This window comes from Eubalaena glacialis, chromosome 3 (assembly GCF_028564815.1).
Source record: "Eubalaena glacialis isolate mEubGla1 chromosome 3, mEubGla1.1.hap2.+ XY, whole genome shotgun sequence".
Taxonomy (NCBI): Eukaryota; Metazoa; Chordata; class Mammalia; order Artiodactyla; family Balaenidae; genus Eubalaena; species Eubalaena glacialis.
In genome coordinates, this window is record NC_083718.1 from 93732364 (window position 1) to 93804452 (window position 72089).

The 72089-nt window shown below is 37.7% G+C and overlaps 2 protein-coding genes across 3 annotated transcripts; both read left to right on the forward strand.

The window, feature by feature from the left end:
- Positions 1 to 15733: 15733 nt before the first annotated feature.
- DENND2C (DENN domain containing 2C) lies at positions 15734 to 52022 on the forward strand. Of its 2 annotated transcripts, none has more exons than XM_061186142.1 (18): positions 15734 to 16588; positions 17273 to 17409; positions 17836 to 17948; positions 18541 to 18711; positions 21903 to 21999; positions 26093 to 26137; positions 27956 to 28143; positions 31947 to 32056; positions 33653 to 33722; positions 34654 to 34731; positions 35319 to 35459; positions 35941 to 36089; positions 36563 to 36740; positions 43666 to 43707; positions 44649 to 44754; positions 49942 to 50181; positions 50425 to 50511; positions 51769 to 52022. In XM_061186142.1, exons 1-18 carry the CDS (start codon positions 15765 to 15767, stop codon positions 51798 to 51800), a joined length of 2808 nt encoding a protein of 935 aa, XP_061042125.1. In that variant the 5' UTR covers positions 15734 to 15764; the 3' UTR covers positions 51801 to 52022. The 2 variants fall into 2 exon arrangements, with proteins under 2 accessions (XP_061042125.1, XP_061042126.1); XM_061186143.1 differs by having other exon boundaries at positions 49945 to 50181.
- A 2620-nt stretch (positions 52023 to 54642) lies between these two features.
- Positions 54643 to 66259, forward strand: BCAS2 (BCAS2 pre-mRNA processing factor). The gene is made up of 7 exons (XM_061186144.1): positions 54643 to 54908; positions 55018 to 55110; positions 57636 to 57706; positions 59438 to 59599; positions 63702 to 63752; positions 64466 to 64546; positions 65959 to 66259. The coding sequence occupies exons 1-7, from the start codon at positions 54816 to 54818 to the stop codon at positions 66083 to 66085; spliced, it is 678 nt and encodes a 225-aa protein (XP_061042127.1). The 5' UTR covers positions 54643 to 54815; the 3' UTR covers positions 66086 to 66259.
- Positions 66260 to 72089: the final 5830 nt, after the last annotated feature.

Consider the following 72089-nt stretch of genomic DNA (forward strand, 5'->3'; position numbering starts at 1 on the left):
GTTAGTTGCTTGGCCTGAGGTGTCCCAGTACTGGTGCCTAAATGTTGGTAAACAGGGGTCCTGAGGCTAATAAGCTAGAGGGAGGATTCCAAAATGGCGCTTGCCAGCACCAGTGTCCACGTGGTAGAACAAGCCCTCAAAATGGCTTCCACCAGTGTCTGTGTCCCCAGGGTGAGCTGAAGTTGCCTCTTGCCTCTCCAGGAGACTCTCCAAGATCAGCAGGTTGTTCTGACCCAGGCTCCTTTCAAATTATTGCTTCTGCCCTGGGTCCTGGAGTGTGTGAAATTTTGTGTGCACCCTTTAAGAGTAGAGTCTCTATTTCCCACAGCCCTCTGGCTCTCTCCAGAGTAAGCCCCGCTGACCTTCAAAGCCAAATGTTTTGGAGGCTCATCTTCCTGGTGCAGGACCCCCAGACTGGGGAGCCTAATGTGGGGTTCAGACCCTTTGCTCCTTGGAGAGGACCCCTGCAATTGTAATTATTCTACCGTTTATGGGTCGCCCACCCAGGGATATGGGTCTTGACTATACTGCATCTCTGCCCCTCCTACGTGTCTTGTTGTTGTTCCTTCCCTTTATCTTTAGTTGTAGAATATATTTTCTGGTAGATTTCAATCTTTTTCAACGATATTTGTTCTGTAAATAGTTATAATTTTGGTGTGCCTGGGAGAGGAGGTGAGCACAGGGTCTTTCTACTCTGTCATCTTGGGATACTTTTTCTGCATCTATTAAGATAATCATATAGAGGTTTTTTTCATTTATTTATTTTTAACTGATGTATATTTGATTTACAACACTGTTAGTTTCAGGTATACAGCAAAGTGATTTGGTTATGCATATATGTATGCATATATCTATATCCTTTTTTCCAATTCTTTTCCATTATAGGTTATTACAAGATATTGAATACAGTTCCCTGTGCTATACAGTAAATCCTTGTTGTTTATCTATTTTTACATATGGTAATGTGCATCTATTAATCCCATACTCCCTCCCAATTTATCCCTCCTCCCACTTCCCCTTTGGTAACCATGAGTTTTCTATGTCTGTGAGTGTTTCTGTTTTGTAAATAAGTTCATTTATACTATTTTTTAGATTCACATATAAGCAATATCATATGATATTTGTCTTTCTCTGTCTGACTTACTTCACTTAGTATGATAATCACTAGGTCCATCCATGTTGCTGCAAATGGCAGTATTTCATTCTTTTTGATGACTGAGTAGTATGCCAGTGTGTATGTGTGTGTGTGTGTGTACCCACACTACATCTTTTTTATCCATTCATCTGTTGATGGACATGTAGGTTGCTTCCATGTCTTGGCTATTATAAATAGTGCCACTATGAACATAGAGGTGCATGTATCCTTTTGAATTAGTTTTCATCTTTTCCAGATACATGCCCAGGAATGGGATAAGGTTTTAAGGAACCTCCATAGTGTTTTCTATAGAGGCTGCACCAATTTACATTTCCACCAACAGTGTACAAGGGTTCCCTTTTCTCCACACTCTTCATTTATTATTTGTAGACTTTTTGATGATGGCCATTTTGACCAGTGTGAGGGTTTTTTTTTTCTTTATGTCATAAATGTGATGGCTTTTCATGTTAAAGCAACCCTTGCATTCTGTTATAAAGTATACTTAATCACTGCATAGTATCCTTTTTGTATTTATTTATGGAATTTTTTAGCTAATACTTTTAAAGTATTTTTACATTTATTTTCATGAGTTATATTGTTCTGTGTTTTTCTTCTCTTGTAAAGTCTTTGTCTGGTTTTCTAACAGGGTAATGCTGGCCTCATAAAATGAATTGGAAAGTGTTTCTTCTTCCTCTGTTTTCTGAGAGAGTTTTTGTAAGGTTGACATTGTCTCTTTACATGTTTAATGAAATTCACCAGTGAAGCTCTCTAGACCTGGAGTATTCCTTATGGGAAGGTTTTTAATTAAAATTTAAAATTAATTTTTAAGTAAATATAGAGATATTCAGAATTCCTATATCTTCTTTTTTGTTTGTTTTTGTTTTTACTTTAAAAATTTAATGGTAAATCTTATGGGCTTTTTTTTGTTTTATCATCCCACCCTACTCAAATTTGTACATGAAGCCATTCCAGACAAAAATTTAAAGTACTTCAAGCTGTATTATCAGCACTACACATTTCCAGTAATGGTCTGAATTCAAATCATGGTGAAAACAAGCTGGCTAGTTTACCCCAGGGAAAACAGAAATAATGCTTAAGAAGGAAGACTTAGACTAAGATCGGAAATACCATCATTTGAAGGGGTTATTTTTCCCATTGCTAGAAGTCCAGTTTTCTAATAAAGACCAAAAGACAGTTTCTTTTTGATGCAGTTTTTGCTACATTAAATATTAATTTCTGTTGTAATCTTCCCACTCACTCACATACTAGGGTAGTATTTGATGAGGTTGACAATTCTCAAACTGATCTAATGTAAATGCCATATATTCTTTGGAAGGGGTCCCTGTCTGTATGATGATGATATTAATATCACCTAGCATGCACTGAGTGTTTTCTATGTGCCGGGCACTGATCTAAGTATCAATAGTTGAAATGTATCAACTTATGAATTGGCACATTCATGGAGGGAGAGAGAGGTTAAGGAACCTGACTAAGATTACACAGAAAGTAAAAGCTGCAGCCAAGGCTTACATCAGTTTTGGTACTTTGCTTCTTTCAAGAAATTTGTTCCTTTAAGTTGTCAAATTTACTAGCATAAATTTATTCATAATAGTCCTTTATATCCTTTAATGTGGGATCTGCAATGATGCCCCCTTTTTCATTCCTGATATTGCTAACTTGTGCTTTTTCTCTCTTTTTTATTTGTTCAGTCTACCTAGAGGTTTATCATTTTACTGATCTTTTTAAATAACTTTTTTGTTTTATTGGTATTTTTTCCATTTTCATCTGTTGCTGTTTCGTCAATATTCACTCTTTATTATTTCCTTTCTTCTACTTGCTTTGGGCTTAATTTATTTATTTTTTCTTCTTAAGGGAGAACCTTAAATCATTTATTTTTCAATTCTTAGGTGGAATGATGACACTCAAATTTCACTACATGGTTTAGAAAAATATAACTTTGAAAAGAATGGTACATTTTGTTCAGGATTGGCTGTAAAGTAATTTAAACAAATGTTAAGCTAGAGCATTTAACCTGGAGAGAAAATTAAAATATAACTTGAGAGAGGAACCAAGATGGCAGAGTAGAAGGACGTGCTCTCACTCCCTCTTGCGAGAACACCAAAATCACAACTAGCTGCTGGACAGTCATCGACAGGAAGACATTGGAACTCACCAAAAAAGATACCCCACATCCAAAGACAAAGGAGAAGCCACAATGAGATGGTAGGAGGGGCGCAATCAGAGTAAAATCAAATCCCATAACTGCTGGGTGGGTGACTCACAGACTGGCGAACACTTATACCACAGAAGTCCACCCACTGGAGTGAAGGTTCTGAGCCCCACGTTAGGCTTCCCAACCTGGGGATCCAGCAACAGGAGGAGGAATTCATAGAGAATCAGACTTTAAAGCCTAGTGGGAATTGATTGCAGGACTTCGACAGGACTGGGGGAAAGAGAGACCCCACTCTTGGAGGGCGCACACAAAATCGTGTACACATCAGGACCCAGGGGAAGGAGCAGTGACCCTGGGGGAGACTGAACCAGACCTACCTGCTAGTGTTGGAAGGTCTCCTGCAGAGGTGGGGGGTGGCTCTGTTTCACCGTGGGGACAAGGACACTGGCAGCAGAAGTTCTGGGAAGTACTCCTTGGCGTGAGCCCTCCCAGAGTCCGTCATTAGCCCCACCAAAGAGCCCAGGTAGGCTCCAGTGTTGGGTTGCCTCAGGCAAAACAACCAACAGGGAGGGAACCCAGCCCCACCCATCAACAGTCAAGTGGATTAAAGTTTTACTGAGCTCTGACCGCCACAGCAACAGTCAGCTCTACCCACCACCAGAGCCTCCCATCAAACCTCTTAGATAGCCTCAAACACCAGAGGGCAGACAGCAGAAGCAAGAAAAACTACAATCCTGCAGCCTGTGGAACAAAAACCACATTCACAGAAAGATAGGCAAGATGAAAAGGCAGAGGGCTATATACCAGATGAAGGAACAAGATAAAACCCCAGAAAAACAACTAAATGAAGTGGAGATAGGCAACCTTCCAGAAAAAGAATTCAGAATAATGATAGTGAAGATGATCCAGGACCTCGGAATAAGAATGGAGGCAAAGATCGAGAAGATGCAAGAAATGTTTAACAAGACCTAGAAGAATTAAAGAACAAACAAACAGAGATGACCAATACAATAACTGAAATGAAAACTACACTAGAAGGAATCAATAGCAGAATAACTGAGGCAGAAGAACGGATAAGTGACCTGGAAGACAGAATGGTGGAATTCACTGCTGCAGAACAGACTAAAGAAAAAAGAATGAAAAGAAATGAAGACAGCCTAAGAGACCTCTGAGACAACATTAAACGCAACAACATTCGCATTATAGGGGTCCCAGAAGGAGAAGAGAGAGAGAAAGGACCAGAGAAAATATTTGAAGAGATTATAGTCGAAAACTTCCCTAACATGGGAAAGGAAATAGCCACCCAAGTCCAGGAAGCACAGAGAGTCCCATACAGGATAAACCCAAAGAGAAACACGCCGAGACACATAGTAATCAAACTGGAAAAAATTAAAGACAAAGGAAAATTATTGAAAGCAGCAAGGGAAAAACGACAAATAACATACAAGGGAACTCCCATAAGGTTAACAGCTGATTTCTCAGCAGAAACTCTACAAGCCAGAAGGGAGTGGCATGATATAGTTAAAGTGATGAAAGGGAAGAACGTACAACCAAGATTACTCTACCCAGCAAGGATCTCATTTAGATTCTATGGAGAAATCAAAAACTTTACAGACAAGCAAAAGCTAAGAGAATTCAGCACCACCAAACCAGCTCTACAACAAATGCTAAAGGAACTTCTGTAAGTGGGAAACACAAGAGAAGAAAAGGACCTACAAAAGCAAACCCAAAACAATTAAGAAAATGGTCATAGGAACATGCATAGCGATAATTACCTTAAACGTGAATGGATTAAATGCTCCAACCAAAAGACACAGGCTCACTGAATGGATACAAAAACAAGACCCATATATATGCTGTCTACAAGAGACCCACTTCAGACCTAGGGATACATACAGACTGAAAGTGAGGGGATGGAAAAAGATATTCCATGCAAATGGAAACCAAAAGAATGCTGGAGTAGCAATAATCATATCAGATAAAATAGACTTTAAAATAGAGAATGTTACAAGAGACAAGGAAGGACACTACATAATGATCAAGGGATCAATCCAAGAAAAAGATATAACAATTATAAATATATATGCACCCAACATAGGAGCACCTCAGTAGATAAGGCAACTGCTAACAGCTATAAAAGAGGAAATCGACAGTAACACAATAATAGTTGGGGACTTTAACACCTCACTTACACCAATGGACAGATCATCCAAACAGAAAATTAATATGGAAACAGAAGCTTTAAATGACACAATAGACCAGATAGATTTAATTGATATTTATAGGACATTCCATCCAAAAACAGCAGATTACACTTTCTTCTGAAGTGCGCACAGAACATTCTCCAGGATAGATCACATCTTGGGTCACAAATCAAGCCACAGTAAATTTAAGAAAATTGAAATCAGATCAAGCATCTTTTCTGACCACAACGCTATGAGATTAGAAATAAATTACAGGGAAAAAAACGTAAAAAACACAAACACATGGAGGCTAAACAATACGTTACTAAATAACCAAGAGATCACTGAAGAAATCAAAGAGGACATCAAAAAATACCTAGAGACAAATGACAATGAAAACACGATGATCCAAAATCTATGGGATGCAGCAAAAGCAGCTCTAAGAGGGAAGTTTATTGCTATACAAGCCTACCTCAAGAAACAAGAAAAATCTCAAACAATCTAACCTTACACCTAAAGGAACTAGAGAAAGAAGAACAAACAAAACCCAAAGTTAGCAGAAGGAAAGAAATCATGAAGATCACAGCAGAAATAAACGAAATAGAAACAAAACAATAGCAAAGATCAATAAAACTAAAAGCTGGTTCTTTGAGAAGATAAACAAAATTGATAAGCCATTAGCCAGACTCATCAAGAAAAAGAGGGAGAGGACTCAAATCAATAAAATTAGAAATGAAAAAGGAGAAGTTACAATAGACACCGCAGAAATACAAAGCATCCTAAGAGACTACTACAAGCAACTCTATGCCAATAAAATGGACAAACTGGAAGAAATGGACAAATTCTTAGAAAGGTATAACCTTCCAAGACTGAACCAGGAAGAAATAGAAACTATGAACAGACCAATCACAAGTAATGAAATTGAAACTGTGATTAAAAATCTTCCAACAAACAAAAGTCCAGACCACATGGCTTCACAGGTGAATTCTATCAAACATTTAGAGAAGAGCTAACACCCATCCTCCTCAAACTCTTCCAAAAAATTGCAGAGGAAGGAACACTCCAAAACTCATTCTATGAGGCCACCATCACCCTGATACCAAAACCAGACAAAGATACTACAAAAAAAGAAAATTACAGACCAATATCACTGATGAATATAGATGCAAAAATCCTCAACAAAATACTAGAAAATAGAATCCAACAACACATTAAAAGGATCATACACCATGATCAAGTGGGATTTATCCCAGGGATGCAAGGATTCTTCAATATACGTAAGTCAATGTGATACACCATATTAACAAATTGAAGAATAAAAACCATATTATCATCTCAATAGATGCAGAAAAAGCTTTTGACAAAATTCAACACCATTTATGATAAAACTATCCAGAAAGCAGGCATAGAGGGAACCTACCTCAACATAATAAAGGCCATATACGACAAACCCACAGCAAACATCATTCTCGATGGTGAAAAACTGAAAGCATTTCCTCTAAGATCAGGAGCAAGACAAGGATGTCCACTCTCACCACTATCATTCAACATAGTTTTGGAAGTCCTAGCCACGGCAATCAGAGAAGAAAAATAAAAGGAATATAAATTGGAAAAGAAGAAATAAAACTGTCACCGTTTGCAGATGACATGATACTATACATTGAGAATCCTACAAAGATGCCACCAGAAAACTACTAGAGCTAATCAATGAATTTGGTAAAGTTGCAGGATAAAAAATAATGCACAGAAATCTCTTGCATTGCTATACACTAATGATGAAAAATCTGAAAGAGAAATTAAGGAAATACTCCCATTTACCATTGCAACAAAAAGAATAAAATACCTAGGAATAAACCTACCTAGGGAGACAAAAGACCTGTATGCAGAAGACTATAAGACACTGATGAAAGAAATTAAAAATGATACCAACAGATGGAGAGATATACCATGTTTTTGGATTGGAAGAATCAGTATTGTGAAAATGACTATACTACCCAAAGCAATCTACAGATTCAATGTAATCCCTATCAAATTACCAATGGCATTTTTTACGGAACTAGAACAAATCATCTTAAAATTTTGTATGGAGACACAAAAGACCCCGAATAGACAAAGCAGTCCTGAGGGAAAAAAACGGAGCTGGAGGAATTAGACTCCCTGACTTCAGACTATACTACAAAGCTACAGTAATCAAGAAAATATGGTCCTGGCACAAAAACAGAAACATAGATCAATGGAATAAGATAGAAAGCCCAGAGATAAACCCACGCACCTATGGTCAACTAATCTATGACAAAGGAGGCAAAGATATACAATGGAGAAAAGACAGTCTCTTCAATAAGTGGTGCTGGGAAAACTGGACAGCTACCTGTAAAAGAATGAAATTAGAACACTCCCTAACACCAAAGACAAAAATAAACTCAAAATGGATTAGAGACCTAAATGTAAGACCAGACACTATAAAACTCTTGGAGGACAACATAGGAAGAACACTCTCTGACATAAATCACAGCAAGATCTTTTTTGACCCACCTCCTAGAGTAATGGAAATAAAAACAAAAATAAACAAATGGGACCTAATGAAACTTCAAAACTTTTGCACAGCAAAGGAAACCATAAACAAGACGAAAAGACAGCCCTCATGGTGGGAGAAAATATTTGCAAACGAATCAATGGACAAAGGATTAATCTCCAGAATATATAAACAGCTCATGCAGCTCAATTTTAAAAAAACAAATAACACAGTCCAAAAATGGGCAGAAGACCTAAATAGACACTTCTCCAAAGAAGACAGACAGATGGCCAAGGAGCACATGAAAAGCTGCTCAACATCAATAATTATTAGAGAAATGCAAATCAAAACTACAATGAGGTACCACCTCACACCAGTTAGAATGGGCATCAGCAGAAAATCTACAAACAACAAATGCTGGAGAGGGTGTGGAGAAAAGGGAACCCTCTTGCACTGTTGGTGGGAATGTAAATTGATACAGCCACTATGGAGCACAGTATGGAGGTTCCTTAAAAAACTAAAAATAGAATTACCATATGATCCAGCAATCCCACTACTGGGCACATACCCAGAGAAAACCATAATTCAAAAAGACACATGCACCCCAATGTTCATTGCAGTACTATTTACAATAGCCAGGTCATGGAAGCAATCTAAATGCCCATCGACAGACGAATGGATAAAAAAGTTGTGGTACCTATATACAGTGGAATATTACTCAGGCATAAGGGGAACAAAATTGGGTCATTTGTAGACACATGGATGGATCTAGAGACTGTCATACAGAGTGCAGTAAGTCAGAAAGAGAAAAACTAATATCGTATATTATTGCATATATATGGAACCTAGAAAAATGGTACAGATCAACCGGTTTGCAGAGCACAAATTGAGACACAGATGTAGAGAACAAATGTATGGACACCAAGGGGGGAAAGCGGCGGGATGGTGGTGGTGGTGGTGTGATGAATTGGGCGATTGGGATTGACAGTCACTGATGTGTATAAAATTGATGACTAATAAGGACCTGCTGTATAAAAAAATAAATAAAATTAAATTTAAAAAATAGATAAAATATAACTTGAAACTTAACAGGGTAGAAGGTGTTCCAGTTTAAAACACCAAGAAATAGTATCCTCATTCATTGTTTTTGTTTTAAATTATTTATTTATTTATTTATGACTATGTTTGGTCTTATTTTCTGTGCGAGGGTTTTCTCTAGTTGCGGCAAGTGGGGGCCACTCTTCATCGCGGTGCGCGGGCCTCTCACTATCGCGGCCTCTCTTGTTGCGGAGCACAGGCTCCAGGCGCGCAGGCTCAGTAATTTGTGGCTCACAGGCCTAGTTGCTCCGCGGCATGTGGGATCTTCCCAGACCAGGGCTTGAACCCGTGTCCCCTGCATTAGCAGGCACATTCTCAACCACTGCGCCACCAGAGAAGCCCCCTCATTCATTGTTTTTAAACTTTTTCTTCGTTTTGTAATATAAGCATTTATTTCCAAATATTTTGGTATTTTCCTTTTGGTTTAGAACTAATTTCTAATTCATTTCCATAGTGGGTTAGAAAACATTCTCAGAATGATTTCAATCCTTTTAAATTTATCACGTCTTATTTTATGGCGCAACGTATGGTGTATTGGTAAATGTTCCATGTATCGCTCTGATATTTGCATTTAAAACGATATTGCACAACATATAGATGAATGGTAAAACACATGCTAATAATTTAAATTTAAAAAATTTTCACATAAAACATTAAATAGTAAATTTAAAACGGCATGATAAGTTGAAAAGAAGACTGCAGAAAAAGGAAAAACTTCATATGTACCTTTAAAGCACTTTGAACAAGGGGCCTCACGTTTTCAATTTGCCCTGGGACCCACAAATTATGTCCCTGGCCCTAAGTGCAGGTCTGCTGTTAACAAACTCACAACAGTTTTGTTTAACTGAAAATGTTTTTATTTCACCTTCATCTTGAAGGATATGTCTAGAATTCTAGATTCACAGATTTTTTTTCCCCTTAGCACTTTAATTTTTTTTTTTTTTTTTTTTTGCCATTCTGGTCAGCTTGTGGGATCTTAGTTCCCCAACCAGGGGTTGAACCCGGGCCCACGGCAGTGAAAGCGCCGAGTCCTAACCACTGGACCACCAAGGAATTCTCTAAATATTTTCCATTGTTTTCTGACTTACCTTGTTGTTCCTGTATGTAACGTATATTCTTTCCTTTGGCTGTTAAGAATTTTCTCTTTATTACCAGTTTTCAGCAACTTGATTATGGTTTGCCTTGGTAAGGCTTTCCTTATATTTATCCTGTTTGGAATTTGTTGAGCCTCATGGATCTATGTGTTAAGAGTTTTCATCAAATTTAGAAAAATTTCAGCTATTATTTCTTGAAATATTTGTTCCCTGCCTCCCACCCCCTCACTTCTGGGATTCCCATTTATATGTAAGGTAAACCACTTGATACTGTCCCAGTGAGACTTTTGTTTTACCCTTTTCTTCTCTCTGTGCTTCAGTTTTTGTTTTAGTTTTTGACAATTTTTATTACTACTTATTCAACTTCACTGATAATTTCCTCTGCAGTATCTAAAATCTGCTGTTCAAACAATCCAGCGAAGTTTTCTTTTCATGTGGGGTATTTTTAAGCTCCAGAAGTTCCCTTTGTTTTCTTTTTTATGTCTTCTATTTCTGTACTCATTATGTTCATATTTTGCTTTAAGTTTATGAATATATTTAAAATACCTGAATTGAAGTCTTTCTCTGCCAACTGTATCATGTCTGTCATTTTTGCTTCTGTTTCTGTTAACTGATTTTTCTCCTGATTATGGGTCTCATTTTCAGGCTTCTTTGCATGTTTAGTAATTTTGATTGGATGCTAGACATTGTAAATGTTACATTGTGGCGTGTCTGGATTTTGATGTCTTCATGTAAAAATTATTGACTTTTGTTTCTGTGGTTATTTAAATTACTTATGAATCAACTTGATCCTTCTGAAAAGCTTTTTTAAAGCTTTTTTTTTGTGGTGGTTCTAAAGTAGCCTTCACTCTAGGGCTAGTTAAGTCCAACTGGCAAGCCGTGACCTCCTACTGTTTCTACTGAATTACCCAGGTGTTTGACAAGGCCTCCCTTGTGAAGATCATTGGAAGTTGAACATTTCCCAGACCTTCGTTAACTCTGGGTGTTAGTCAGCTTTACAGGGTTCCATTAGCTGTTCTTTCCCAGTAATATGTTGTCTAGCCTTGTGCAGTGTTACCTTATACCTTACCAGCTTAGTATTCAGCCCAAGACTCAAGTAGATCCTGTGTAGATTTCTGGAGCTTCTCTTCTGTGTTGCTCCCTCCTTTCTGATACTGTACCCTGAAGATTGTATTTGCCTCTGCCCCTCCACACTCTGGTCTCTTTTTCCTTAACTCAGCATGGTTACCATGTTCTATGCTGTCTTCTGAAAAGAGCCTCCAGGGTGAAAGCTGGGTCATCTTGGTGCCCACTTCATTTGTTTTCCTTCTTTCAGGGATCACAGTCCTTTGCTGTTATTCAATATCTAAAAGCATTTATTTTACATATAAGTCCAGTTTTATAGTTTTTTATGTTGGAAAGGCAAGTCTAGTCCAATTATTCTATCACACCAGAAGCGAGAGTCTTTTCGGTCCCTTTCATCTGTTTTCTTTCTAATTGAGGTAAAATTCACATAACAAAAATTAACCATTTAAAAGTATATCCTTTCATCAGTTTTTAAGTCAACTTTTTGAATGTTCTACATTCTTCCTATTTGGCCAGATTATATTTAATCAAATAAAATATTTTAAAGGATTTGGAGTGAGAAACTTTCCTTGTATAGACTTGAGTCAGTAAAATAGAACGTTAATATTCTCTTTCTTAAAGAGAATTTCACTTACCTGAATGGATTTAGATTGGTTTCTTTTAAAAGGCTAAGAACACAGAATCCTATATGTGTTAGGTTATACTATAAATTACATCTTAAGCTGATAAACTGTAGTTGTTGTATATCTTGGATGAAAGTAAATACTCAGAAAAGCAATAGAAACCAAGTAAGTCCCCTCATACGAACCTTCAATTTGCGAACTTTCAAAGATGTGAATGTCTGTTCACATGTCCAGTCACGTAAGTTAGTTCACGTGTCTGGTGTACATTGTCACGTGCATGCATCCTCTACAAGAGGTTGTACTTTTGTGTACTTTACAGTACTGTATAGAGTACAGTAGTACAGTATCTTTATTTCAAGCCCAGGCTGTCCGGAAGCAAGTGTAAAAGCAGTGGTGATCTAGCTGGTACTGCTAAAAAGACCAGGAACTGGAGGCCCAGAGAAAGGACGAAGAGAGACAAGAGGAGGAAGAAGTAACTGAAGAACCAAAGAGATTCATGATGCAGGAAATGGCAAGGGGATTTTCTTTATCTGAGGAGGCACTGTTAGTTTTTGAGGCACAGGACCCGAACGTAGAACAGTACACAAAGGTTAAAGCAGCCGTTCAGAATGCAATCCGGTGCTACCGTGTCATCTATGACAAGAAAAAAAGGGCTACTACCCAGACATCACTGGATTGTTTTTTCAAGAGGGTAGATAGACTTGAATCCAGCAAGGAACCAGAACCTGTGCCATCAACATCAGGTGTGAGTGAACTTGCAGTTTGCCCTCTGTCTCCTGTTGCTGACGATCCTTCACCTCTAGCATCTCCCACCTCCTATCCCTCCTCCAGTCAGTAACTCTTCTTGCCTGTTCACTCGATGCCAGCTCCTGTATGCCAGCTGTTGTACTGTACTACTGTACTTTTCAAGGTACTGTACTGTAAGATTAAAAATGTTTATTTTTTGTTTTTGTTTGTTTTTTATGCATTATTTGTATGAAAAGTATTATAAAGCTATTACAGTACTATATAGCCAATTGTGTTAATCGGGTACCTAGGCTAACTTTGCTGGACTTACGAACAAATTGGACTTAACGAATGTGCTCTCGGAACGGAACTCGTTTGTATATGGAGGACTTACTGTAAAACCAAAGGACATGATTAAGAATCACCTCTTTGGGAACAAAGAGTAGGAAAAAAGAATTGATTAGTAGCCTTTACTCCAAGCATTCTGTTTTATTATACTTTTAAAATCATGCGTAGTTTTTCACATTTATACTTCTTTTGCCCACCCGAGGAACTGAGTTGCTGGTTTCTTCTCTTGAGGTTGCCCATTGTGGTTATCGTGAGCTCTAGCTTCTCTTCGTGTGAGTCCTGCCTGACTTAATAGTCTTTAATAGTTGGAGAAGCTTTTGACTCATTTTGTAGTATTAAGAGAAGAAACAAAATTTTAAAAATTATTGAAGCTGTTATATTTTCTCAATCTATGTTTCTGTGAGAACTGTTGAAGCAAGGCTGAGAAAGCAGTGTCTAGGGGCAAATAATGTGAATCAGTTGGCTTTAGGGAGCTTTCAAAAGATGAAGCTTGGAGAGATCTAGGACTTGAGCACTGGGCCAGCACATAGGGATTAGAATGTCTACTGATAGTGGAGGTCAAGGCAAGAAACTAGAGTTGAAGGATGGGATATAAAGAATCTTGCAGGCTAGGAGAGCCATAGGGGAGGAGGTGCTGGGTAGCAAAGTGACTCAATTTAATTAGACTAAAAGGACAGTTAGATGTGAGATGCCTGTAAGGGAAAAACAGGCAACTATTGGTTTGGTGATTCTTATTTTTTGGATAGGACAAAATCATAACTTATGTATAAGAATAGGCAAGCCACATTATAAAGAGTTTAATTTGGCAAAAATTGGAGCTGCGCAATCATGTATAAAGGCAGTTTATAATATCAATACAGGCATCGATCTAATTAGAGTGCATTAAAACTTTTTGGTTTTGAAATAATTTGTCATTTTTTAAAAGCTGCAATGTATTAATACATAGTTAGGAGAAAGTAGCATTTCTCTTCATAATACCTACCTAGATTTAAGGAGTGTCATGTTGCTATGCTACTCTCTTGCCACTGAAACACCATGAATACACATCACTTATATTTGTATGTGAATTCCATAGATTAAGCCATTTGTTGCCAGTTCTTTTCAAGTTAACCTTTTTTTTTTTTTTAGCCCAAGCAATTTTCATCTTTTTCTTCTCAGTTTGACACATTCATACTTAAAACACATTAACAAGGGAAGAGTAATGAAAGAGTTTGGGACTGCCAAAAACCTTGACTAGGCTCCCAGGAGAGAGAAAAATACTCCTATCTTGTCTGTAGTGAAGAAAACCTGAGTCTAAAGGACACCTTAAAATCCTTAGGAATTCTCTGTAAACATCAGAAACTAGTAAAGGATTTTCAGTTTTAATAATGAGCAGTAGAAGCTGATTGGATGTTCCAATTCTATGCATTAGTCTTTTGTGAAGAGTTCTGCCCAACAGCTTTTATATTTTGGGTGCTTTGTTTTGTTTTTTTCCACTCACATGAGTTCAATTTCTTAAGGTTTTTTAGAATGATTTTCTTTGCATCAGACCCTCATCAAAGTTTATTTGCTAGCAAACCTGGTTTTCCTACAAACTTGAAGAAATAGTTTAATTGAAAGTTGATGGTAGTCCTGACTAGCAGTTGCTCTGCCTAGAATAAATTGTGTGTGTGTGTTGTGTATGTATCAGTTTTGGTCAGCTACACTGACAGAGCTGGGCCAAGACATTTTCCTGCCTGTTAATCAAGGCCACACAGACAAAGCTCAAGGAAGGATGACCCCTGCCTCAGGAAGTATCGAATCAGTTGCTATTTTTAAACAGTATACAGTAGAACTTGAGATCAGGTCTTTACTCAGTTGACAGGAAGAGTTCTCTGCCAAATTTTGCATTTGAGGAAACAGTTAATGGGCCTAAATGAGTGAAGCCTCTATGTGAAAGGAAGGAATGTGACTGTAAGTATTTTTGCTGATTTGGGTCAAGTGTGTGGTGGCAGAGATGTGGAAAGTTCAGTCAGTGACAAAATAGGTTATTACATTTCAAAGTAACTGATAGTTAATGGCACCTTGGATTGTCTTTAGTGACAGTGGTGTGTATGGAATTCTGTGTTGCTAATAGTAAAGTTGAAATAAGGGTATGTGATGAGCTAATATTATCTCAACGTAGCACTGGAGAAGGAAATCAGCTATTGGTGTGTTTCCAAACTAACTGGCTCTTCCTCTGGATGTATACATAAACTTTTTGGTTATTTGAGATGTATTTCTGTATGCTTTTTATAATACTCTGTTGGACCTTGTTTCATTAACAGAAGGTTTCATAAAGAATTGATTTATCGCAAAATAATACTGTATACTACTATATATAATCTCTTATAAAACCTCATTCTACTTAACTTTAGGAAATTAAATATGCAGAATGTTAAAGCAGACAATTTGAGAAATACCATAAGTAATATTTTCTCTGTAATATTATAGCACCATCTTAGGAATGCCTTTATGAGGTTGAATTGCTTAATGGATGACAGGTACATCTTTACATATGAAATGTAAGCAACTTATTTAGGGATAGGTGGGCAGTGTTTTAGTGGAGTTTAAATTAGGAAATTATAAAACTGTGTTAACATATTTATTTCATTTTAATAGGATTATTCAAGATAAAGTTGTAGCCATTTTCGACAAGGATCGATGATCAGAATTTTTCTTTTTAAAACATTTTCAAGTTAAAGATGAAAGGAGAATACTGGAATTGTTTGGGTTCTAACTGACAGGATAAAGAATATAGTATTTCACAGTTACTTGTAATGGAACCTCAGTAAAATTCATCACTTGTCATGCACCCAACTGGGAACATGGATGTTGGTTTTTCTCGTTCTGCTGCTCGTACACTGTCAAGAAGCCACTGCAAAAACATCAAACAAAAAATTTCTCAGTGGGAAGGAAGAACTAATGGTAAATCTAATCCAGATAAGTGCGATCCAAAGGACTTTGGAGTGAGATATAATAACTGTAATCAAGAGATTCTTCTTAAGAGAAATCCTGTTGCTGAGGGAAAGAGCAAAAAGCTGGATGTCACCAACTCTCAAAATGTTGATCAAGGTATTAATGAAGATGCCAAAAGCCACAATCAAAGTGAGGATGAAAGTGAGAAACGTGAATATGATGATACACACTTCTTTAAAAATGAATCAGAATCCAACTGGGTATGTTCTCGGGCCAAACAAATCGAAAGCCGGAAAGAAGTTTTGGATCCAGAGACTTCATTACCTCCAGGAAATTTCTATACCTCACAGATATTGTGGAAGAAAATAGAAGCACTTCCCCCAGATAAAGTCTTAAATTTAGCTTTAGAACATTGTGACTCTTCAGAAAAAGAACTGAATTTCAGAGGTCTGGATAGTTCATATGGAGTAACAAAGAGCTTAGAAAGCATTTACTCTGAACCTGAGGGACAAGAATGTGGACCTTCTATAAATCCTTTGCCAAAACCTCGTAGGACATTCAGATATTTATCTGAATCTGGTGTTATGCCATGTAAAGAAAGAAACTGTGACAGAAAATACTGTGAAAATAATTCTTGTACAGAGTCCTCTTTAGCCTCTTCTCAGGAACCTGAACCAAAGAAATATGGCAGAAAAATCAGAGGGAGATCTAAAAGGTATGTTTTTATTTGAAAGGTAATGATTTTAAGTATTTTCCTTATAGAACTGTTGAGCTTCTGTTTCCTTTTCAAACCAATTTCCATTTCCATGTGTGGGTTACACCTATAATTTGATTATACAGATGTTGATTAACCCAAGGGGAAAATACATACAAGTGAAACAGTAGGAGTATAGGTAATATCCAGGACAATCTACTGACATAAGTACCGTAGAAAAACTTCCATTTTATATTTTTAAAAATGTATAGGGGACTTCCCTGGCGGTCCAGTGATTAAGACTCCGCGCTTCCAATGCAGGGGACGTGGGTTCGATCCCTGGTTGGGGAACTAAGATACCACCTGCCACGGGGTGCGGCCAAAAAAGAAAAAAAAATGTATAGGGAAACAAGTACATTCTTCTACTTCATTTAGGGCATGCTGGCGTTAGCCTCACTTTTTATTACAGAGTGAATTTAATAAAGTACCCAAAGAAGAACATGAATGTAATTGGCTAAAAGCCTCCAGTTTTCTCATGGTGCATATAGGGCATCAGCCTAATTTATTATTCTTAGGTATCTGATAAAACACCTTTGTAATTTTGTACACTAAGTCCTTTTCTTATCAATTTGTGTCTATCATACCAATATAAAGAATACTAGAGTTTTAGAAGATACAACTTTAAAATGTATCTCCTTTCTTAAGGAAATCCTTTGAATTTGAGGACATTCAGCACTTTCGAAATCAGAACTCCCGGAAGATTCATGAAGAACTTAGAAGAAATTCTGGCTCAGCACTTTATTACACACAGTCTGAGGACAATATCTATGAGGATATCATATGTAGGTGTCCACAAACTTTGCAATTAAATTTAGTGAGTATGTAGTTGGTGGAGCCCTTAACTAGAGTATGTTATTTTCTTTTACAATCAAGCATGTCTTGCTCTAGATTTTCCTTTCTAATATTGAAACCTTTGTTGTATAAATTCCTTAATTCTCTAATGGATTTTACAACTAGTTTATTGGACTGTTCAGTTCAGAAGTAGATGTGTGTAGTATTGTATTTTGAGAATTCTTTGAGGTTGGTTGGACGCCTGAGTGGTTTGTGAGCTTAAAGTACCATTGATTTTGAGACCTACATCCCTACAGCAATGTAGAGTAGAAAGCTGAACATATTTAGCCAGTTTTTGCTTTCTTTTCCTTTTAAGTGTAGTCAGTGTTCCCATTTAATTATGTTCCTCTAAACTTTTTTTTTCATTATTTTTCAAGATCCCACCAAAGAAAATCCATATGAAGATATTCCAGTGCAGCCTTTGCCCATGTGGAGATCGCCTTCAACATGGAAGCTACCACCCCCTAAAAGTGCTTTCAAGGCACCCAAGGTATAACCAGAGAATTAATATAAGAAAATATTAGAATCTTATTTATGATCCTACAAAAAGGTTAAAATGGTTTAACTAGGGCCAAAACTAAGAGGCACTGAAATGTGGGTTTATTGTTCTTTGTTTTGTTTTGGGGGGAGCAGCACAAAACTTTTCTTTTTTTTTGGTTTTGGGGAGGGGTTTTTGTTTGTTTTTTAGCGCTTCAGAAGACTTGAATACAAACACCTTTAGACAGACCATAAACCTTTTAGTTCACTATAGTTACCACAGCACTGTAATAGTCTCACATCAACCTGTGGCCTAAATTACCTGTCTGGTCCCTGAAAGCACTCACCAGCCCTGAAAGCAAAGGCTGCCTTGAGCTAATGAGGACTCTGAGCTATTGTTTTCTGGAAATTTGATTACATTGTTGTAGAAGAACTTGGATTAGAAACCCAAGAGACTTCTTTACAAACAGTGAAAAAGAAATTACGGTGTCCTCACTTTAGATGATTTTAAAGGAAAGATAAATATTTTGGGGGGATAGCTTTGACTTTGAGAACACAGGCATTACCTAGATGATCTTACCTTAGCAGTACCTCTTCTGTTTTAGCTTCCTTCCAAACCTCAGTTCCTTCACCGGAAGACTATGGAACTGAAGAGCTCACAAGTTTATTTACGGTCAAAGCTCACAAAGGATACCACGTTGCCTGTCACTTTAACTGAATGGAAGCTTTTCCGAGCTGGAGAAGTTGCAAACAGGAAAAGGAAAAATCTTCCAAGGGTAGGAACTCCAGTACTTTGATTCTTCAACTCTTACTTCAGCATTTCCACAAATGCGAATAAATAAACTTTAGACTGAAATGAATAATAGGTTAGAACTGACCTACTGGAATTAGAAGATTTGGAAAGCAGCCTTAAGCTTTAAGTTTTTGCTCATGCAAGAAAAATGCATGAATGGCTTTTGCCAAGGTTTTTGTGTGTGTGTGTGGATTTGGAAAATTGATTTTAGATGGAGGGCTTCACTCTAGTTACCTTAGTTCTCATTAAAATCAGCTGCCGGTGTGAAGGAAGCCCTAGAACCTCATGTAAAAGGACCTTCTAGTAAGCTGGCTTCAGTGTTGTTCTCACTCATTTGTATAACAGCCAAAGTTAATTCAGTTTTGTGCCTGAGTTTACAGATTTTCGGTAATGACAAAGTATATGCCAAAAATGTCCACTCAAAGGAAGGAAAAAAGAAATTTTACTATTACTTGGGAATAGAAATTTTTGCCAATTATATTAAATAAATGACTTCTCTCTCAAGGGAGAAAAGGCAATAAGTCTGTAAATCATCTCAATGAGAGCCACTGAACCAAAATAAAGAAATTTGGATTATTTGTAATATATATTTTTTTAGGAGAGACATTTAAGAAATTACATGAAAATATTTAAAAACTCTTTATGTTATTTTGTTCTGTAATTCAGAATGTTTTCAGGATTACTATGCAGAAATAAAATCATTTAAATAGTATTCCTTTCTTTAATCCCATCTGAATTAGCTATATTCATTTAGCACATGATTTCTATACCTGATTTTAACGTTAAACAAAAGTCATAGCTGTTTCTTGGTGTAGTAACTGCTGATTGGTTCCTTGGGAAATATTCTGTTCCACAGTTACTTTAATTCTTCTGATCCATTTCCTGCCCCTCCCTCTTTAATATGTGAAGTGTTAAAGACACAGAGTTTTTTTAAAGCACTAAACTGATCTCTCTGGAAAAAAAAATCTTTAGGTGTTTTTTCTCCTGAGTATGGTGAGGACTGCTTAAAAATCAGAGGTTTAAAGAATTTCCGGGATATATGTATATATAATGCATAACAATCACTTTCCTGTACACCAGGAACTAACACAGAATTGTAAATCAACTATACTTCCAAAAAAAAAAAAAGAATTGCTGGCACAACAAAGCAGCCTCCCACATGTTCCAGAAACAGCAGATCATGTGTTCACAGGGGCTAGAACACAAACACATAAGGAATTGTATTTAAGATGTGGTTCTTGGAATAGCATTAACAAATATTTAGAAATTATGGATTGTGGAATTTAATGAGACTCGAGGATATTTGCAGTGCTTTTGATTTCATGCCTCAGTATTTTATGTACTGTGGATCCCTTGAGTACTCAAAGCTTGTTCTCTTTCTGATTATAGGTGAGATGATGCAACTTTTCCTCTTCTGATATTTTCCCAAAGGTTTTTTTGAGAAGTGGGGAAGAGAAAAATGGTGATGAATTCTTGATTGTCAGGCAGGAACAGACTGTTAGCATTTCTACCTGTGACCCTCCTTGGATTAAATCCTTTTGGGATGTTTCATTTGCAATACGAATTTTGGTTTTGGACTATCTTCGGGAACAACATTCCATGAGGAAAGCAGTTTTCACTTATTTCCTCTTTGATGACTAGAGCTATCTCTGGAAGGGAAACTGGTTTCATAGTTTGAAAATAACTGATCTAGTCCATATGCCTCTTCCCTACCCTTCCTTTCTTTCTCCACTGTGGCAATCTGTGTGGGACTGTTTGCTAGAGTAGATTTCCTAATGTTTTATATTGTTTGTGTCAAGTGTGTACAGCAATATGGTTTCCATCATTTCTTAGGAAGAATATTCTACAGTATTTCCTATAACTAGAAGGTAATTATAGGCTCCTAGCTCATAATCAAAATTTAAATTTTATTACTTTATCTCATATTTCTAGAATAGATAGTTCCCTCTCCTTTGTAACATTTGAGTATACTTTTAAGTATACTTTTCAAATACACATTAATAATTCTACTACTTTTGGTCCTTATGTACCCAAAATACATGTTTACTCTCATACATCTTTCCTATAGCCCCTAGCAATACCTTTTTATGTTGGATTCTCTTATTTTTTTTAATAATGCTAATATTTAAGAATATTGGTAACTTTTCATTTGAATTATAGCTATGAAAATCTTTAAAAGAATAAACTCATCCAAAAATGTGGGAATAATCTGCATATTGGAAGCACATGTTTCTCACATGTTATTTTTCTTGCAGTGGACTGATTCACTGCCTATGGATTGCCAGGATTGCTAGAGAAACAAGGACAAAGGAAAAAACAAGAGCATTTTTCTCAAACAACTTTGTTGGTTATCATATTATATAATATTCCTAACAACTGTAATTCTGGGCATTAAATTTGTTAAATCAAGATTGATAGTTAAGAAAAAGTTTGGAATTTTAAGAAAAATATACATAGAAAAACTAATCAATTTCTCCTTTTAAAAGTGGCTGTTGATCAACTTTAATTCTTTTCTCTTTTTTAAGCCTAGTCTGTCTGTCTCTTTTATACACACTTCCCAGAAGCAAAGAAAGAATTGTAATGAATAATGCATATTAAATGGAACATTGTTTTGTACTTGGGCATACTTGAGAATCTCCTATTTTTATGACATGTTTCTAAAATAAATTATAATATTAGTGCTCCCAGTAGCAAAGGAGTATTCCTTTTGACTAAAGCTTTCTAAGCGTGATTATCCTCTCTTTGCAAAAATTCCTGGGAGCGGACATAACTGTGCCTCACCCTGCCTTATAAGTGAGTAAATATCCCACTTCCTACTCTGGGCAAGCAAAAACTTGAGTCCATTGGTAAGGCTTGGTCAATATATGGAGTGCAGTAGCCAGATTTCCTGCATGTTGTGACATGGAATGACAAGCAATCTCCCTAAGAGCCTGTGCTGAATTCCTCTGGAAAGGAAATATCCTTTCCCACTTCTCTTACCCATGTTAAATGGAGTATGTATTAGAATAGCATATCATCTTACTAAAGATAATTTTAGATTCAAAATTGAAAAATGTAAAGGTGTTTATTTATAAAATGGATCTTTCTCTGAACGAGAATCACTAATAAGTTAATATCAAGCTGCAAAACTTGTTGGTGTTTGTTTTAACTTGTACTTTTCTGGTCTTTTTTCAGCTTGTATTGAAAATAGATGATATATTTGAATCTAAGAGAGGGAAGAAGAGGGTAAAGTTACACCTTTACACTGGAAAAGATGTACCTCCCTTTAAAGGTAAGAATTGTTCCAACTGTCCATAGCTATTAGCATATGAGGGGCGAATCATTATATAATTTAATGTTTGATGTGAATTATAATTTTTGGTTTACTTTCCTGTCTATCCCACTTAAACATAAAACTTATTTAGGCTAAGAGATTATTTCTTGTTCTTCCTCAAATCCCTTTTGTTTAGTTCTGTACCAAGTAATAACTATTGGATGAATAAGTAAATAAATTAAAAAATAGTTATAAACCAATGAGACTAATTTTCATGGACAGGTTGCATCCTTATTTTGTAGTACTACTTTGATTTATAGTCTTTTGTCAGTATAGACTCTCTCAGTGGAGAAATGAAAATATTAAGTATATATATACTGAATGTATGTGGTACTCAACCTATAGTCATCTAATAAGTTCAGTAGTTTTATCCTTCAGATGCCTAGATAAAACTTAGATTGTCTTAATTACGAAACTTTCAACATCTGTAGTGAATTATTATTGTAGAATTTTCTTTACAACTTTAACTTGGTTGTCTGGCAAAGGACGTGTAGAGTTTAGCAGTTTTTGTCTGTGAGATTCATAAGTGAGAAACAACAGCCAAGTCATACCAGAAAAGAATATTTCATATTTTTGCAGACTTCCAAAGACAGAAATTTCTTAATTTCCATTGAAAATCTCTTCTTCATTCTAACAATTACTATGTGAAAATAAACTTCCCCATTCAATAATTCAAGACTCTTTCTTCTTACTTTGTGATGATTAAAATCATCTCATCATCATTTTAAATGTGAGTTTTCATATCTTCAGAAGCAGTTATTACAACATTTCAGCCTTCTCTTCTGTAGAAGAAATACTTCTGGTTATTGTTAATAATAATAGCTACCATTTACTGAATGAAGTAATAGTTTCTTTATGTACTTTATCTGGTGTATAACGTATGACCACACTGGGAGGTAGGGACTATCCTAATTTTACAGAGGAAGAAGCTGAGCCAGAGGAGGAAGCATCAATCTGAATCAAGGAACATGATACCACAAAGTCTTAATCTTCTCTATTATGATTGTTTTTCTAAATAACCACATGTAGCCAATATTACTGTTTTATAGATAAGGAAATAAATTATAAATTACAAATCTTGTGAAATACCAAGACACTGGAACCAGGACAAATTCTTAGAAAACATTATCATTTTCCCATATTAACAGCACTCTATTGATAACTGTATTCACCAGATATGCCACCCTAGGTAGATGATCACCGATCTCTTATTTTATTTGAATGCTTTATGGATTAGGAACATTTTAGTAAATTTGGCTCTAAGAAAAGTTTTTGAAGAGCCAAATCCTTTTTTTCACTGTATCATTATTGAAAAGAAAAAATTCAAGAGCATAAACTGCCAACTTCTAACACATACACACACAAAAAGGAGTAGTCCCTACAAATTTGTTTTCTTTTGCGTGGCTCAAAGGAAATATGCATTTACTCAGTCTCTGTGGCCAACTCCTTCAGTGGACCCGAGGAATTTCTCTCATGCCTGAGGATCTCCTGGCTCAATAATCACAGTTCTCAGATTTTTGTTTACCTCCTTAAGCTTTTGTCTGTATATCAACAATGCCTCATAGAACCAGATAATTATATTTACCTACTCTGCCGGTACATGCTAGGTTTTACTGAATCTGTTCCAACCTAAACAGTTCTTAACTCTCAGTTATCAGGTGTCACAAAATGATTTATTGTCCTTCTTCAAAATTTTAATTTTGTGTGTTGAAGTCACATTTAAAAAAGGGACAACCTAGTACTTTTTTGATCCCTACAGATTCTCAACAGATTTTCCTATTGGCTTATAAACCCCTTAACCTTCATTCAGTGTCTTGGAATGCAGATTGTCAAAACCCATAGATGTGAATATGTTAAAGCCATTTAAATGATCTTTTGTAAGGTCTTTTCCAGGTAAATTACCTTTCCTCCCTTCCCTCTTTCTTTTTTTTTTTCTTTCCAAACACTTCATGGGCTCCCAAGAGGTGCTTGATGCTAAGGATACAAATAGGACTCAGGAGCTCACGGTGTTTGTTCTTTCATGCTGAACAATATTTTATAGCCCCAGTATACTTTTTGTCATTATAGTTAGTTTGAAGTTATAAAACCTGTATAGTACACAATATTTGAATACCTGCTTTTTCTGTAACATGTCTTGTGTACCTTTCCCACATATCTAATGAAGAGACAGTATTTTTTTTTATGTTCTCTTCTTCCTTATTACAAAATTAAAATGAGCACAGCAAGAAATTACAATAATATAGAATAACATAAAATGGAAAGCCAAAGTTTCCCAAACCTCCTCCTACTACTCCCAGAAAATCTTATGCACATGCAAATATTTTTTCTCCCCAAATAGTTTTATACTATTCAGACTTTGTATGTCTTGCTTTTTTAAAAAAAATGTAATTAATATACTTTGGAGCTCTTTTGGTATCAACACATAGAGTCCACATAGCTGTACTGTATTTCTTGGTATAGATGTAGAAGAATTTTATTTAGCTGGTAGACGTTTTGGCTGTTTCTAACATTTTATTTAACCTGTGGATAATTAACTTTTATAAATAGATAGGTAGATATATAGATATAGATTTTTTTTCTTCAAACAATGCTGTAATATACATTTTTTGTTTATATATTTTTTTGTATATTGGGAAGAATACATCTGTAGAATAAGTTCCTAGCAGTGTACTTAATCAAAGAACACATACTTTAAAGAACACATAAATTAACATTTTTATAACTGCTGCCAAATTGTCTCACAAATAGATTTTAACAGCTTAAAAAAAAACAGCTTTATATTTCTATGAAGAGCTTTTGAAAGTGGTTTTTTCCTTGTAATCTTCATTAATACTGTGTTTTATTAGAGCTTTTTATTTTTTGGCAGTCTCATGGTTGAAAAGTGTATCTTACTTATTGTTTTAATTTATTAAATTTTTTTTATTTTATTAATTATGAATTTGGACAGTTATGTTTATCAATAGTTATCAATCTTTTTCTATAAATTGCCTATTCCTACTCTTTTATTCATTTTTTTTGTTGTGCTGTGTTTTTCCTTATTCATTTGTAGCAGCTATTTGAATATTAAGAAACTTAGCCTTGCGTCTGCAATGTGGATTACAAATATTCCCCCAGTTTATTTACCTTTTGAATTTGCTAATGATTTTTTATTAGATTAGAAATTTTACATTTTTATACAATCAAACTTCCATACATTTTTCATTTATGACTCCTAGCCCTTGTTTTTCCTGATACATTAAAATTTTTTCCCTTTCTTTATATTTTAAAATTTTGCTTTAACTTTTCAGACTTAATTTAGAAATTTTTCGTTCACCTGTTCACGATGTTTTGTTTTGTGTTTTGGTTGTTTTCTTTCTTACTTTTTTTTTTTTTTTGTAAATTGACAATGTGCCTAGTATTGTACAGAACATTCCCTTCTAAAAACAAAGCCCCTTAGCCTCAAGATACTTAAAATCCAATTGTGGAAAATAAGAGCAGTTCAAAGCCATTTGAGTACTATAAGAATTCAGAGTAAAGTTCAGTTTAGTTTGGCATTAGAGGTGGCTTAGAGGCATCATAAAAGAGGTAGAATATTACTTCATAAACTTATTTGGTAATCTTTCTTAGCCTCACATTTTCCTGTTAATCTAAATTCATAGTGTGTTCCGTATTGAGATTTTTGTTCAGCCAGGTTGGTGTTTTACCTTTGATACCTTATTTGGGAATATAAAGACAACGATATGAAGGTAGAAATAAAATCCACTCTGATCAAGGCTTTCTAAAACTAGTCTGAACTGCTGTTAATTTCTAGAATTAGGGATGAGAGGGGAACTGAGGAGGGAGGTGGGTATGGGAAGAAGATGGAATGGAATAGTTTCTTCTCTGAGCCTTTTATTCTTTTTTGCACCTGTCCTGCCCTGATACAGCTAAGTGGTTTGGAGAAAGGCTCAGCATCCTTAATTATTCCTTACTCCAAGTAAGTCCCCAGGTCTGTGGAGCTTTTACATTGTTTTCGTCCTCATGTTCTGCCTGTTCTTGTTGGACAATACAAATGGAAGCTCTTTCTTTTCAGGTGAAACCAGTGGGTACGAAAGTGATGCCGAATATCTGCCAAAGAGTGAGTGAGTCAGTGGGGCTGCTCCCTTTCGCGTGATGATCCTGGTTGTAGGTGGAGTGGCACCTACCTTTGTGATTAAGCACGTTTTTTCTACACGAAGTTTCACTTTGTCGGTGATTTCTTCATTATAAGAACCTGTTGAGATTTGGGGAACTAAACAGTACACTGTCAGATGTTTGACAGCATTAAAAATCTCCTGTGGTGTAGTGAGGCAGACCAGTGTAGTTCTTAAGATGGAATGTTCTTCCATCTTAAGAGGGGAGTGGCAGAGCTGCACATTCAGACATATGTGCAGCAGCCAAAACAGAGTATGTGAGTCATTCTTTGAGGCAAATACTTTGCATTAAATATCTGAGTTCTTCATAGTCACTCATTTGAGTATCTCAGATATCTCTGACATTGGGACAGGAAACACTGATCTGTTTCTTATTCATAGGTATTTATATTCTAAATTATTGTGCCATTTACTTTCTGTTAGAATGTAGAAGATGCCGTGCATTTTTGGCTGTATTTGTTCAATCAGTCATAGTGCTCTGTATCCTTCATCTAATGGATTTTCACAGCAAATTATTTAGTTTCTGTTTAACTGAAGCATGGAAAAAAATAGGAGACCTGAATTATCAAAGCTGAGTACAGGGCAGTTCCAGGTCTGATACTCTGATCTTATGATTAATAATCATGTGCTCCTACCAGTAGCCTAAATTGCTTCAGGTGTTTGATTCTGTAGCCTGACTGAAGGTGAAACTTAAGTCATCATCAGGTTCAGCTTGGATGTGTAAAGATGATTAATTTTGTTCTGTTGCTACTGAGAAACAGACCCTAAAATTTTCTTGACTTGAACTGAGCCCTTTGGGGTAAGGAAGGTTTGCCTAGAGCACTAAATGTACTGGATAATTTTGGAGAGGCACTCCAAAATTATTTTTTAAGTGTTCTTAATATCTTGATCTACATTGTAACTTCTTTGGGGGCAGAATGCATCATATCTCAAAAGAAAAGCAAAACAATTAGAGGATGAGTCTTTCCATCATTGGCTCAGAATGACACATAAGCAAATCTCTGGGATGCTTAGACTATTTCTTCTGCAAGTACTGCATGTCCCCTAGTGGAGACTACCGCAAATTATTCAGAATTTAGAGATAAATGAGAATAAAGGATAAATGGTATCCACTTTTGGGTGGGATTGCTCATACTGTTTAAATAGTATGCTTCTATGAATTCTTTCTTTTGAGAAGTAGTCTGCTAATGGATACCTTCTTACATGTCATTTTTCTCTCTTGCATTTAGCACCATTTATTGATATATGTCCATTATTAGTAATATATGCCAAGGAGAGAAGGGAAAAGAACATTTCTTTAATGTGAGGATAGTTTTTATTTTAATTTTATCAAACTCGTCTCTTTAGGAACTTACCTTCTATAGGACTCAGTTCTTTTACCAAATCTTTTCCCCCACCTATGATTTCATGGTCCCCAAAATGGCATCTTTTGTCAGGCCAGTGCTTTTACCTGACATTTTCCGTGTGTCCTGGTGTCATGCCATGAAAGATGGGATGGCACAGAGTATGTGTTGGGACATACATAGGTATCGGTTGGGACACAGAACATTGGTCCCACTGCAGGGCCCCAGGTGCTTGTGAGAATCTGCACTTGTCCAAGTATGTCATAGCCCTAACAAGTATGTCTGGGTGGCAGACATTGGTTAGTCAACATTCATTAGCAACGACTGAGTGAAGACTAGTCCCGCGTGGGTCATGACCTCTGGGTGCTAGAGGGAAGATGGGGCTATAAAGGAAAACAAGACTCCGTGATCTCATCGCAGGTCGCTACAAGCGCATAGCACAACTGCAGCAATCTTCCAAGAGGAATCCTCACTACCAGACCTTAGAGCGGGATCTAATTGAATTCCAGGAGCAGCAGCTATTTGAACTTTTTGTGGTGGTGTCTCTACAGAAGAAGCCATCAGAAATAAGCTACATTCCCCAGGTCATACAACAATTCCCTAGCACGGTAAGTGCATGGAGGCTATGAGGCATCCAGGAACGTTTCTGTGTCTCTGTGTATTTATTCCCTCTCTTCTTGTTTACTATCGTCTCAGTTAGCTTTTACTAATACTGTACTTCTTGTAGGATCTGGTGCACTCTGATGATATCTTGTGTCAGGCATGAGCTGTAACCAAGGGGGAGTTAAAGCTCATTATTCAAGTTGGGTTTTTATCTTTTGCTCTGCTATTTACTAAGTGACCTTTAGCAAGTTACAGAGCCTCAATTTTCTCATCCTTAATGAGGGGAGTGATAAATGTGGCAGAGTAGGGTAGCAGTCAGAGCATGGAGTGTGAGCCAGCTATCTGCATTTGCCACTGATTAGCTCTGTGACTTGGAGCAGTTACACTGCTCTGTGCCTCATTTTCTTCATTGCTCAAAGGGGGATAATCTTCATAGTGTCTACCCCATGGAGTTGTGGTGAGGATTAAATGAGCTAACTATAATTAATATAAGGCACTTAGAACAGTGTCTAGCATACAGTAAGCACTATGTAACGTTACTCCCTATTAGTGAGGATTTAATGAGATAATGTATATAACGTGCTTAATCCAGTTCCTTGCACATAGTAACAGTTGATAAATGCTAACTGTTATTAACGGTATTATTTCATTTACAGTACCTTTTTCACAAAATAATTCATTCATTTATTTAATCAGTATTTCATAAATACCTACTATTTGCCAAGATTAGGTGCTGGGGATACAACTAAAATAGATCTTCTTGGTCCCTGCCCTGCCAGAGCTTACAAAATAGACCCCAAATGTGGCTCTGAGCTTTGTGGCAGTAAATACAAAGAGCATGATCATTACATCAGGGCTTAACAAACTGATGGCCTCTGAGCATATTTAGCCCACAGATATGTTTTTTGGGTTTGCACAGTAATAAAGTAATAAAATTTTTGTTGTCAACTTTTTGTTTAAAAGTCATATTTCACATAAAAATCTGTATTTCTGCTTTCTCCTGAGAAACTAGAAAGACTGCCAACACTCAGCCTACATTCCTAAGTGGCATGAATTGGCTGAAGCTGAGTAAGGAGCAGAACTGACTTCATGGGCATGTGACCAGTGCAGTCACACAAGGCCCCTCACTTGCAAGGGCCCTGCACCCTGCCCCGCAGTCACCACTGAAGTTCTTAATAATTTTATATTTGAATCTGTGTTTTGTAAGTGAGGAGTGAGATCTGATGAGACAGTGGGGCACGTGCCAAGGTCTTAAAGCCTTGGCTCATGTATGCTGTCACCTGCTGCCGCCTCTCCAGGATGGATTCTCCAGTTGTCCTCACTCCTACCCCTTGGTTCCCCAGGCCCTGTCTGGCTTCCCCCTTTCAGTACTCACTCAGTGACTGCTGCCACCCTCTGGACAGGCATGGGGGGGGGGTCAGAATCAGGCAACCATTAACCCCGAAGTGTCTTAAGCAACCAACACATGGTAGATCCTTCCCTGCCCTGGGCATTGCTACTGTGTTCAGTGGGTGGCCTGGGGGAGCAAGCCTTTTCACCACCCCCAGTCCAAGTACTAAGCACGTCCCCATGTGGAGGCTACAACCCCTTGAGGGTCGCCCAGCTGCTGCGGGTTGGAGTAGTGGGCCCGTGGGAAGGGAGGTCCTTGGCTCAACTTTCCCACCCCTAGTCAGGACACAGAGTTTCAGTCCTGCAGCTGGCCCGAGGGGAAACCCAGCAGCTGGTGGGCCACTTGGGCACCAGATTGCAGGCCAGGGTCCCTGGGCACCTGTGAGGGTCTGCACTTGTCCCCAGGATCCTCATGCCTGAGGGAGCATGCCATTAAGTAGAAAATCAAAAACCCCATTGCAGGTTGAGAAAGAAACCACAGAAGAAAGTAACAAGTTTTATATTTCATTTTACATTTATTTTTTTCCTGCTTTTTGAACAAGGGACTCACAGTTTTTCATCTTGCACTGTGCTCTGCAAATTATGTAGCTGGCCTTGGGAAGGAGTGATCCCTTTAAACAGGGACATTTACTCACACTCCAGCTTACTACTTGGACCACTTCTCTCATTACCTGCTCAGGAACTTTAGGACTTTGGGTTTAAACCCTGAGTTGCATGTTTCACTAGAAAAGCTAGTGAAGGGCTTCCCTGGTGGTGCAGTGGTTAAGAATCCGCCTACCAATGCAGGGGACACAGGTTCGAGCCCTGGTCCTGGAAGATCCCACATGCCGCGGAGCAACTAAGCCCGTGCGCCACAACTACTGAGCCTGTGCTCTAGAGCCCTCGAACCACAACTACTGAGCCCGCATGCCACAACTACTGAAACCCGCACGCCTACAGCCCATACGCCACAACAAGAGAAGCCCCCGCAATGAGAAGCCCGCACACCGCAACGAAGAGTAGCCCCCGCTTGCCGCAACTAGGGAAAGCCCGCGAGCAGCAACGAAGACCCAACGCAGCCAAAAAAAAAAAAAAAAAAGCTAGTGAAGCACAACTGAACTGAAATCTGAGACATTTCCTGCATGGGGTCTCATTTTTTAAGAAAGTCCTCACCAACATTCCTGCTGTAAATAAATCAATGTTTAATTTCTTATAAAATTCCTCAGTGTGGCCTGAGAGCACAGTGTCACCTCACTCTTTAGTAACACAGTACCGTAAGAGTCTAAAATAATGTAATCTAGATAGTCTTGAGGAATCAAATTTCCCATAAAGAGGAGCTTAATTTTTTTCTCTGTTGTTCATCAGTCTTACCTTTGCAAAGAGAAATCTCGAGGTTGAACCTGTTTTCAACACAGCCTGAGTTATGGGTTTGGAACCAGATGAGGACCCAGTTGACTCTGACAGTAATTCAAGGATGTCTCTAAGCAAGTTACCTGGTGTTATTGTGCATTAGGCATCTATAAGTCTGGGAGGGCAAGAGCTGCCTGAGCCCCTCTTGATTCTGATGTGGAAAACCTTGAATGAAGATGACTGTGAATCATTTAACAATATAAAAATAATAGAATATGACACAACTAAAATTTTGTTAGAATGCTTTTCCATTTCTTAAGAGCTTAATATCTAAGTGACCCAGAATGGCTGCATGTTTTGTTTTAGAAATTAAAGGATAGATCATTGGGATTAGTTACATGAAGGCAATATGGTAATTAGACTTATCTGCTTGTTTTTGTACTAATTTTAAAATGTCTTTTGGTTTAACTAAATTTAGACTGTCCTTTAAAGTACAATACCAGACTTGCACAAAAGGTCTTCCATGCTAAAATCTTACAGGAAGTTGCAAACCCATAATTAGGTAGCGAAGATTATATGCTAAGGGAAATGATTATATATGGGGTGGATTCTAAAAATAGTATCTTTTCTAAGTAACGTTCATCTGCCTTTTCAAAACATCTTGGATTATTGATCAGAGAGTGTTTTGAGCTAACTAGGTTTTTGCTATCAGTATACTGTAGAATAGATTTTCATTTATTTTATGTCCCATGATTCATAAAAATATTCTCACTAGTATGTGAATTGTGAATTAAGATTCTTCCTCTAGCTAAGAAACTGTTTTCAATCATTTCTCTTACATCAGATTATAGGATCTCCATAAGTACCCTCTCTGTGTAAAACCAGAATTCTTTTTCCTTAGAAACCCAGTTCTCAGTATGTTTTCAGTGATTACCAGTCTTGGCCTTCCTGTTTTATTAAACAGCACAAAACCACTCTGAAACACCTACCTAGACTTATCAGAGACCTCTTTTCCTAAGACCAGGCTGAGTTTATTTCTATACTCCGCTTACATAGACTATTAGTCACTTACAGTGTTATTTTTTTTCAGGGTGATCATGGCATTAAGCAATCCAGAGACACTGAAGAGAGGCTCAAAGTTATCCCCAAATTTTGTTTTCCTGATTCAAAGGACTGGGTGCCGACCTCAGAACTCAAGAGGTAAATAGACTACTTTATCTGATTTCTATTTGTTGGACGAGCAAGAGTAGAACCAGAATCTTTGAGAAACAGATAGAGCCAGCAGTGAAGCTATGTGGACTCTGTGGCGGATCAAGGATGCAGTGGGAGGAAAGGAAGAAACAATTAGGACATTTCCTATGTGGGGCTCAAAAGAGAAAAACACAGTGTCAGAGGGAAAACAAGTTTGAGAGTCTCTTCAATTTGCCAATTCTGCAGAAAAAAAAGTTCCACTTTACATATAATCAGAAATGCCACCAAGTGGACAGAAAAGGAAGAAAGACTTGAACTTAGGGACTGAGAAACAGAGATAAAACATGGCAATATCTGCATCTTGTATCTCCTTCAAGTTGTTAGAAGAAGCCATAGCCCAGATTGTACGTTCCCTGTCGAACTTGTACGAAGAGGGGGCTCTAGTTTGGAAGGTGTAAGTATATTGAGAAGGGAATTATAAGAAATTGCTTCCCAGTATCTAGAGGAAATTACTATTTTCAATTAATAAACCATCATCGTTTCATATCCTGCTTGTAAATAGATAACTGCTTTGTTCAAAACTGTAATTATTGATCATGTATTTAGGCTGAAAAGCGTGATTATGTGAACCATATCACATGCCAATGACCTGCTGGAAGACAGCCTCAGCTGTTGCCTAAGTAGCTCTGCCCTTCCACCCCACGTTGCCTCCAGACTATGCTCCTGTCTCTCCTAACCAGTTTAGCCTGATCGCCGGTCTCATCTCTGAGCCATCAACCCTGAAGCTTTTGTGCTGTCAGTTGTACTAATTGCATAGGCAGCTTCTTTCTTATTGGCCTGGCTGCTCCATGGTTGGCTTTCCCCCCTCCCCAAGAGTTATGTGTGTTTATTCTAGAATGTCTGAAAAATACGGAGGAGTAAATAAAAAGCAGAAATTAAAAATCACTGGCATTCTGGTTACTCAGAGATAATCACTGTAAATGTTTTGAGATGTTCCCTTCCAATCTTTATTCGTGGCCAAATACAGACATATGTATATATTGTTCAGATTTGAATTTCTTTTGATTGTTAATGAATTTATTTCTTGGGCATCTCTAGGTCTTCATTTTGTAAATTATCTATGCATATTTTTTGCCAGTGTTTCTAATGAGATGATAATTTTCCTAATAGTTTTTATGTATTAAGGATATAATCTTTTCCCTATCACAGTTCCATATGACCTCTCAGAACTAAATAGAAGAATTTGGAAGGGAAGAATAGCTTATCAAATTTCTTTACAGTTTACCTATATATTTGACTAAACTGGACGTTCAACAAAAGGACAATAGGCTTGATTAATAACTGGACTGGATAAATAAGAAAGTAAAAGGAGGCAGCGGCATCAGCAGCTCATCACATTCTATTCTCTCACTCCAGTACAGAGCAAGATATTCTCAAGGGCTGGGCATTCTCCCTCAGGAGGAATGTGACTTGCAATAAATATAATATTGCTGCCTCCTCTTACATCACAAAATGACTGCTGTTGGACTCTAATTTTTAATTGCTTGTTCCGAGGAATGTCATAAGCAGTTGTTTGGATCTCAAACTATTGACTTTTTTTTTCAGTGAAACGTTCTCCTTTGTCTTAACTGGTGAAGATGGGAGCCGGTGGTTTGGTTACTGTAAGAAGCTCTTGGTAAGTCCCAGACTTGTGCTACAGGCAGCTTTGGTAGAGAAACAAAAGAGTCAGACTAGGAACTTCAGAAACACGATCTCTAGATAAGTTTGGGGGCTACTCAGTGATCTGTGTATTATAAAGAAGCTAGTTAAGCTTTATATTTTTATTTTATTTATGATTTATTTTCTTTATTTTTTTTGGCTGCGTTGGGTCTTAGTTGCAGCACGCAGGATCTTAGTTGCGACACACAGGATCTTAGTTGTGGCATGCGGGCTTTTCTCTAGTTGTGGCACACGGGTTTCTCTCTAGTTGTACCGTGCGAGTTTTCTCTCTCTAGTTGTGGCACACGGGCTCTGGAGCGTGTGGGCTCTGTAGTTTGCGGCACGCAGGCTCTCTAGTTGAGGTGCATGAGCTCAGTAGTTGTGGCTCACTGGCTTAGTTGCCCCACGGCATGTGGGATCTTAGTTCCCTGACCAGGGATTGAACCCGAGTCCCCTGCACTGGAAGGAGGATTCTTTACCACTGGACCACCAGGAAAGTCCCGAAGCTATGTTAGCTTTAAACAGTAAGAGCAAGGTGGAGGTTAGCCACAGAGTGTTCTATAATAGAAACGGTATGGATTTATTTTATTTATTTGTTTGTTTGAAATAGATGAAGAAAGCACTGACATTGTAGCTGAAGTCAGTCTGGTTATATTTGAGGAATGGAGTACAGTGAGCCAATCGAGGGAGCTCTGAGTTAATTCTTGCTTATATGCCGTCACTAAACTGGAATAAATCATACTATCATTTTTTTTTTTTTAGTGTTTTCTCATCTTTCAGTGTTCATTGAGAATGAGAGCTTTGGTTCCTACTCTATACTAAGGAGTATTAAGAGGTATTAATAGTCCAAATTAGTAAAGACTTGTGCTGCTTAATTTTTGCTTTGTTGTTGTTGTGGTTTTTTTTAGCCAGAAGGCAAAGGAAAGCGACTCCCTGAGGTATACTGCATGGTCAGTCGCCTAGGCTGCTTCAACCTTTTTTCAAAGGTGAGTGGAGAATGGGCCCTATGAAAAGTGGTGTCCTTTCTGAGCTCTGAGTAGGTTTTTGTTTCTGATGACTTCACTAGACAATGTTAAGTGGCCTAGACTTTAACATACTACTTTAGAAAGGGTTCCCCATTAGTAGATTAGAACTACGGGTTTGAAGGCTTAAATTTAGACCTCTAATCCAGATGATGTTGCCCCGTCATCCTCATTTTGGTTTGCTAAACCTCCCAGCTTAAAGCAAAACATTGCCTGAAGTTTATCTTGTCTCATGTCTTTCCCAGACACCAAACTGCAAGGTATTATTGTGTCACCTTCTTTGCCCCTGCCTTAGTGATATAAAAAGGGGCTTCTCTTCTAAAATTAAGTTGATTTATTTTAGTAACTTTTCTTGGAGATTTAAAGGTACCTCTAAGAGAAATGATGCCTTTAATGAAGTTTTATTGGTTGCAGAAGCTTATCTGTCTTAAAATCTGTTGGTATTATTTTCAAGTTTGTGCACCCAGTTTGGCAGTTCCTTCAAAAGGATTCTTTTATGTTTTTGAACTGAGTCCCTAATTAAAAAAAAAATTTCTTTTGTGTGTATGTAGATTCTGGATGAAGTAGAGAAGAGAAGAGAAATGTCTCCAGCTTTGGTTTACCCATTTATGCGAAGTGTCATGGAAGCTCCTTTCCCAGCTCCTGGATGCACCATCACAGTAAAGAGCTACCTCCCTGGGGCTGGAGATGAGGTAAGTTAGTTCATTTTGAAAAGGTTTGATAGCTGCCAAAAAGCAGGCCTTACACTAGTAGGCCTTACCTGATAGAAACCTTAGAGGATAGTTTTCTCTTTTTCATAAACTGCACAGAATATGTTTTGGTCACAAAAGCACTGGAGAAACATCCAATTGATCTGTGAGATAGTTGATGCTAGACCCAGGAACCAGAGGTTTTCTACCATTCGTAGATTGAGCCCCTGAATAATGTCTATTTCAGTGTGATAAATGAAGATTATACGTACTATTGTCCAGTGGGATGAAAGATTTCACCAGAAATTTACAGCCCAAAAATAAGGTATTAAGTCTTGGCATTAGTGTAGGCAGCTTCACAAACTCTTTGCAGCAGACCCTCTCTCTTGAATTTAACCTGTAAAAGAATGACAGGATCCATTAGTATTGTCATTAGGGATTGTTTTTCCACCTCAGCTCCCCTGATTCAAATTTTGCATTTCAGTCAATTGAACTGTGCCGACCACTGGACTCACGATTGGAACATGTTGATTTTGAATGTCTCTTTAAGTGCCTGAGTGTGTGCCATCTCATTCGGGTCTGTGCCTCTCTCCTTTTGGAGCGGAGGATAATCTTTGTTGCCAACAGCCTAAGGTGAGAAATAAGTAAAATATGTCACTTCAGACTGTTGTTTTACTTGTTCTTACTATTTTAAAATTTGGGCATATTAGAAAACACTTACGTAGGATCTCAGTTACCTAATGCTATAGTGACATGGATAATCCAAAAGCTATTTGCATTCGGCTATAACAGTGACTTTTGGGGGTTGCAATTAATTTACCTTCAAAATGTGTTTTGTTTAAACTGTTGTTAAAAATTGGTATTGCTTTTCTAAGTACACACTAGCTTTTAGCAATATAAATTGTGGGAAACAGCTAGATTGAGATTAAAGATATTCAGTAAATTAAGTTAAAATTTAAATAAAATGTTAAAATTTAATGAGTAATCACAGAATTGTTAATCTGTGATCACTAACTGGCATCACTTTGTAATTCTGTAACGTAATGTCTGAAATGCCCTCCATTGTTGCTCTTTATATGACACCATTTGCTTTCTCCTCTGGCTAGCACCCTGTCAAAATGTGGCCATGCTGTGGTTGCCACACTGTATCCATTCACCTGGCAGCATACCTACATCCCAGTCCTGCCAGCATCTATGATCGACATTGTGTGCTCACCTACTCCATTCCTTATTGGAATCCTGTCTTGCTCCTTACCACAGCTCCAGGACCTACCCATTGAAGAGGTGAGATGGGAGAAATAGTACCTGTGGAAAAGACTGGGGCACTGGCAGATGAAAACAAGTAATCTTTAAGAGTGGTGGATATGTCATTAATTAATAATAATATGTAATTATGATTGTTAATACATTATGCTATCGTATTTTTGTATCTGTTTATGAAAGTGAGAAAAATTCTATAGTACACATGAATCTGAAGTTGTATCTTATTTGCAGTATTGAACCGTGGGCTAATTCTTGTGTTATTCTGAATAGGTCTTTTTTTTTTAAAAACATCTTTATTGGAGTATAATTACTTTACAATGGTATGTTAGTTTCTGCTTTATAACAAACTGAATCAGCTATACATATACATATATCCCCATATCTCCTCCCTCTTGCATCTCCCTCCCACCCTCCCTATCCCACCCCTCTAGGTGGTCACAAAGCACCGAGCTGATCTCCCTGTGCTATGCGGCTGCTTCCCACTAGCTATCTATTTTACATTTGGTAGTGTATATATGTCCATCATGCCACTCTCTCACTTCGTCCCAGCTTCCCCTTCCCCCTCCCCATGTCCTCAAGTCCATTCTCTACATCTGCGTCTTTATTCCTCTCCTGCCCCTAGGTTCTTCATAACCTTTTTTTTTTTTTTTAGATTCCATATATATGTGTTAGCATATGGTATTTGTTTTCCTCTTTCTGACTTACTTCACTCTGTATGACAAACTCTAGGTCCATCCACCTCACTACAAATAACTCCATTTCGTTTCTTTTTATGGCTGAGTAATATTCCATTGTATATATGTGCCACATCTTCTTTATCCATTCATCTGTTGATGGACACTTAGGTTGCTTCCATGTCCTGGCTATTGTAAATAGAGCTGCATTGAACATTGTGGTACATGACCCTTTTTGAATTATGGTTTTCTCAGGGTATATGCCCAGTAGTGGGATTGCTGGGTCTTACGGTAGTTCTATTTTTAGTTTTTTAAGGAACCTCCATACTGTGCTCCATAGTGGCTGTATCAATTTACATTCCCACCAGCAGTGCAAGAGGGTTCCCTTTTCTCCACACCCTCGCCAGCGTTTACTGCTTGTAGATTTTTTGATGATGGCCATTCTGACAGGTGTGAGGTGATACCTCACTGTAGTTTTGATTTGCATTTCTTTAATGATTAGTGATGTTGAGCATTCTTTCATGGGTTTGTTGGCAATCTGTATATCTTCTTTGGAGAAATGTCTGTTTAGGTCTTCTGCCCATTTTTGTATTGGGTTGTTTGTTTTTTTGATATTGAGCTGCATGAGCTGCTTGTAAATTTTGGAGATTAATCCTTTTTCAGTTGCTTCATTTGCAAATATTTTCTCCCATTCTGAGGGTTGCCTTTTCATCTTGTTTATGGTTTCCTTTGCTGTGCAAAAGCTTTTAAGTTTCATTAGGTCCCATTTGTTTATTCTTGTTTTTATTTCCACTTCTCTAGGAGGTGGGTCCAAAAGGATCTTGCTGTGATTTATGTCGTAGAGTGTTTTGCCTATGTTTTCCTCTAAGAGTTTTATAGTGTCTGACCTTACATCTAGGTTTTTAATCCATTTTGAGTTTATTTTTGTGTATGGTGTTAGGGAATGTTCTAATTTCATTCTTTTACATGTAGCTGTCCAGTTTTCCCAGCACCATTTATTGAAGAGGCTGTCTTTTCTCCATTGTATAGAAGAATAGGTCTTTTTTTAAAAATCATACACAGAAACTACTCTGGGTTAACTTAAAAAATTGTTTCAGATATAAAACACGTATAGATAAATGCCCAAACAAAATGTATAGCTCAGTTAATTATCGCATAGTGAATGCTTATGTAACCAACATTGGAATAGAATAGAAATATTATGGCAATGGAAACAGAAGTCCCCATCATGGCTTTTTAATTTAATTTTTTTATTATTATTATTTTTTAAATTTTTTGGCCATGCCGCATGTCATGTGGGATCTTAGTTCCCCCACCAGGGATCAAACCCGCACCTTCAGCATTCGAAGCACGGAATCTTAACCACTGGACCACCAGGGAAGTCCCCCATCATGCTTTCTTCTAATCACTGTTCCCTTCCCCACCCCTTGCAAAAGGTAACCATTATCTTGACTTTCATGGTGCTCATTTTCTTGTTTTGTTTATACTTTAACATCCTAGGCATGTATACCTAAACAATATAATTCAGTTTTGCCTGGTTTTAAGCTTGAAATAAATGAACTCATACAGTATTTTTTTTTTCTTTCTTTCTTTCTTTCTTTTCTTTTTTCAGTCTGGCTTCTTTGGAGCAACATTATGTCTTTTTTTTTTTTTTTTGGCTGTGTTGGGTCTTCGTTGCTGCGCGTGGGCTTTCTCTAGTTGCGGCAAGCGGGGCTACTTTTTGTTGTGGTGCGCAGGCTTCTCATTGCAGTGGCTTCTCTTGTTGTGGAGCACGGGCTCTAGGCAAGCGGGCTTCAGTAGTTGTGGCATGTGGGCTCAGTAGCTGTGGCTCATGGGCTCTAGAGCGCAGGCTCAGTAGTTGCGGGACATGGGCTTAGTTGCTCCGTGGCATGTGGGATCTTCCCTGACCAGAGCTCGAACCCGTGTCCCCTGCATTGACAGGTGGATTCTTAACCACTGTGCCACCGGGGAAGTCCCCAACATTATGTCTTAAGATTCATCCATGTTTATGGGTTTAACAACAGTAGTTTGATTATTCTAATTGTGTATAGTATTCCATTGTGTGAATGTACCACAATTTTCTTATCCATTCTACAGTTGATTGACATCTGAGTTGTTTCCAGTTTGGAGTTATTATTAATAATGCTGCTATGAATATTCTTGTTCATGACCCTTGGTACATATGTGCATGCAGTTTTATGGACATATACTTGAAAATGGAATTGCTGGACCATAGAGTAAACATACCTTCAACTTTAGTAGGTAAAGTCAAGCTTTTCCAAAGTAGCTGTGCCAAGTTAAACTTCCTCCAGCACTGTATGAGAGTTCCTGTTGCTCCACATCCTTGTCAGCCCTTGTTGTCATCAGTTTGTGTAATTTAGCCTATCTGATGGGTATGTAGTTGTACTCTCATTGTGGTTTAATTGGCATTCCTTGATTATGGTTGAGGGTGAGCATCTTTCTATATGTTTATTGGCCATTTGAATGTCATCTTTTGTAAAATTCATAGGCTATATCCTTATACTGAATTATTTACCCTCACTGATTTGTAAGAAGCCTTTTTATAGCTTCTTACAAGAAGCCTTTTTTTTTTTTTTTTTTACACAACTTCACAGGTTTATTTTTATGCTTCTCTTTAAATAGTTATGTCTATAACCAATGGTTCACCAAAGATTATAAATTAAATAATATAGAACTAAAAATTAAACAGTTTAAAAGCATGAAATGGTTAAAATGCTTGGGGTTTGAGGGAAGTGAGTTCATCTGTAGCTAAAGGGGTCCTGGGACCCCCAACCTTCCCTACACACCACATGCATGCACTGTTGACTTACAAGAAGCCTTTTTATAGCTTCTTTTATAGCTCTGGATACGAGCTCCTTTGTAGCTTGCCTTTTCATTCTCCAAAATGGTGTTTTTTAAATCCAGAGATGTTCTTAATTTTAATGTGGTCAGAATTATCAATTTTTTTTTATGGTTAGTGTTTTTATGTGTGTGTGTGTGTGTGTGTGTGTGTGAACTGCTTAAGTTTTTCTTTATATTAACTTGATGGACATAGCCTCCTATATTATCTCTTGGAAGCTTTATTATTATGCCTTTAATTTTTGTTTCTGAAGTTGGGGGCTTGATTTTTGTTTAATATAATAAAAGGTAGGGGGAATTCCCTGGCAGTCCAGTGGTTAGGACTCCCTGCTTTCCCTGCTGAGGGCGTGGGTTCAATCCCTGGTCAGGGAACTAAGATCCTGCAAGCCACACAGTGTGGCCAAAAAAAAAAAAAAGGAGGTAGGGGTCATTTCATTTTTTTCATGTGGATAGCCAACTATCCCAGTACCACTTACTGAAATAGCTCTTCTTCTCTATTACACTGATGGGTTAACCTTTTTTTCTCCCCCAGTTTTATTGAGATATGATTGACATATAACATTGTATTAGTTTGAGATGTACAGCATAATGATATTATATGATATATGCATATATTTCAAAATGATTACACAGTAAGTTTAGTTAATATCCATCACCTCACATAGTTAGAAAATTTTTTTTCTTGTTATGAGAACTTTTAAGATAGACTCTTAGCAACTTTCAAATATACAGTATAATATTATTAACTGTAGTCACCATGCTGTACATTACATATCCAGAACTTATTTATCTTATAACTGGAAACTTTTGCCTTTTGACTACCTTCATCCATTTCATCCATCCCCCACCCCCACCTCTGGCAACCACCAATCTGTTCTCTGTATCTGTGAATTCAGTTGTTTTAGATTCCACATGTAAGTGGTAGTCTTTCTCTGCCTGACTTATTTCACTTAGCATCCATGTTGTCACCAATGGCAGGATTTCCTTCTTTTTATGGCTGAATAATATTCCATTATGTGTGTGTGTGTGTGTGTGTGTGTGTATGTATACACACATACCACATCTTTATCTAGTCATCTGTTGATGGACATTTAGGTTGTTTCCACGTCATGTCTGTTGTAAGTAATGCTGCAGTGAACATGGGGGTGCAGCTGTTTCTTCAAAATAGTGATCTTATTTCCTTTGGTTACATGCCCAGAAGTGGAATTGCTGAATCATGTGCTGCTTCTATTTTTAATTTTTTGACGAACCTCCTTACTGTTTCCATAGTGGCTGAACCAATTTACATTCCCATAAAGAGTGCACAGTAGTTCCCTTTTCTCCACATTCTTGCCAGTATTTGTTATCTTTTGTCTTTTGTTGCTAGCCATTCTAACAGGTGATGATATCTCATTGTAGTTTTGATTTGCATTTCCCTGATGTGGAATACCTTTTCATGTGCTTATTAGTCATTTGTATGTCTTCTTTGGAATAATGTCTATTCAGTTCCTCTGCCTATTTTTTAATTGGATTGTTTGGGGGTTTTTTGCTATTGAGTTGTATGAGTTCTTTATATTTTGGGTAGTAACCCCTTATCCAATATATGATTTGCAAATGTTTTCTCCCATTCTTTACGTTTCCTTTATATTTTATTGATGGTTTCCTTTGCTGTGCAGAAGCTTTTTAGTTTGATGTAATCCCACTTGCTTATTTTTGCTTTTGTTGCCTTTGCTTTTGGTGTCAAATCCAAAAAATCATTGCCAAAACCAATGTAAAGATGCTACCCCCTGTGTTTTCTTCTAGGATTTTTATGATTTCAGGTCTTATGTTTAAGTCATTAATCCATTTTGAGTTGATTTTTGTGTATGGTGTAAGATAGGGATCCAATTTTATTTTTTGGCATGAAGCTATCTAATTTTCCCAACACCATTTATTGAAGAGATTGTCCTTTCCCCATTTTATATTCTTGGCTCCTTTGTCATCAGTTAATTGACTGGGACTTCCCTGGTGGTCCAGTGGTGAAGACTGTGCGCTCCCAATGCAGAGGGCCTGGGTTCGACCCCTGTCAGGGAACTAGATCCCTCATGCCACAACTAAAGATCCCATGTGATGCAACTAAGACCCAGTGCAACCAAATAAATAAATAAATTTTTTAAAAAAAATTAATAAGAAAAAAGTTAATTGACTATGTGTGGGGTTTATTTATGGACCCTCTATTCTGTTCCATTGAGCCATGTGTCTGTTTTATGCCAGTACCATACTGTTTTGATTACTATAGCTTTGTAATATAGTTTGAAATCAGGAAGTATGTTGGTCTCTACCTTTATTCTTCTTTCTCAAGATCACTTTGGCTATTTGGAGTCTTTTGTAGTTCCATGGAAATTTTACAATTATTTGTCCTCTTTCTGTGAAAATTGCCATTGGAATTTTGATAGGGATTGCACTGACTCTGTAGATTGCTTTGGGTAATTTAGACATTTTAACAATATTAATTCTTCCAGTCCATGAGCATGGAATATCTTTCCATTTATTTGTGTATTGTTCAGTTTCTCTCATCAGTGTCTTATAGTTTTCAGCACAGATATCTTTTACCTCCTTGTTTAAATTTATTCCTAGGTATTTTATTCTTTTTGGTGCAATTGAAAATGGGGTTGTTTTCTTAATTTATTTTTCAGACACTTCATTGTTAGTGTATAGAAACACTTCTGATTTTCGTATTAACCTATTTTTTTAACTTGTTATAATGGAAAATTTTAAACATATGTAAAAGTAAACAAAAGAGTAAAATAAATCCAATCACCCTCCTTAAATACTTACAAAGTTTTGGCCAATCATACTTCTACCTCTCTCCCATAATATTTTGAAGTATATCCTGACATAATTTCATAATTCTAAATATTGCAATATGAATTTCTATAAGGTCATTTTAAACATAATCACAATACCATTATTACACCTAAAAAATTTAATAACAGTTCCTCAATATCAGAAAAATTCAGTATTCAGCTCTCTAATTATTTCATAAATTTTTAATAGTTTGAATTAAGTTCCAAATAAAGTCCATGCAGTACATTTGGTTGGTGTGGTTTTTTTAGTCTCTTTTAATCTCTAGGTGTGCTGCCATCATTTTTTTTTTTAACTTGAAATTCTTTTTACTTGTGTTGATGAGTTAACTTTTAAATGGGCTAAAACTTTAAGTTAGTGTATAATAATATTGAATCACTTTATACACCTGAAACTAATATAATATTTAAGTCAATTATACTTCAATTTTTAAAAAAAGAAAGAAAACAAAACAAACAAACCTTTAAGTTTATTTAAAACTATTCCCATTTGCATGAAAGAATCAAAACACTCTTCCTGATCTAGCAGTGTCTAATGTATTTCTCTGTGAATGTCTCTGGTTTAACTCGTCTGGCTCCTTTATTCCACAGGTGCTGATAGTTGATCTCTGTGCAGACAAGTTCTTACAGGAGGTGAGTGACAAAGGAGGTGATTACATAATGTTTGGGTATAATTGGCCAGAAAATATGTGAGAGTACTTAGAGAAGGTGACTCAGGCAAGACTTATAGTTCCTACACATACTTGACTTGACACTGCGGCCAATCATACAAGACTGACCTGAAAAATTTGGTTTGGGTTCATAGCTGACTGTCCCAATTTAGGGAAGGAGGAAACAGATTAAATGTCATTCTCAAAAGAGGTAACCCTCCCTTCAAGTCTTATGGGTTGAAGTATAAGTCTCTAATTTAATTAAATTTAACAAGCATTCAGCACCAATTATTTCTAGATATTCTGTTAGCCAGTCAGAAACTAAAGATGAGTAAGATACTCAGTTTGATCCCTCAGGCCTTATAGTTTAAAGGGGAGGGGAGAGGGAGCAGACATAGCCATAAAGTTTTAGAAATGGTGTAATAGAAGCTTATACAAGATACAGAAGGGGCAGAAAGGAAGTGGTCACTTATTCTGGATAGTGAAGTGGAGAGGAGAGTTAGTAAAGCCTTAGAGCAGCCCTCTGTATGTAACCTGTATATAGGTTTGTGAGCACTGAGCGCAGGGTGAAAAGAATGTTTCCCAAGACTGTCTTTTTTCAGAATCAGTCAGCTCATCACATGTGAAGCACCATTTATTTCGGGATGATCTTTGTAATATAGTATAAGACTTGGAGATGAGAAACATTTTGTGGGAAAGTGCCAGAAAATTTTATAAGGCATATTATTTTTTTTTCTTAAATGTAATGAAGATGTATACACCATAAGTTTTGTGGATTCTGCTCAATGTAGGGAAGGAAGCTTGAGACTGACTCTTCAGCCAAAATATATACAAAGCCACCTGTGGAACTTGAGGGACTTAAATAGGGCATGTTTGAGACTTTCTCTCTCAAAGCTCATGAAAATCTCAATTTCTTCCCTTAAGGTATCTGATGAAGATGAAATTCTACCACCTAAACTCCAAGCTGCCCTGATACAAATTTTGGAAGAACGAAATGAAATTTTGGCTCAGGAGCAGAAGTTTTTACAAGGTATGAGACAAGTGGTCTGAGGATTTAAGGTCAAGGCAGTAAATACCAAATGCCCAGCACCCTGCCAAAGCATATGCAATAGTAGTATGAGATTGCCTGTGCCTTCATAAGCTTATAGTCAGCTTTCTTGCTCGCCCTCAGATGTGCAAAGTCCCCTTCTATTTCAGGACTTTTGCACTTGCTCAGTTCCATGTATGGAATGTTCTTCCCCTAGATATCCACATGGCTCCTGCTCTTTGTTCTTGCAGGCCATGCTCAAATGTCACTTTCTTAGTGAGGCCTTTTCTGACTGTCCTGTTTAAAATTGTTCCTGTTCCCTTAGCACTTCCTATCCTCCTCCCTGACCTTATTTTTCTCCATGGCTTTCATCACCATCTGATGTGCTAAAATGTAAGTTCCATGAGAGCAGTGACCGTCTATTTGTTTTCTATTTCCAGTACTTTAAACAGCATTCAGTAAATAGGTATTCAATAAGTATTTGTTGAATAAAAGGATGAATAATATTTTCTGGGTGGCTTACTCTGTGCCAGGCATTTTTTAAAGCACTTAGCATACATCTTATTTCATCCTTGTAATATCTTTATGGAGCAGGTGTTATGATTTAATCCCCATTCTACAGATGAGAACACTAAGGCTGTTTACCAATGGGGAACATTAGAGAAGGGGCAGGTTTAGAGGAGTAACTAAAAGTTCAGTTTTTAATATGAAGTTTGAGATACCTATTGGACATCCAATACCTGGCAGACTTTCAGCTGGAGATAATCAAGTAGGCATTTATATACATGAATTTGAGATTCAGAGGAAAGATTTGGGCTAGAGACATACATTTAAAAGTTGCTATTTTAAAGCTGTGGGACCAGATGAGATAGCCCAACAGAGTAAGTATAGAGAGAAAATTAAAAAGATTTAAGGATTGAGCCCTGGTTGGGAATGATGTGCTTAGATTTCCAACTTTTGGTAGTTGGGAAGAGGAGAAGGATCCAGCAAAGGAGACTAAAAGGAGCAGCTAGTGAAGTAGGTGAAAAACCAGGAGTATGTGATATTGTAGAAACTGAGTGAAGAAAGTATTCCATGAAGGAAAGAGTAAACAGTTATGTTTTTTTGTTTTTATTTTTGTTTTAATTTTTATTGGAGTATAGTTGCTTTACAGTATTGTGTTAGTTTGTACAGTACAGCAAAGTGAATCAGCTATATGTATACATATAGCCCCTCTTTTTTGGATTTCCTTCTCATTTATGTCACCACAGAGCACTGAGTAGTTTCCTGTGCTATACAGTAGGTTCTCATCAGTTATCTGTTTTATACATGGTATCAATAGTGTATATATGTCAACCCCAATCTCCCAATTCCTCCCCCCTCCCCCAACAGTTATGTTTAATGCTGCAAAGAGGTCCAGTAATATGAACACTGAGAATTGACCAGTGGACTTGACAATGGGAAGGGCTCTGGAGACCTTGGTAGCAGCAGATTCAGCGAAATGGTGGGAGGAAAGCAAGGTTGGGGAAGGTTCAAGAGAGAATTCGAATGACATTCAGCTTTCAGTAAAATTTTAATAGAAGTACAAAGGGTCAAGAATAGCTAAGACACTCCTGAAAAAGAAGAAGATTGAAGGGCTTGCCCTACAGAACATCAAGATTAATTATAAAGTCATAGTAATTAAGATCGTTTGGTTTGGGTACAGAAATAAACAAATAGAGCAATAAAAATGGAAAGAATAGAGAATGCGCATGCATAAGGAAACTTGATTTGTGTCAGTCAGCACCAGCATTGAATATCAGTGGGAGAAGAATGAACCATTCAGTAAACAATTCTAGGGCAACTGGTTTTCCATATGAAAAGAAAGGGATATGGATCTATACTTCATGTTATACACAGAATTAATTCGGATGAATTAAAGACTTAAATGTTAAAAGTAAAACATTAAAAATGTTTAGAGACTTCTCTGGTGGCCCAGTGCCTAAGACTCCGTGCTCCCAATGCAGGGGCCTGGGTTCCATCCCTGGTCAGGGAACTAGATCACAGATGCCGCAACTAAGGGTTCACATGCCGCAACGAAGAAGTCCGCATGCCACAACTAAACATGCCTCAAGAAAGATCCTGCATGCCGCAGCTAAGACCTGGCACAGCCTAAATAAATAAATTTAAATGTTTAGAAAATAGTAGAAGAAAATATTTTATGTTTGGGGACAGTAATGGATTTCTTAAATGTGGCACAAAGAGCACAAACTAATAAAGGATAAGATTGATTAATTTGACTATGCTAAATTTTAAAAATTTCTGTTCATCAAGGGACACCATGGAAAAGAAATAAAAAACAAGCTGTAAACTAGATGAAGGCATTTTCAACAAATATAACTAACAAAGGAATAGTATCTAGAATTTAGTTTTAAAAATTCCTACAATTTAAAAGTAAAAAGATGAACAACCCGAGAGGAAAATGGGGGAAAGATATGAATAGTCATTTCATAGAGGAGGAAACATGAAAGGCCAATAAATACAGGAAAAGATACACAACCCCATCAAAATCAGGGAAATGTAAATTAAAACCACAGTGAGATACCATTTTATACCCACCATATTGGCAAAAATTTAAGTCTGACAGTATCAGGTGTTGATGAGAATGTGTTAATTACTTCAACCGCTTTGGAAAAACAATTTGGCATCATCTAGTAATGTTAAAGGTGCACATATCCTGCAACCCAACAATTCCATTTTAGATATATACACAGAGAAACTCTTGCACATGATAACTAGGAAACAAGGACATAATTTTTATAGTGGTATTGTATGTGATAGCAAAAACTGAAACAACCTAAATGTCCACTGACAGGAGAATATAGCATTAAAAAAAAAAAGAAGCTTAAAAACACACATTTCAAAGATCCGGCGTGCCACAACTAAGACCCGGCACAGCCAAATAAATAAATAAATAAATAGTTTTAAAAAACCACGTTGTATTAAACAGTAAGTTGCAGAAGAATATAATGTTTTATATAATGTTCAAAGACATAACAAAACCTAACAATATGTTGTTGGTGTTGGATGTGTATGGTAAGACTGTAATGTAAAGCAAATGATATTCACAAAATTACAAATAATGGTCACCCTCTATTGGAAAGTAGGGGAAGAACACCACTGAGAGGGCATCACACAGGGAACTTCAGAGATACACGTGATGTTCTATTCTAAGCTTTGTGGTGGGCACTTGTGTGGTCATCTCACTGCTGATCTTATGAAATATTCATACATGTTACAAGAATCTATAAAGTTATTCATTAAAACAGAAACAAAGAATGGAAGATAAGTTATAGAAAAACATAATTTTTTAAAGAAAGGGAATTAGGTGTAAGAAAGTAGGTACAACAGGTATAAACAACTCTTCCAAGAAATTTTTTGCTGCGAACCGGAGGAGAGATGGGACAGTAACTGGAGGCGATGGGAGAGTGGGGCTAAAGCATTAACGATAAAGCGGTGATGGATTCTCAGCTGCAGAAAGAAAGAGATGAGAAGGAAGTCTGTTGAACAAAATATAACAAAAATCTAGATTGGAATAAAAATGTAGGGACTTCCCTGGTGGTCCAGTGGTTAAAATTCTGCTTTCCAATGCAGGGGACATGGGTTCAATCCCTGATTGGGGAACTAAAATCCCACATGCTATGGGGCAACTAAGCCCACGTGCCAGAACTAGAGAAAAGCTCACGCGCTGCAGCTAAGACCTGACGCAGCCAAATAATAAAAATGAAATTAAAAAAAAAAAGAATAAAAATGTAATGTCGGAAGAGAGCTCAGAAATTGCCTAATCAGCCACCTCATTATACAGATATGGGAAGAGAGGCCGTGAGAGGTAAAGCAAGTTGCCCACTATTATACAGCTGCTTCATGGTAGAAGTCTGATTAAACCTGGGTCCCAGATTCCCAGTCAGCCCATGGGAAAGAGCAAGAGACATTGTGAGGAAAAGAATACTATTTTGATATGGGAGGAAAAGGAGGAGTCTAAGTTGAACCTGAGGTTTGAGCCTGGAACCTGGAAGGCAACACATTGTACTGTATTATAGTGGTTAAGAATCACTTGACTTGGGAGTCCTGCAGCTTCTCCACAGTACTGGATGAGGTGACCCTGGAGAATGTCTTTGATTTGAGCCTCAGTTTCCTCAGCTGTAAGAGAGAAATAATAGACTTACCTCACTGGATTATTTTAAAATTTGTAAAAGCACTCAATACATTATTATTTATTATGGAATAATCATGATGCAATATGAAATGAGAAAGTTGAGGGAGAAACTGATTTGGTGGAGAAATATAATGAATTTGGTTTTTGGCATGTATTGTTTATTTGATTTGTAGTCTACCAATTTCCCAAAAGGACCTGAGATGGTGACTTTTTTGTTTTGGCTGTGCCATGCAGCTTGCAACATCTTAGTTCCCTGACCAGGGATCAAACCCATGCCCTCAGCAGTGAGAGCACAGAGTCCTAACCACTGGACCTCCAGGGAATTCCCTAGATGGTGACTTTTAGACAAATGGAATGTAAGTGCTAATGAGACAGCCAAATGATGATCACCTATAGGTAGCCTGAAAATGTAGAAAGTGAATTTTGGTGAAATATCAAGACTGGAGATCTGAGGTTGAGAATTATTGACAAAGAAAGCCAGCTCTCTCTCTCTCTGTACCAGTTAGCTCTTTAAGGAAAGGAATGTTGAAGAGAAGGGGTCCAAAGACCATGCCTAGGAAGAAGAAGAAGAGGCAAGAGCAAAACAAATGTTTGGTCATAAAGGCAGGAGAGGAATCAGGAAATCAGGAGAGCATAAAGTTGTGGGAGACAAGAGGAATGAGGAGGAGGTCAGCACAAATGCAGCACAGAGTTTAAAGGAGGATAAAAATGGAAAAGGAGATTAAATTTGGCTGGTTCTCACTGGTGGCCTTTGAAAGAGCCGTTACAGTGAAATCACAGATGTGCAGACCACAGTATGCGTGGGAAGAACATGAAGGTAAGGATATAAGCCATTTGCTTTTTTTCAGGTCATGAAGAGTACAAGAGAGCTAAGAATGAGGATTCCTACATTTATTCTCTGTCCTTTAATCTGTGATCCCCTAGGCGTCACTTTTATAACTGGAGCCAGTGTCCCTATAAACACAAAACTTAGGGGATTTTTCCCCCCCTTCTTTCTTTTTTCGTTCATTTAGCAGAAGATGTGACACTCAACTCTCTGGTGTCCGAAGCATTTGTCAGGTTTTTTGTTGAACTGGTGGGACATTATTCTTTGAGCATGACTGTCACTGAGCATGGGGAGCGTGTATTCCAAAGGGAGCCATTCCGTAAATCCCACACCTCCCGAAGTGTACGCCACTTCCTGGATCTCTTCATGGAAACTCAGATGTTTGCAGGATTCATCCAGGACCGAGAGCTTCGGAAAAGTGGGGTGAAAGGTCAGTTTCATCATAAAGTTCTCCCTCTGTATTTAGTGAGTACTTGAAAGATTGGAAAATAATATAAACAAAAAATAGCATAAAGCTACAAGGGCTCACTATGAGTTGTTTATTATGGGAAACATTTATTTTGTGATATTGTTTTAGCTACGGAAGTACACTGGTAGTGAGTACAGAGTTTTATTCAATTGATTTTCAGTCTTGAATGTATGGCAGTTTCACCAACATGAGTTTTTCTTGTAGGTTTGTTTGAGGTCCGGGCCCTCCAGTATTTGGAAACAATTCCTGAGTCTGAGCCCAGTGGAGTGAATAGAATTTTGCGGAGTCTTGGTAAGTTGCTGTGTTTTCCTGTTAGATAAATATAGTAAAAAAAAAAAAAAAACTTTTGCGGTAAGCATGCCTCATCACAAAAGCTTTATAATCACATCAACAATATAACCTCAAGGAGGGCAACCAGAAACCATGACCCTATTTCCAAAGTGTTTTGGAGAAAGACAAAACTCTTTCTCAGAGGTTAGGATTCTCCATCAGAGTCGTCCATGGGGCTGTTTTCCTCAGATGAAGCTCCCTCATGATATAAGAATTTTGCATATCATGATTATTAATCTTTTCTAGGCCACATCCCTGGAAGAATCTTATTAAAATCTGCACCTTTTCCCAGAAAAATATACTTGGAGCATACAAACAAATTATGCATATAATTTTAGGGTGTTAATGGACCCCCTTGAAGCCCATCCATACACTCCAGGTTAAAAATACCTGGTTCAGAGGGCATCTGAGGCAAAAGAGGATTTCCTGCAAGTCTCTAATTTTACTCTTCATAAGGAAACACAGTTGTTTATGATTTTTCAATTATAGTTAACTTTTAATTATCCAGTATGATGTAGGAGAACAGTGGTGTGGTAGCCCCAAACAATGAAGAACCTGTATTCTATGGTATTTATATTGATCTTTGAAATATATGCCCCCCTAATTAAAATTAGCCCCTAAGTAGCTGAGAGACCATGGACAAATTATGCCTAGGGCTGTTATTTCATCTTTATACCGTGGTGTTAGATTAGATCAGTGGTTCTCAGCTCTGATTACAATATTATAATCTCTGGGGAACTTAAATGAAAATCCAGGGAATTTCCTGGCCGTCCAGTGGTTAGCACTTCACGCTTCCAGTGCAGGGGCACGGGTTCAATCCCTGGTCAGGGAACTAAGGTCCTGCAAGCTGTGTGGTACAGCAAGAAAAAGAAAAAACAAAAAGAAAATCCACCCCCCACCCCACACCAGGCTCCACAAAATCTCTGGGGAGCAGGACAGCTGATTTTAACCTACAGTCAGGTTTGAAAACCATGGGATTAGATGATGTCTCAGTTCTCTTCTACCTCTACAATTAGAAATGTGGGGATTTTGTGTGTGTGTGTGTTTGGTTTGGTTTGGTTTGGGTTTTTTTGGGTGGTTAAACACATCAACTGATAGCTTGAGATGGCAGCTTACTTCTGGGCTGTTCTGAATGACTAGGTTTAATCCCTTGCCTCAAATAATGTATAATAAATAAAAATGAACTAATGAGAGTTCACTCTACTTTTTTTCCTTTAGGAAGTAAAATGAAATTTCTGCAGAAGAAATGAAATCTTTGATTGACAGCCTCCATCCTAAATAGAACAGAAAGTGACAAAGAAACTATTTTTCCAAGAGTCAAGATGCCCTGAAGTATTCTACAAAATCTTGAAAGTTGAAAGATTACAGAGCGGGCCAGGTTCTCGGAGGAGGATTCTCCTGTTGCTGCTGTAGTAATCACTGGAGAATTGTTGGGAGTAGTCTGGAACCAATGCTCCCTTTACTCTGCCTCCAGATTTTTTTTAAGTGGCCTTTCTTTTTGATTCTTGAGCTCATTCTTTGTGTTTTGAGCTTAGTCTATGAAGGCACATGTCTTTTACAAGAAAGAGGTGGTGTTGCATTTTAAAAACAGCTCACAGATGAGCACAATGAGAAAAGTGCTGCATTTAAGGTACTACGGAGGCATGATAGAAGTAGAGGACTAGCCCTTCACACATAATTCTCATCACTGAAATACCATGGCAGCTTTAAACCTATGGGCTGTTTGAGCTAAGGACTATACTCATCTTTTTTTTTTTGGTCTAATGCTCTGTCTAGGGGAATCTCACTTACGTGGAAGCCCTATGTATTATCACTGTTATTGAGTATCTTATAAAAATAGACATTTTATAGCTCCTCCTCCACATTGTGTGGCACTTGGGTAGCTTGTCCCACGCATGTCAACATTAAACTTTGGGGAATTATAGCTTATGGGGGACTTCCCTGGCAGTCCAGTGGTTAAGACTCCACGCTTCCACTGCAGGGGGCACGGGTTTGATCCCTGGTCCGAGAACTAAGATCCCCCATGCAGATTCCACATGCCACGTGGCATGGCCAAAAACAAGAAAAGAAAAAAATATATACCTAACAGGAAAATGTCCTTTAAGGGCATGAGAACTACCTTCCTTTTTAGTGTCCACCATGTGCCATGAATGGTACATGTATGTCATCTTGTTTAGTCTTTAAATCAACTTTATGAGATATTTGCATCTGCATTTTACTAATGAGGAAAATGGAATTCAGAGAGTTTAAATAACTTTAAACTGAAGCCAGGACTATTAGTTTATGAACACTTAGAAAGTTGGTTATTCCTACAGATGGAAATTTGAACTCTGTGGGACTATAGCTATTGAAAAAGCTTTTTTTTTGTTTTTGTTTTTGTTTTTTAAGCTGAAGTGTACCAGAGTCAGCTTGCAGCTCTGAGAATAAGGGACTTCAAACTATAGGTGTCTAGATGAGACTTTTTTTGGTTCCTCTAGAAATGTTCGACTTTTTGCTCTAGTTAAATTGGACTCAGAATATGGACATTTCCTGGGCACACACCACATAATCACTCCAACCCTTAATATCTAAAGTAGTAGTAGTGGTTTGAAAGAGGAATTTGTCAGCATTGGTGTAACGCTAATTGATAAATGTTACAGCAAGTGTCAGTTTGTTTTCTTCAACTCCTGCTGATGGCTTTAACTGGCATAAAAACTATTTATTCAAACTTAAAGCATTATAAGTTGTGTTATGATACAACTTATTAACTTGTGCAGTATTGTCATTACAACCCACTCAGGTGTGCGTGAATGGATCTGAAGCAGACACCATTTAAGACGGGTGCTGTATAATACAATTCCTATAGATGTGGGTCCAGAAAATAGAACTAAGCCTACGTTTAAAAAAAAAAAAAAAAGTTTATTAAGCAGCTTACCTCAGTGGGGCTTTTACCAGACGTTTCCCCATTTGGTCTCCTCTGACACTCCCACCCTGAGGGAACAATTAGTAATTGGGAATTGAGTGTTTATAAAATGGGGGTGTAAGGTGTTACTGTGGTGGATCCCAGACATCCCTCTGTGAGGAGACCTTTTCTTCAGGGATGGGAGTCTTATCCCTGCGATCTGAAGCTGCTTCCTTTTCTTCAGTTTGTTTTATTTTTTGTTTGTAAAGTATTACAAATTCTGGACACGTTTGTAAAATAATCGCTGAAAATTTGTATAAAATGTTTACAGATCTTTTAATGAATAAACACAAAAAAATCCATGGATCTCCTGGAGAATTTGAAATAAAATTGCTTAAGCTGTAAAGATATTTTACTTCACTTAAATCTATAGCTAACACATTTATCTAATGGTAGGTAAAAGATAATCGATCCTAGACTAACCAAGCTTAATTACCGTGGCCAACATTTCCAGGCTCTTGGCAAAGTCGGGGTCTAGATTTGCACACCGGGCACGGTATATAGTCCGATCTGCCTTATTTGGTTTTTCCCTGCTTAGTCAAAGGGAACTGGAAGCCAGGGACCAGAGACTGGGCACCAGCAGTAGCAGGAGTGGTCGGAGGCAATGAGAAACTATTCTATTGCCGGAAGTTCTAAAGGCAAAATGATCGGATTTTATACACGCCCTGAAGGCGAAATCACAGTCTTTTTAAAAGATGGGATTAGCGGGCAGTTATTTCGCCCTGGGGTCGAGATCAGGTTCGTTTTGTTACGCAGTCTAAAGCTTCGCAATTTTAACTGGAGACTAGCGCCCACTTCCAGAATCTGTGAAAGAACTGCACTTAGTGCAAAGATCCTCGGGGCGCCGAGAACGAAGAATGGTGGGGGTACAGCAAGGAAGTGCAAAGGGAGAGAAGTTTAACGGAAGAAGGTGGAAGGTTAGGAGAGTAAAGCCGAGGTGGGAAACCAGTAACTTTCTCCCCGCCAAATCCTGCAGCCAGTTCCCTCCAAAAGTTTTTAAAGGATTCCCCACCCAGATATCAGCGTCCTGGAGGAAACCAAAAGTCCCAACTCCTCTCCACTCTGCTGCCAGTAGGAGGCAAAACGGTAGAGCACACGGGGACCGGAAGTTGAGATGTACCGCTGACTCGGGGAAACCACGACGTAACGTCAAGTCCGACCAAAACAAAATGGCCGGGCAATTCCTAGCGAGCGCGCCCTCAGAATTAACTTAGCAGGCGCCAAAGCTGATGCGCAGACGACGTCATTACGTTAGCGTCGGGCGCAGGAGTATTTAAGAGAACCTGAGCCGGCGCAGACTCGGAAAGCTCCGGCGAACCTAAGAATGGCGGGTACGGGTTTGGTGGCCGGAGAGGTTGTGGTGGATGCGCTGCCGTATTTTGACCAAGGTTATGAAGCGCCTGGTGTGCGGGAAGCGGTAAGTTCGGGGTGTCTGTGTAACTGACTCAGCGCTCGCTGGCCTTTAGTGCTGGAAGAATCGCTTAACAATTTGCTGCCCCTACCCTGGCCCCTGTTCTCGTTCTTAGGCTGCGGCATTGGTGGAGGAGGAAACACGCAGATACCGACCTACCAAGAACTACCTGAGCTACCTGACAGCTCCGGATTATTCCGCTTTTGAAGTAAGTGTGATGTTTTGAGCCGAGCGTATGAACCAGGATCCTGTGAATCCTTATTTTGGATCGAGAGCCTTCGCCACGTAGAAGTGAATTTTAAATTCCAGCTTTAACTGTTACTTGCTTAGCTACTACTAACCCTGTTGTATAGGTATTGTCAGTCAGTTGAAAATAGCTACACCTATAAGCCTTCCCCGGGGTTCTTATTCTGAGATCCACGGAAGGACTTCCTGGGGCTCCGCGAACTGACCTAACAATGCAAAAATTAGTGTTACGTTTTTCCGAGATAGGTTTATTGCGTACATTCGCAAAGGGATCCTCTTCTCTCTAATTAAGGTCTACTGTAAAACAAGTGATCTAGGGTTTTTAAAAAGCCTAATTACCTAAGCCTCTGAGAACCACTGGAGGGCGGCCTTTGTATCAAGTCTTAAATATTTACTGGGTGGACGTGAATGACTGTAGCGATAAATCATATCTAAGTGAACCATATCAAACCATTTAGATATTTAGCCTAGAAGTGCACCCAAAATACTATTTAGGGTCTAATTAGCTGAATGAAATGTAAAATATCATTTCTAAGTTAATGGATTTCTGTTAGGCATAACAGAACATTTAGTACATACATGTTCCATTTTTTCCCACATTACAGTTAGCCGTTTATTTATGAAAGAATTCTGTTATTAAAACGCAGGATTTCCTATTGAAGTAACATGAAAAAAAATAGTGGTTAAGTTTTAAGTAGGAGAGAGATGTTCCTATGGCATGCTGTTTTCCCATGCTTTTTGTAAATGATGTTTCCCAAATATAGATGTTATCACATTAAGAACTAAGGACAGTAATGGGTACTTATTAGCTTGATTTCTGAAAGTTTTAGATAACTGCATTCAGTCACAAACTTTTAAATACTTGAGCCAGTTTTCTTTTTACCTCTTTTAGATACAACCTATGTTTCCTATCTTTATAATTAGTATACTGATTAGTTAATGCTTTTTAATAGTAGAAGCTAATAGTGTACTGGGTTCACTGTCTCAGTCCTAAAAACAGCTCTGTGAACTCTATAACTGTATGTTTATTATCCCAGTTTTTTAGATGGGAAAACTGCAGCTTAGGCTAACTAATTTACCCAAGACCTTAAGCACTCCTCAAACTGCCTTTGAACTGCTCTTTCATTAATTCATTTAACAACTATTTCTGAAAATCGATTCTATTCGAGTTATTGGGGAACAGGAGTTTAAATTCTAGAGTGTGGAGACAGATAAATCAGAAAATATCAGATTATTGATAAAGCTATACAGAGAATTAAAGTAATGATGTGATATAGAGTGACTGGGTGACTGCTTTAGATAGGATGGCTGAGGAAGGCCTGTCTAAGCTGAGAATGAGAATGCCCTATGAGCAGGGATCTTTTTTGTCTTCTTCAGCACTGTATTTTCATCACTTAAAACAGTGTTTGGCACACAATAGGAACCCAGGTATTTATCACTGAATGTATGAAGAGCGCCTAAGGCAGTTTAATGAATGCTTAATGTGTGCCATTCATGCCTGGAGTTCTTTTTATGACTTAGCCCTGTGAGCATTGGTTCATTCTTTGAAGAGAGTTGAGTTAAAATTCCAGATCTGTCACTTACTAGCCATGTGATGTTACGTGGCTGAAGATTGCTTGTACTATATTTTTGTAGTTTCTGTCTTACCTAATTGTTAGTTTTTACTCTGTCACTGTGCATAGCCTTCTAGCTAGAATGCCTTAGTTTCTGCAGGAAACTAAGTAACCACATTTTCTTAGAGTTGTGTGAAACTCAGCAATAGTCCAAAAAAAGGCTTTCTCCAATGAAGACATGCTTAATGCACAATTTTTAAGCAAGGAATGTGACCTCTGGAAGGCCTTTTTTGCCTACTCTTTAGTCTAAATGGAATAGGATGTTGACCAAAACACTGGACTTAAAGAGGTAGAGCTATACCACATTTTTTTTTAAATAGTAAAATTGTTAGAGCAAACAACAGAACCAGGTCCTTTTGTCCCTTCCCCTGTTACTCCTTTGCAAAGAGTTAAGTGAAAAGAGCAGCCAGGATCAAAAAGAAAGTATAGGTTTAGGCTCATAGTGCTAAAGCAAATTATTTTATGTCCCAAGTCCTCTTCTCTCTTCCCATGCCCCCAGTGAATACTTAGATCCATAGTTCTCAACACTGGCTTGACTTTACAATCAACTGGTGAGTTAAAAACAAAAGTTATAATCATGTCCTGTAGTGGGGGAGGGGAGTGATAATGTGAATTGTATTGGAATTGTTTTCGAAACTCCCATTTGATTCTAAATGTGTGCTGGACTGAGAACCACTGATTTAGGATTAATCCTTTTCTCTGAGGGCCCCTTTACATATGAAGCGTGTGTGTGCCTGTGCACTTCTCCAGATTCTAGAGAGCACTGACTGCAGAGAAGACCTGGGGGGTAGGGAAATGATCCGTTAATAATGGATAGTAATACAGTTTGTTGATATGATTTTGGAAATAATTCTTTCTTCAATTTACACATCAGACCGACATAATGAGAAATGAATTTGAAAGATTGGCTGCTCGACAACCAATTGAATTGCTCAGTATGAAACGGTAAGTCCTACTTCTGGGTTCAGCTGGCCTCAAATCATTGTTTACTTTAATTTTAATTTATTAGTAAAACTGCTGTAGCCATGTTAAAATAAACGTGGAAAAGAAAAAATTCTTGTCTGTTTTTATGTATTTATGTTTTTTCATGTAATAGTTATAATAGTGGTTCATATAACCTTGTATTAATGTTCAGAAATATTCTTTGCACCATTATTTAAAAATGCAAAATATTTTAAAATCCAATAACAGGGGAATGGTAAATTGTAACTAAGTTCATGTTTAAGAATTCCCGAGGAAAGGTTCCTGATTAGACATATAGTGCTTCACTCTTACACAGGCAACATTAGTAAACTCAGAGTACCTGCATAGTTTGACTTTGGTTCTACTGTCTCCCTTCCCATACCACTTTATTACAAAACTGTTTCAGGAAAAAACCAAAACACCCTTTTGTTACTTTCACTAAATTGGAGAATTGGGTTGCTTAACATCTGAGGTCCCCTTCAGCTCTAAGAAAACTATGAAATTATGAGAACCAGTAACTAATCTGGCAGAGCAGAGAGGGCCACATGAACAGTAGGGTTATCCTCTCAGCATATGTACAGATTAAAAGAGGGATTTGAGTCTATAGAACCGAAGGACCAGATTTTTTCTTTTCTTGTGCTGCATTTCCATCTGGCTTGAATGATAAAGGCAAACTCCTAGGACTCCTCAGTTCTCCTGTTTCCAGGTGCTTCTGCGCTAAAGATGTTCATGATAGTAACTCCTTCATAACAGTATATTTTGAACCCATAAGTAGGTCATGATCCTTTAAGCAGTAGATTGTGAAGTAAGTTTAGTAAGACACCACAGCACTTTTTTAAGGAAGTAGGATAGAAAATATCAGAATGCATTGCATGTAAAGGTAAGTTTTGTTTTGTGAAACTTCTGTTCAGCTGTGTGTATTTGTGTACTGGATCACAGTGTAACATATTTCTTACTGTGGGTTATGATCAGAAGTTCCCAAAATGCTACATTCATGATGCATGTGTAAAGCTTGTTTTTTGTGTTTTTTTTGTTTTTAAACAAAATGGTTTATCACTTCTTAATCCCAGTTGCATATCCCTCAATTTTTCATAGGAATGATTTGGAGTTTTTACAATATCTAGTAAAAATAACAAAACGGAAATTAGAAGTTAGTTTGTAGTAACTCAGTAATGAGCTGAGATTTATGAAGAGTGTATGTTGCTGGCTGTGTTGGCAGTGTTGAAGGACTGGGTATTATGAAGACAGAGAAAAGACTGAGTTCAAAATGTAAAAATTATTATATCCCTTTGCCATTTTTTCTCTAGAGGGGTGTAGGTACGTGGATGGGAGGGTGGATGGATGTAGGTGCATATTTTTTTCTATCCTACTTTTTTCCCTTAATGTATTACAAACATCTTAATGTTTTTAACTATTCTTTAATAACATTTAATAGCTAATATAACAGTACGTTATATGAATGCACAGTGTAGCTTATTGAATTGTTCATTGAAGTGAGCAATTTTTTGTTACTGTGTATAATGATGCTAAATCTTATTTGTACATTGATTGTTTCTTAGGATAAATAGATTTCTTATTATTGCAAGGTCTGCATTTTATCTTCAGTCTTCTGTAGTTTTTACAGTGTGCATAGACCCATGAGGCATTCTGTTGGGAGGAGAAAGAAAGGTTTGGAGGAATATGTGGTTTTATTTCATTGTTGTTTAATTTCAGATATGAACTTCCAGCCCCTTCCTCGGGTCAGAAAAATGACATTACTGCGTGGCAAGAATGCGTAAACAATTCCATGGCCCAGTTAGAGCATCAAGCGGTTCGAATTGAGAATCTGGAACTAATGTCACAGCATGGATGCAATGCCTGGAAAGTGTATAATGAGTAAGAAGCCTTTTTTGTTTCTTTTTTTTTTTTAAACACATGCCACCTTTAGTCTTGTTTTTTTAATATGGGAAGTAGAGTAGGAGAAGTGGGATAAAAATAGTATAGCTGGACTTTCACTTGGGATCATGTCCTAGAACTACAACCCATATGAAATGCTTTGAGACCCATCTCAAAGTTTAAGGGGATGTAAACCTAACACATTTGTTGTGTAGTATTGCAATAATGAGTTCTGAGGTCTGATTTACAAATCACAGCTTGGTAGAATGTAATCCTTAATGTGGGGGGTTGCTTATACAGTTAACTCTCATTATTGCATGTTGTGCTTTATAAAGTGGCCTTGAATACTGAATTAACAAATACTGAACCATTTCTCCTGGGAGAAATACGTACATATGTGTATATACACATCTCAGATAGATTCTAATCTTAAATCCTTTAAAACAGCTCATCCTGGCAGATTCTGTATTTTCTTTATTTTATAAAAGAGAAGATAAAGTTCAGAAGTGTTAAGTAACTTGCCAGAGTTGGAAATCAAACTCTATCCTTTGGTCATCCCTGCATGAGACCTGAAACAAGAAAGTGGAGTATCTCCTTGTTCCAATGCAGCTGGAAATGTGCGTGTCCAGCAACTAAAATTTTTGCTGCTCTGAGCATGTCCATGAATGATCACAAAACACTGCAGGTATTGATTTTGGGGTTACACATAAATTTGAGTGAGTAGGCAAATTCACATATACAGAATCTGCAAGTAATGAGAATTGACTGTAAGTAGAGAATTAACACCAGAAACAAAAGTGCCACTAGCTCCTGTTTCTGTTCCATATAACTAGCTTTAGCTTTAGGTTTTGTTATCTATTTAGGGTTCAGTTTCCAACTTGTAAAACTCAGTGGTTAGATGATCTCCATGGCTCCTTTGAGCCCTAAAATCCCGAGTTTCTATTAACAGTTTAAGGAGAAAAGACCATTGAACTTCACAACTGTGCATAAAACTATTTGTTAGAGTATGATTCCTGAAACAGTAAAGCAAAAATCACGAAATGATAAATACCTTTTCTAAAGTTTTCAGAATCATGTTTAAATTTCTATTGGCCACATAAGGATCTTTGGGCAAAATCCAGAATTTAAGAAACTACAGAACAAACAATTCAGTTTCTATTGTGAATATGTTGCAAGGAGAATAAAGGGAAAATGGGGTTGGGGTGATTAAGGAATTTAAGAGAGCAAATCAATCCCAAAAATGTGTATTTCACAAAGTGGAAAAATGTGATCTTTGTCCTCAGGAAGCTTTATCTGGTTGAGGAGGCAAGATATTCTAGGCCAGATAACTAGTAGTTCATTTGTGGCAGTATGGGGGCAAGTGCTGCATTGTGTGTTGTGGTCCATAAGCTACAGAGATCCACAGAAAAGGACATTAAGGATTAGGACCATTATAAAAGGGTGCGATTAGAGGGTGGGGGTGGGGGTTATTGAAGTATAGTTGATTTGTGTGTTAGTGTGAGGTATACAGCATAGTGATATAGTATTTTTGCAGATTATACTGTAGGTTATTACAAGATAACGGGTATAATTCCCTGTGCTATGCAGTATATCCTTGTTGCTTACCTATTTTATATATAGTAATTTGTATCTGTTAATCCCATACCCCTAATTTGTCCCTCCTCCGCTTCTCTCTCACCTTTGCTAACCACAAGTTTGTTTTCTATATCTGTGAGTCTGTTTCTGTTTTGCATGAATTTTCATTTGTATTATTTTTTAGATTCCGCATATAAGTGACATCGTACAATATTTGTCTCTGTCCAATTTGTTTATGTCACCAAGCATAATATTCTCTAGGGCCATCCACACCGCTGCATATGGCAGTATTTCTTTTTTATGACTAATAGTCCATTGTATATATGCACCATTATCTTAATACAGTCATCTGTTGATGGACATTTGGGTTGCTTCCATGTTTTGACTATTGTAAATAGTGCTGCTGTGACCATTGGGGTGCGTGTATCTTTTCGAATTAGAGTTTTCATTTTTTCCGGATATATACCCAGGAGTGGAATTGCTGTATCATGTGGTAGTTCTATTTTTAGTTTTTTTTTTAGGACCCTCCATACTATTTTCCATAGTAGCTGCACCAATTTACATTCCCACCAACAGTGTACAGGGGTTCCAGAAAAGGGTGAGATTTGGATGTTTAAAGGAGAGCAAGAACATTCCAGGAATGGAGGAGAACATAGGTGAGGGGATGGGGGGTGGGGAGGAGGCATTAAATTGAAGAGAGCATTGCTTTCGTCTTGCCTAGAAACCTTTAATAATTTTCCCTTACCTACAAGGTAAGGTCCAGGCTATTTAACATGATATTCAAAGCAAAAGGCTATACCTCAGTTGTAGACTTTCACTCCAGCCAAACTAGTCCTCTCCTTGGTGATTATCATAAACTCTGCCTCGGAGCCTTTACTCAGGCCTTATCTCCTCCTGGAATACCTTTAACTATTCTACCCAAATTCAACTTATTTAAGGCCCAACTTTAATCTGCTTCCTTTTCTTCCCTGATTAAAATTCTGCCTCTGGTACTCTCTCTTCTGAGAAACTGTACAAATTATTATGCACATCACTTGTTTTACATTTAATTACATAACACTTTATAGTGTTGGTCATTCTCCTGCACATATTTTGTCTCCTCCAAACCCAATGGATGCTTCTCCAGAGGAGCTGTACTATATTTTCTTTCTTCGTGATAGGATTTGAGGGTGTCAAATATGCTAGGCAGAAAGCTTTTAGCTCTAAGTAGGTCTTGGTGCAGAACTGCTTTAAAAAAATAGTATTTCATTAATAAGGAGAGAATTCTGTACTTGAAACTGAAGGGAAACCTTCAAGGTCAGCCCCTAACTTTACAAATAAACAGATTTAGCCCTAGTGATGTCAGGTGACTCATCAAAGGAAACATAGCTATCTAGGGCAGAGCTGGGAGTCTTCTGACTCCCATGATGCAGTGTGATCAGTTTCAGCATTCAGAGTACGTGAGGAGAGACCTGTGTACTTAAGAGGGAGGCTGGAAGAAGGGAGAAGACCACAAACTGGGCTTTCAGGAAGAGGTGATTCAAAAGAAAGCTCCCTGTTAATGGTCAGAGGTCAGGAATAGAGTACTAAGCTTTATTGTCCTCAGCATGGAATGAGTGTCAAAGTCAGGGAAGTTGGGATGAGCTAAAGGAAAGCTGGAGAGACACCACTTTTTGAAGACCAAATCTCTAGAGAATTGGAGTTAGTTATAGGAAATCAGTCAGTGGAGATAGAATAACTCAGAAGGGCAGCAGGAAATTTGAGTCACAAAAGCCGGGAAACAATACTGGATCTAGAGCAAGAGCATAGTAGGGCCAATGTGGTTGAAATGGACTCTACTGCCTTAAGAGGAAATTGATATGGTATGTAAATTATATCTCAGTAAAGCTGTTATTTAGGAAAAGATAGGTTTTGAACTTTACCCTTGAATCACTTCTCTAATGATAATAATCACATGGAACTCTGTATGGCTCAACTTCTCCCCTCTGCTCATTAGAGCTGACTTGGACTGGAATCTGAATCTATAGCCTTCCACAACAGTTTTTTTCTTCTCTCTAGCTAGCAGTAGACAGGAGGGGAGAGTGACAAGATAAATGTAGGTAAAGAAATAAAGAGATAAAAGGGAGTGTAAATGAGTGCACTCATCAGATACTTCCCATCTTGTCTATGAAAAGACAATAACAGTTTACGAAGTGATATAAGTACACAAAATCAGAATATCGGTAAATGGCTTGGGCTCAAGAGTTTAAAAGACCTGAAGTAGAATTCACCTCTGACACTTAACCATGTTACCTTGACCAAGTTACTTAATCTTTCTGAGTATAGTGTCCTAACGTGAAATAGGGATAATCATACCTACCGCAAAGAATTCTTATGAGAATTAAATTAGTTTTATAGAGTGTCTAACATGGTTTTGGCACAGAAAGCTCAATTAATATTAACTATTTTTAGCAGAAAAACTTGACCTTGTATCAACTAGATAGTACACTTTTAGTTGGTACTATGTGATTTTAATGTACATTAATCTGATATTCTTTTTCTTTTTTAGAAATCTAGTTCATATGATTGAACATGCACAGAAAGAGCTCCAGAAGTTAAGGTAAATTGTTTTTCTTCTTATTTTAGAATAAAGTTGAGGTGAATCTTAATAAATAGAATGAGAAGTAAAAGGAACCATTGGACTATAGTCATATGAGAGTAAATAATCGATGATCCACTCTGTCAAGTGTCTAGTGTTGGGTTTGCCCTACCTGAGTGGAGGAGAAATAGACCTGAGGTCTGAAAATATCTCTACCGGGTCATTTGCAGTTTGCAAGTCTGCAGACATTGAAAAGGTACTTTTAGAAGGGGAAAAAGTTGTAGAATAACATGTATAATCTGATTTATGTTAAAAACAAAAACAAACAAACAAAACACCCTAATCTATACATGCACATACATATACAGGAAAGAATCTGGAAAGACACTCACCAAAAACTGAACAAAAGTTATCAGGGAGAAGGAGAAGCACATGGGAGGAGGGACTTTGGATTTTTAATCTGTTTGTGTGCATGCTTGTGTGTGTGTATTTAATTCTTCACCATGAGCATGTTTTATGAAATCTGTAATTGAAAAATAATGAGAAGAAAGTTAAAAAAAAAAAAAAAGTAAGTTATTTCCTGGAATTAGTCTATGACTATATATGTGTATATATATACACATATATATCTGTACTTCTCAAAGGACTAAAGATGTATTATATTAGTTATAGATTTTTCTGCTGATTTTAGTCTTATTTTAGAATGTAGGTGGGTTGTATAAATGTTTTTACAGGAAACATATTCAAGACTTAAACTGGCAGCGAAAGAACATGCAACTCACAGCTGGATCTAAATTAAGAGAAATGGAGTCAACGTGAGTATCTACAATCCCATCACCTTTTAAATTGCTTAGCACATTTTAAGATCAGGATTCAACAATATAATTCAAACAGTATTCAAATAGGGTGCCACAGGTGTCAAAGAAATGCTGGTTTCTGAATCCCACTCTCCACTGCCTCTTCCTCTTTCTGAAGTATGGGCTCGGAAGGAAATGAGAGTTATAAACAAAAACTGAACCACTGCTAATTTATTCTGATCTTAGAGCACCCTGTTTTCTGTCCAGTACTTCTGCTCTGAATAGGATTTTACCTATATTCTCCTTTTAAAAGGAAAAAAGTCTATTTTTTAATTCTTGCAGGAGGGAGATTCCATACTTTCTTGATAATTTGTATGTGTCTCAGGGGTTTTTTCCCTTTGTTTATATATTTTGTATTTTTATTGTTGTTCTTCATGTATTCAAATAAGTTTGTACAAATCTCTGAATATAGTCATGATTTCTTTATCATTTCTTTTCTTTTTTGACTTGCTCTTTCCCTAACCTCCATCACCCACATCACTGTCCTTGTTCCACCTTCCCCTCATCCTCTAAGTACCCCATGTTATCAGTCTATTATGCATCTTTCCACACTGTTCTTCAAACTAATATAATCTTCTATGTGTACATGTGTGTTTCTTTTCATTTGTCCTAAGATTTTTTTCTGGGGGAAGGGGAAGATTCCTTGAATCTATGAAATTTTTTTTTTTTTTTTTAAAGTTTAATTTTATTTATTTATTTATTTATTTATTTATGGCTGTGTTGGGTCTTCGTTTCTGTGCGAGGGCTTTCTCCAGTTGTGGCAAGTGGGGGCCACTCTTCATCGCGGTGCACAGGCCTCTCACTATCGCGGCCTCTCTTGTTGCGGAGCACAGGCTCCAGACGCGCAGGCTCAGTAATTGTGGCTCATGGGCCTAGTTGCTCCGCGGCATGTGGGATCTTCCCAGACCAGGCCTCGAACCCGTGTGCCCTGCATTGGCAGGCAGACTCTCAACCACTGCGCCACCAGGGAAGCCCCGAATCTATGGAATTTTATCTTAGCAGTTGTAGAAATTCTTCATCATTTTTCTTTATTGCCTCTGCCTTATATTCTCTCCTTTTCTGTTAATCCAATTAAATACCAACTTCAATCACTCTTTCATATCTCTTCAGCTCTTTCTAACTTGTTCTTTTTTAAATTAAACTTTTTATTTTGAGATAATTGTAGGTTCACATGCAATTTTAAGAAGTAATACAGAGAGGTCCTATACACCCTTTACTCACTTTCCCGCCTAATTACACCTCAGTTTTTGAAAATGTAAAGCTAAAAGTGAAGGTTAGTGTTATGACCCTGGCTGAAAATATATATACTATAAAAATCTTATAAGGGAAAGTTCACATTAAGTAATTTCCCCCCCTTTTTTCTTTTCTAGTTGGGTATCCCTGGTCAGTAAGAATTATGAGATTGAAAGGACTATTGTACAATTAGAAAATGAACTCTTTCAAATGAAGCAGCAACATGGAGAGGCAAACAAAGAAAACATACGGCAAGACTTCTGAAAAAGACTAATCTGGTGGGTAGAAAGGAAAGCATGTTGGGCTTTCACAGAAGATCAAACATCTGAACTGTGAAGAACAACAGCATCTTACAGAAATCATCAGTGGTTAAATGTTTAGAAAGCATAGAATGTGGACTGTTATATTCTGTTTGTACATTTCAGCAAAATAAAAAATTTCAACATAGTGGTGGCTTGTTTTGTTTTGTGTTTTTGCCATTAAAAGAACTTTAGACTTTCAAAATAAGTATGACTTTATAATAATGTTATATTTGTAGAATTAATTTTGAGTCACCAGGACCATATTTTGTACCCAAGAGATCTTTATTGAAAGTTTTCAACATGTACAAGAAGTTGGAAACTTTTGATTTATAAGTATTTCAAATAAAGAGGTAGTTGGACTTACTTGGTGCTCCAGTGGTTAAGACTCCGTGCTTCCAATGCAGGGAACACGGGATCGATCCCTGGTCGGGGAAGTTTGCATGCCGCGCAGTGCGGCCAAAATTTAAAAAAAAGAGGTAGTTCTAAAGCTCTTAATTACCAAACAAGACTAAAGAAATACAGTGACTCCATATATGTTATCTATGATGATGATCATCATCATAAGTAACACATAAAGCTTAGTATGTGCTGAGCACTGTTCCAAGCACTTTAGGTAGATGAACTAACATGAATAGAAAAATAATTGGATCCTCACAAAAACCTGTGGAATTACATGCTGTTGTTCCCATACACAAACTGTAACAGGTGCTGATTAATTTGCTGAAGTTTTATTAGCTAGAAAGCATCATCTAAGTTTTGAACCCAGTAGTCTAGCACCATGGTTGTGCTCTTACCCTTCTACTTGTAAAGAATTGAAAAGTATAAAAGATTCCTGCCCAATTCAGAAAAAAATATTTGCAATATATCAAATAAGATCATAGTCTTACTGTACAGAGACCTTTCACAAATCACTGAGAGGTGAACTCTCACCAGAAAATAATTAAAAGATGTTAAACATTAAGAATACAAATTAAACCTAGAACTTTATAAACCTATTATGTTGTTAATAGTCAGTGCCTTTTTTTTTTTTTGAGGTATAACTGACAATATGGGTCAGTGGTTTTGAAGGTATATGTATAGGAAAAACAGGTTACAGAATAATTTGTGTAATATAACCTCATTTACGGATTTCTAAAAATCATCTTAAAATTTTTGTGTATTGCACTCACACCTTCTCTATACAGTAAGTATGGAGTTTCATATGTGAGCTATCAAATATTTCATATTATTGTAAGGTAGAGCTCATACCATCCAGCAGTTCAGTTTTACTCATCTTTTGTATAGCAGTATTTATATAATTTATTGAATATTTTCATATGTTGCTCTTTTTAAAATAAAAATGACTGGGAAATGGATATATGAGATATGCTGGAACTGGCACATCTTTAGCCTCAGTAGGAAGCTCATTGGTCTTGAGCTGTTGACTGCTTAATTACGGAGGACAATAAATTAGAGAAACGTATGAAGTACTTATGAAACGTCAAAAAAGGTATAGTGATGAAGTTTAAAAATCTTTAAAGATTTAGAATCAGTATCCAAAATGCATCACAGCGAGGGGCTCCGCACTTCCACTGCAGGGGGCCCAGGTTCGACCCCTGGTCGGGGAACTAAGATCCCGTAAGCTGTGCAGCACGCGGCACGCAGCACGGCCAAACAAAACAAAGTACATCACAATGGTCTAAACCTAAACCCTGGGGAAAGTTTAGTAGCATGTTAAAACTGTTGAGGATAATGCTTGCTACATATTTCTTTATGACGAGATGGGGGGAAAAGGAATTACATTTTAATTTCCTCTTAACAGATTTTTTTAAATTTTAAGATGAGGTGATAATACACTTTGCAAAGTTAGTCACACTCAAGGGGAAAAATACTAGTGTGATTTAGGATTTTTCTATGTTCTAGCTTTCTGGAAACAACATCCTTCTCCCAACCTCCCCATTTTTCTAACTTTTCTAAATTTATTTAGGAATTTATATACAAAAGGAAGTGACTTTCTCTCATATGGGCGAATACCTGAAAGGTTATATACTAAGTATTTTTAACTGGCTAAAGATCTATGAATGGCTTCAAGGGTTCTGTGAACTGCTTCACATCCTGTGTAACGCTTTATATGCGTGTATGCAATTTTAATGGAGTGTAATTTACATCAGGTTGAACCTGATGTATGCAAGAAAGATCCCTCCCCAGGTAGACATGACTGTTCTGTCAAATCAAGTTGCAATCCTCCTCTGTCCCTTCTCTCCCTTCTCCCCAGATTCAACCTCAGCTGAACTGCATCCTTTTTGAATAAGAAGCCCATCGTTTCCAGTTTTCATCTGCACTGCCAAGACTGAATGGTTGGATGGAAAACATGTGGTCTTTGGCGAGGTGAAAAGAGGATATGAATGTTGTGGAAGCCATGGAGTGTTTGGGGTCCATGAATAATAAATAGCAATACTGGCAGGAAGCTCACTATTGCTGACTGTGGATAACTAAAAAGTTTGAGGGAATTCCCTGGTAGTCCAGTGGTTAGGACTCCATGCTTTCACTGCAAGGGCACAGGTTCAGTCCCTGGTCGGGGAACTAAGATCCTGCAAGCTGCAGGGTGTGGCCAAAAAAAAAATATTTTGACTCGTGTTTGATCTTAACTACCATCCGATTTCTTCCGTAGCTCAGGAGAGCACCCCTCCACCCCCATCTACTCACAACCTCCTATAACCTTTGTGTTCTTACTGCAGTTCTTTGGGTTCCATGTTTTCCTTATCACAAGTCTAGCTGGATTGCAGAGTTAAGTTTATGATTAATGATATAACAACAACAAAGCCCATTCTGCAAGATCTGGGGAAAGGAGACCTGCTACATAGAAAAAATCAATCAAAATATCTTCAGACTCCTCAACATCAACTCTGGAAGCTAGAAAGAAGACAATGGAGGGACTTCCCTGGTGGCACAGTGGTTAAGAATCCGCCTGTCAATGCAGGGGACATAGAAAGAAGACAATGGAGGGACTTCCCTGGTGGCACAGTGGTTAAGAATCCGCCTGTCAATGCAGGGGACACAGGTTTGAGCCCTAGTCCGAGAAGATCCCACATGCCGTGGAGCAACTAAGCCCGTGCGCCACAACTACTGAGCCTGCGCTCTAGAGCCCGCGAGCCACAACTACTGAGCCCATGCACCCTAGAGCCCATGCTCCACAACAAGAGAAGCCACCGCAATGAGAAGCCTGTGCACAGCAACAAAGAGTAGCCCCTGCTCACCGCAACTAGAGAAAGCCTGCATGCAGCAACGAAGACCCAACACAGCCCAAAATAAATTTAGAAAAAAAAAGCCAATGGAGCAGTGCCTTCAGAATTACGAAAAATTTCCAACCTGGGACACTATGTATAGTCAAGTTAACAGTTAAGTGTGGGGATAGAATAAAGACATTTTCAGTCAAGTGAGATCTTGAAAACATTTACTTCCTGAGCATCTTAAGGAGCTACTGGAGGATGTGCTCTTCTGACCCAACACAGGGAAAAGGTAAAGGGACTCTTCCAAAGAGATTGGTGAAAGAGGATCCCAGGATTATATCTGTACACTCAATAGAGGGCAGCCAGTTCAGGTTGGAATAGTATGACTCAAGAGACTAACATTTTGAGAGCTCTCATCACAAGGCTGCCCGCTACAATGGCGCCATCCTTATACCCTGAGGAGCAGGATGCCCAGGTGAGCTGGCCCACATTTCTGACCTACACTTCGCTTGCTCTCTGTCCTGATGAAGTTCCTGTTCTCCCCTCCTTGACCTGCTGGAAGTGTTCCGCTATATCCTACTTCTGGAGAGCTTAGAAGTAGAAAATTCATAGGAGTTCATCTCCTGAACATATTCCTACCAAAGGTGCAGCCCCTAGCCTATATTCCAGCTTTGCCAGAAAGCCCAACAATGCGGATGAGTCTTTCGTCTCCCAGGATTCACTTATAGCCTTGTTGCCTAACTTCCCCAGAAGAGGCTCTTATAGCTGTTAGGGAAGCTAAAGCCAGACCATGACCCAGAGATTGTTCAGCTTATTTTCTCCCAGCGGTCTTCATCCAACCCATGGAAATATTGCCTTCTGCTCTAGACCGAATATTTGTGCCTTCCGCCAAATTCATACGTTGAAACCTAATCTCCAGTGTGGTGGTATGTGAGGATGGGGCCTTTGGGGGGTGATTAGGTCATGAGGATGGAGCCCTCATGAATGGGATTAGTAACCTTATAAAAGCGACCCCAAAGAGCTCCCTCCCACCTTCTGCTGTATGAGGACACAGTGAGAAGACTGCTGTCTATGAACCAGGAAGTAGGCTGTCACCAGACACCGAATCTGCTAATACCTTAATCTTGGATTTCCTGCCTTCAGAATTGTGAGAAATCAATGTTTGTTGTTTAATCCACACAGTCTGTGGTATTTCTGTTATAGCAGCCCAAATGGACTAAGATACCTTCTCTTTACATAGCTAGGTTATGCTTCTCAGTTTTTATGTTAATTACCTTTCACGTTTATTTACATGCAGCTAATTGTGGTAGGCTGAATAATGGCCCCCAAAGATGTCCTAGTCCCTGGCACCTATAAGTGTGTTACTTTCCTTGGCAAAAGGAATTTTGCAGATGTGATTAAGTTAAGGTTCTTGAAATGGGGAGATTATCCTGGATTATCTGGTTGGCCCAGTGTAATCACAAGCATCCTTGTAGGGAAGTAGGAGATCAGAGAGGAGAGAGGATGCTAAACTGCTGGATTTGAAGATGAAGGAAAGGGACTATGAGCTAAGGAATGTACATAGCTTCTTGAAACTGGAAAAGAAAAGGAAACAAACTGCCCCTAGAATGTTCTTCTCCCAGAGAAACTCAGCCTTATAGATCAGTTTTAGACTTCTAACCTCCAGAACGATAAAATAATAAATTTGTTTTGCTTTAAGCTACTGTTTGCAGTAATTTGCTACAGCAGCAATAGGAAACTAATACAGTAGTAAATAATAAAAATAACTGTTTGATTAAAATGGTAAAAAAAAAAAATGGTTATCATAGGCAATTCAGAAAATACAGGCAAAAAAGAAGAAAATGAAAATTATTCATAAACCCACCACTCAAAGATAGCCACTCTACGTATTAGAAGGTACTATTTTAATTTAATGCCAGAAGAGCACATGGTCACAGATAGAAACCCCAAATTTCATTTAATTTCAATACATAGAATCGAAAATGAATAAGATAAACTAATGGGACACCTTGTAAACATTTATGAATGGATGTATATATTTTACCCTATTTTCTACCCTAAGGACTAACATTTATTACATTATATCCTCTTTGCTTCCTCCATCCTTAGAATGTATTTCTGCATATTGGAACTCTATTTGCAAGTGACAGAAAGCTAACTAAAACTATCTTAAGCAGTAAAAGGGTCTTTATTGGCTCATTTAACTGGTGAGGACAGAGGTGGAGCTGACTGCAGGGTCAGCTAAATGCAGGGATTCTACGTCATCCTAATGGTTTTTCATCTCTTTTTTCTCTCTCCTTTTCTGGCCTTATTCTCTCCTCCTACAGATAGGCTTCCTCTGTACAAGGCAGCTACAGACTTACACCATCCCACTTCAGCAATCTCAGAGGAAAGCAAGTGTATCAGTATATATAATTCCAGAGAAGAGTTCCAAATGACCACGTCTGGATTCCATGTTCAGTCCTTGGACTCAGAGGTATGGCCAGGGATTTGGGGTAGTATGATTGGCCAGGCTGTGGTCATATACATGTGGTCTTGTGGTAGGGTACTATAGTTGGCAGTTGATTGGATTGGAGTGATAATTCCTCAAAGTAAGATGGGGATGGTGCTTCCACCATCAGGAGAGAAAGAAGTTGGGTAAACAAAAATAACCTGTTACACTTTGAATCTTCCCTAGGTTAAAAGATAACCCCTTTGACTTAGCTGCCCACTATGATAAAGTTTTCGCCCACCTACTCCCCATGATGTTTTTCTTTT

Excerpts from the sequence above, each read along its gene's own strand:
- DENND2C (XM_061186142.1), top strand. The coding sequence starts at position 15,765 with ATGCACCCAACTGGGAACATGGATGTTGGTTTTTCTCGTTCTGCTGCT. Across the intron at positions 32,057-33,652 it reads CCGACCTCAGAACTCAAGAG|TGAAACGTTCTCCTTTGTCT; the intron begins GTAAATAGACTA and ends TTTTTTTTTCAG. Across the intron at positions 33,723-34,653 it reads GTTACTGTAAGAAGCTCTTG|CCAGAAGGCAAAGGAAAGCG; the intron begins GTAAGTCCCAGA and ends GGTTTTTTTTAG.
- BCAS2 (XM_061186144.1), top strand. The coding sequence starts at position 54,816 with ATGGCGGGTACGGGTTTGGTGGCCGGAGAGGTTGTGGTGGATGCGCTG. Across the intron at positions 59,600-63,701 it reads GCCTGGAAAGTGTATAATGA|AAATCTAGTTCATATGATTG; the intron begins GTAAGAAGCCTT and ends TTTCTTTTTTAG. Across the intron at positions 64,547-65,958 it reads TTAAGAGAAATGGAGTCAAC|TTGGGTATCCCTGGTCAGTA; the intron begins GTGAGTATCTAC and ends TTTCTTTTCTAG.